This window comes from Amaranthus tricolor, chromosome 9, assembly GCF_026212465.1.
Source record: "Amaranthus tricolor cultivar Red isolate AtriRed21 chromosome 9, ASM2621246v1, whole genome shotgun sequence".
NCBI lineage: Eukaryota > Viridiplantae > Streptophyta > Magnoliopsida > Caryophyllales > Amaranthaceae > Amaranthus > Amaranthus tricolor.
Window position 1 is genome coordinate 21,430,496 of NC_080055.1, and position 61,163 is coordinate 21,491,658.

At 32.7% G+C, this 61,163-nt stretch overlaps 4 protein-coding genes and 1 non-coding gene across 8 annotated transcripts; 2 read left to right on the plus strand and 3 right to left on the minus strand.

The window, feature by feature from the left end:
• Window positions 1–10,986: 10,986 nt before the first annotated feature.
• LOC130824488 (protein MAIN-LIKE 1-like) lies at window positions 10,987–16,566 on the plus strand. Its single transcript, XM_057689522.1, has 5 exons — window positions 10,987–11,116; window positions 11,847–11,980; window positions 14,504–15,769; window positions 15,854–16,267; window positions 16,360–16,566. The coding sequence occupies exons 3-5, from the start codon at window positions 14,507–14,509 to the stop codon at window positions 16,516–16,518; spliced, it is 1,836 nt and encodes a 611-aa protein (XP_057545505.1). The 5' UTR covers window positions 10,987–11,116; window positions 11,847–11,980; window positions 14,504–14,506; the 3' UTR covers window positions 16,519–16,566.
• A 3,777-nt stretch (window positions 16,567–20,343) lies between these two features.
• On the minus strand, window positions 20,344–20,459 carry LOC130824670 (U5 spliceosomal RNA). The gene has a single exon (XR_009046762.1). It is a non-coding gene; the product is annotated as a U5 spliceosomal RNA (small nuclear RNA).
• Window positions 20,460–24,144: 3,685 nt separating this feature from the next.
• LOC130824489 (uncharacterized) lies at window positions 24,145–33,031 on the minus strand. 4 transcript variants are annotated; one of them, XM_057689526.1, is made up of 16 exons: window positions 32,739–33,031; window positions 32,642–32,670; window positions 32,433–32,544; window positions 32,249–32,346; window positions 29,730–29,826; window positions 28,745–28,834; window positions 28,574–28,636; window positions 28,376–28,450; window positions 28,235–28,300; window positions 28,043–28,120; window positions 25,831–25,941; window positions 25,655–25,732; window positions 25,436–25,555; window positions 24,845–24,888; window positions 24,699–24,723; window positions 24,145–24,604 (listed from the first exon to the last, which is right to left on the minus strand). In XM_057689526.1, the coding sequence occupies exons 1-16, from the start codon at window positions 32,772–32,774 to the stop codon at window positions 24,602–24,604; spliced, it is 1,125 nt and encodes a 374-aa protein (XP_057545509.1). In that variant the 5' UTR covers window positions 32,775–33,031; the 3' UTR covers window positions 24,145–24,601. The 4 variants fall into 4 exon arrangements, with proteins under 4 accessions (XP_057545509.1, XP_057545508.1, XP_057545507.1 ...); XM_057689525.1 differs by having other exon boundaries at window positions 24,145–24,607; window positions 32,739–32,977; XM_057689524.1 differs by having other exon boundaries at window positions 24,145–24,625; window positions 32,739–32,977.
• An 8,728-nt stretch (window positions 33,032–41,759) lies between these two features.
• Window positions 41,760–44,334, plus strand: LOC130824491 (uncharacterized). The gene has a single exon (XM_057689527.1). It carries the CDS (start codon window positions 42,037–42,039, stop codon window positions 43,960–43,962), a length of 1,926 nt encoding a protein of 641 aa, XP_057545510.1. The 5' UTR covers window positions 41,760–42,036; the 3' UTR covers window positions 43,963–44,334.
• Window positions 44,335–54,500: 10,166 nt separating this feature from the next.
• On the minus strand, window positions 54,501–55,824 carry LOC130824492 (uncharacterized). The gene has a single exon (XM_057689528.1). It carries the CDS (start codon window positions 55,638–55,640, stop codon window positions 54,903–54,905), a length of 738 nt encoding a protein of 245 aa, XP_057545511.1. The 5' UTR covers window positions 55,641–55,824; the 3' UTR covers window positions 54,501–54,902.
• Window positions 55,825–61,163: the final 5,339 nt, after the last annotated feature.

The following is a 61,163-nucleotide window of genomic DNA, read 5'->3' on the forward strand; positions in this document are numbered from 1 at the left end:
ATAACTTTATTTACACTATGCACGCCTGATGCTTTCCTTAACGGAAGAACCAAACAGTTGTACAGCGAATTACCGTCAGCAGAACCATAATAAGCAATGTCAATGTTAAGAAACGTTGCTGCAGAGTACAATGCCATCGGTGCATCCATCCAGTGAATATAAGGAGCAGGTCCATTGCCGTGTGAACCAATTCTAAATATAGAATTCGTCTAACGACTCCTGTGATAGATACAAACTTAGGTATTGGTCTCTGTTCATTTGCATTTCCATACACATAGCACGTCTTAAAAGAGGCCATGCCTCCTCGCGTCCCAACTCTGTGGCGGCAATAGCTCTAAATCCACAGTTACCATCCCCTAAGACATCAATCTAATCAAACAAGTAAGAAGGAAGAATGTGCGGGATGTGATTAGGCCATGGAAGCAGTGAAAAATCACGACCTCCTGGATCATCTGAGGTTTGTGTACCGGATAAGTTGAAGCTAAAATTAATTCCAATTGAGGCTTGTGTTTCCCGACCACTAGATCTACCACTTGATCTCCCGCGGGATGAAGATCTAGACCCTCGACCACGAGAAGATGATCTACTATATTCAAACGCGCTTTTATTTCTTCTAAGGGTTTTGCTTGTGGTTGGTCTTTCCTTTCTAAGTGGACTTGCGTAAGGCTCAGGTATATCGGCTTCATCAGGGTGTAGTTCTTACTCAAGTACCTGAGACAAGTGTAGTATAACTGCGGGATCAGATTTTAAGGCTTCATCGAAAAAAGATTGAAAATACTCTTTGTCATCGGCGTTCGCGTGTCGTACTTCTTCGTTGGTGTCATCTCCTACCTCTGTGTACGTCAAAGTACTCCGGAATGGATGAATGTCATCCAAATACAAAGGACCTTGTGAACCGATGGACATATATAAATAACAAGCACACGGCAATCCATGGGTGCGTTGAAGTATACAATCACATTTGTTAAGTACATAATCACCCAAATCTAACATACGGTTATACTCAAGCCGCAGCTGCTCCAAGGCATAGATAGATACATGGCGATATAAAGGTCTAAAGAAATGTTGTCGCAACGACCTTGCTACAGAATTCATGGATTCATGTAACGCTTGTCGGATCCTGGCTTGTTGGTTTGTAATCTGTGCGTGTGCCCTTTTAAACAGGATATCAAATGAGCTATTACCGCTACCAAGATAATACTTGAAAGACGAGTGTTGGCTTTCAACTCTGCTAGTAGTCTAGTTACCCATGTGTAAACATTCATTCGTCCACGCACGCACAAATTTCTCTCTAAGTGGAATCTATATTCCAGCCAAATACCGAACAACATTTTTGTTCCTAACCGACCAGGTAGTCACGATCGATTGCCATCTCTGTTCAAATTCGTCGATTGTAGAACTTTCAACCAAGGGGTTCCATCTACTTTTCCTGAATACCTGCCCTTGTTGATTTCTTTTCCCGCCACACAACTTGTCCACCATGTTCTCAACGTCGGTTGCAATATGCCAAATGCATAACAAATGCCGCACATCTACATTAAACACAACATTGAACGTAAATAAGACATATTCAATAAATAGAACCACAATAATTAATCAACAAAACCTTTTTACCTGGGAAGACGTCACAAATAGCTGCAGATAAACCTTCGTCTCGATTAGTTACAATGACGCTAGGAGTATGAGCTGTGCCAAAAATATCTCTCAATCCCTGCAACACCCACGAATATGACACAGCCGCCTCATCTCGCATCAAAAAGAACGCAACGAAGAAGTTGTGATTGGTTGGCGTCATTCCGATTACTTCACACAGTGGCCACTTTTGTTTGTTTGTTTTGTACGTTGTATCTATCAACACAACATATGGCCACGTACGTATCATTTGGATAGAGGTAGGATTTGCAACTGATACTCTGCTCAATCCCTCTTCATTATCCAAGTTTGTCCAGACTACGTAATTAAGTTCTGTGGCCATATAAAGACAGTGTTGAAGGGGAGTCCTACCCTCAATCTCTTCCCTCCTTATTGATTGTCTAGCATTATAAATTTGATTCATACTAGTAAAAAAAAACCAGGAAAATTTTCTCTAATAGAAGTCATGATAAAGGCCGGTTGCACTAAGCTGTCGTATGTGCTCCCGAATATCTACATTGATCCTATTTGCCCTTACATGACCATCTTTGTACACTAAGAACTGGTGGTTATATCTTCCTTTTTCACCAGGACACACCCTTACCGTCCAAGGTCTTTCTCCTGGTTTACAACTACTTGCTACAATCAAAAAGTTACACCCACAACTTCTACTTTTAGAACCAGGTCGGGTAGCATTATCTAAATATGTAAATCACCCATAATATTACTATAGCGGTGACATCTTAAATACACATTAACTCTAGAACATCTTTCTTTTTGTTTATAAGAAGCACGTGTAAATTAAAAACCAATTGTTATTGCTATTGCATCGGCCCAACTATGTAATTCATATAAGAAATCAAATTTCCTATCCGTAATAAATCTACCGGAGTAATCTACGTTGTCTCCTAAGTTTTCAAAGTCCTGCAAATTTGAAATATGAAACAAACCATACATTAGGTCATTAAAAAATTATACATACAAACATTAATAATAAAAACATTCAATAATAAATAAAAATTATAAATTACTTTAATAATTAATATTAAAATATTAGTAATACAAGTTAATATTAATTAAAAATTATAATTTACTTAAATAATTAATATTAAATTAATAACAATACAAAAAATATAATAAAATAATTGTAATAATAATAAAACAAATTAATATTAAATAATAAAAAAATAATAATAATAACACATAATTATAAATTATTTAAATAAATAATAACAAAATAATAGTAATGTTAATAATATAAATTACTTACATTAATAATAATAATAATAATAATAATAATAATAATAATAATAATAATAATAATAATAATAATAACAAAAATTAATAATAATAATAATACTCAAAAGAATAATAATAATAATAATAATAATAATAATAATAATAATAATAATAATAATAATAACAATAATAAAAAAATACAAATAATATTATTAATAATAATAATATTATAATAATATTAATAATAATATTAATAATAATAATTTACTAAGACGTATAATAATTTAAATAATAATGTAAATAAAAAAAAAAAAACTCGTCGCACAAAAACTGCGAGCAGACCACGGTGGAGGCGCACAAATCGTGCGAGTGGACCACGGTGGAGTCGCACAAAACGTGTGAGTGAACCACAGTCCAGTCGCACGTTTTGTGCGACTTAACCGTGGTCCACTCGCACGTTTTGTGCGACTCAACCATGGTTCACTCGCCCAGTTTTTGCGACTTCCTTTTTTTTAAAAAAAAAATATACCGATTCAAATTGATTAAAGTACGTACCCGATTCATAGTCGCTTTCGTTAGCCATAGTTAATTGATTCCAACTAACAGCTTGTTTAAAATCGAAGAACGTTTTTAGAGAGTTTTTAGAGAGATAGTACCGTGTTTGAATTCGTATATCATACAAGAGCGTGTCTGAAAATTCAATATACATAGGGTCGCGGTAAAAATGTTCGGGATTACGTTTAAACTTTAAATTTAATGTTTTTAAAGTGATAATAGTGTTATTAAGTGCGATTTACATTTGTTAAACAAGTTTTAAGTCCAGAGATAAATTCGTAATTTTATTAGAAAGATGGCGATAAAATAAAAAGAGTGGTGATATATAACAATGCCATAAAATAATGGTTTAGTATGGTATGAAGTATGAAATATGAAGCCATAATTAACTCGACGTTTGCTCTATTTGCCTCCCGCTGGGTTTTATTCCTTGGTTTCCTTGAATGTATCATATCGATTTACTGTTACTCTGCCTTTTTGTACTGCCTATGCCGACTCTTTATCTGGTGTGGTGCCTAATGCGTACTTAAATTTCAAATTTATTACACTAGTGTGAATTTCTTTGTAAGAAGTGACTATTCGTCTCACCTTTTTAAATTGCATTAAAGAATAAGCAAGTAAATTTTAAAAAGGTGACAATAAATAAAGATAAATGAATTACTCGAATGAAATAAAAAAAAGTTGAAATATATAAATGAAATTAAAAGAGAGTGATAGGTTATTGCTCAAAAATAAAAATGACGTAAATTAAGTGACGGACTAAAATAAAAAATAATGCAAAATCAATAGAACAGAAGAAGGAGTATATAAAAAAAAACAGTTTAGTATTAGATATTCAGCTTGTAATTTTGAGGTCAAATATAAATTGTCTATGACTCTATTCTTGGAAGTTTGAATACGAGAGAATCATTTTGGGTGAGTTTCATTTTAAACAAAACGATATTTTATATAAAAAAATTTGGAAAATTCAATGTGGTATCACTTAACATTTGACTTTTTAACGAGGTGGATAAATGTTTTTTTAATCTACGTGGTGGTCTTGACATTTTTGTTAACTTAATCCACGTAGATAAAAGAAGAGTTTTTTTTTTTTGTTAACTTAACGTTATTTTTACCGAATGTAATCATTTTTTTCAAAAAACAAACGTCGTGATCATCCTTATTGACTACATATTTCGGTGAGTATTCAATGAGTATTTTTAGAGAGATGTTTGGTGGAATACTCACAAAATTTTTTTCCTCGATTTTACATCAGATTTACATCAAAGATATTGAGGAAGTCTTAGTAGATAACGGTTATTTGTGAAGTTAACAAATCACGCTTATGTGGTAGGACTTCATACGGTAAGAATTTTATTATTTTAATTTATTTTTTTGATTTTGTTTATTTTATTATTATAATTTTTGCCTTTTAGTGGTGATTTACAAATCACGGTTATTGATTATAAATTATTGAAAGATATTTGGTGGAATATTATAAATTTGATGTTATATAGTAAATATTAGTTCAAATTTTGTCTTACCACATAAAATTGTCTGGTCGCAATTTATATCATGAAGTATAAAATACTCCTTCTAATTCACTAAAAATAAGATATTTACTTTTTTTACGCTATTCAATGCACTTATTCAATGCTTAATATCTCTTACTCCCTCATATTCAGCCCATTAGTCCCATTTCCAAATATTGTCAAATCAACCTATTAGTCCCATTTCTATTTTTAGTATATATTTTTTACTCTTTTACCTTTACTCACATTACTTTTTTGCAATTATACCTTCATTAAACTCTATCAACTAACCCCTAATAATCCTACATACTCTTAATAAAACACATTAATTACATTTACCTACCCACCCAAAATTAATTCTTCCCTCCCTTTTTGTAAACCTAACCCTAATATCTTCATACAGTCTCATTTGGCACTCTTTATCTACCTTCAAACCTTAGATATTCTTCATACCCCATTTGTTCTTCGATCACACTTCGTTTACACATTAATTCCTGATATTCTTGTTTGGTTGTTCTTCGATTTTGTGGGTTTGTTCTTGATTATTTTGTGCCTTTGTTCTTCAAAATCTGGGTAAATTTTCCTTCGATTTTTACTTTTTTTTCTTTATTTGTTCAAGGTCTAGGTTTGTTCTTCGATTTTGTGGGTTTGTTCGTATGTTCTTCAAAATTTGTGGGTTTGTTCTTCAAAATCTTAATTTTTTTTGTTCTTGTTCGTATGTTCTTCGATTTTTGGAATGTCGTTGATGATTTGGTCTTTTTTTTCTGTTTCAAGGTCTGGCTTTGTTGTTCATTATTTTGTGCGTTTGTTCTACAAAATCTTCGGGTTTGTTCTTCAAAATCTGGGTAAATTTTCCTTTGATTTTTACTTTTTTTTCTTTGTTTTTTCAAGGTCTGGGTTGTTCTTCGATTTTGTGGGTTTGTTTGTATGTTCTTCAAAATCTGTGGGTTTGTTCTTCAAAGTCTTAATTTTTGTTGTTCTTGTTCGTATGTTCTTTGATTTTTGGAATGTTATTGATGCTTTGGTTTTGTTTTTTTTTTTTTCCTGTTTCAAGGTCTGGCTTTGTTCTTCATTATTTTGTGCGTTTGTTCTTCAAAATCTGGGTTTGTTTTTGAGTTTTTACTGATTTTTTCCTTCGTCTGTTCAACTTCTGGGTTTCTTGTTGATGTTAATTTTTTTTTGGGTTTCAGGATATGTGTTTGTTCTTGATTATTTTGTGGGTTTGATGAACACTGCTAAGATTCTTGATGATGATAGCCGTAAAAGGGTTGATCTTGATAACCCTAAAAGGGTTCATGATGATTACCCTAATTATCCTGATGAATCTGATGATGACTATGAATCATCTGTTGAGACTAATCCACGTTGGGGTCGAGAACTAGATTCTGAGGATGAACCTATTTACACTCCAAGACCGGACGATCCTAACCATGTGTATAACTCGATAGATGTTGTATTTGCTGAAAGTGATTGTGAGCAGGAAGAATGGCTTGATAGCCTTGGTCCATTTACAAGTATGTTTATGGTCATTGATTGCATATTTTTCTTGACTAATGATGAAATGAATTTTCGGATTGTTGTTTGAATTGATGCATTATTGAATACATGTCCAATGAAATTATGTGAGGGCAAATATTCTGGGCCACATTCATAGCATTATTCTTTGCATTTGTAGATTTTAGGATGCTTGGTATTGCTACCAGATTTGATCTTGGAGGCTACCAAATGCCACCAAAACCAAATGTTCATATAAATAAGGCTTTTAACTCAATGATGAACAAAAAATTAAACCTGAGAGTAACTACTAAACAACCACTGTTTTAATTTAACTATAATTCCAATACAATTGTTTCACAATAAACAACAAAAATTTTTATACTTGTTGTTTGAATTTGAAACAAATGCTTCCCAAAATGTATCCAAAAGCTGTCCAAAAGTGTGATTGATTGCTGTGTTGTTGGCTCTTACTTGCTGTCCAAAATGTGCATTCCTCCCTTGATACTTTATGTGCTGCTGGCTGTTTGGCTGTTGTTGTCCATGCTGATTCTGCCTTGTGTGACTTGAAGTTGTGGTTCACTGACTTGAACATCCCCTTGAAACCCAATTATTTGGACTAATTCATTAATTGTTTCAATGCTCATCTTAGTTAGCAAGTGTTGAAGTGAATCAACAACCAAGACTTTGTCCACTGAGAAATAATCTGGCAATGTTCCTTCTCTTGCTTGTTTGGTTTTGTTCATGTGTGGTATGTGGTAGTCAAAACTACCTTTTCTTTTGATGACTTCAATCATGCAAGCTTGTAAGGTTGTGAACACAAATCTCAAAGACTGAGGATTTGAATTCTCAAATGTCAAATTTACAGCTCTTAATAATTGTCTTACATTGTATGCTGCCTTTTGAAATTATAATGCTTGAATAGACCTAAAGAAACCAAGATCTAACACATTCATGTCAGATGAATTTGGTGGTTGTTGCACAAATTGGATATTAAATCCATCTTTTGTTGTTTCATCAACAAAATCTTTGTCAGGTGCTATGTGAGGCTTTGCATTATCTTGTTGAATGACAATGTCTTTTGAAAGCATACTAGCCATTTAGCTCTGATTGTTGGTATGACATTGGTTATGAGCATTGCCCTCATATGTTCTTTAGTGATTGATTGAATTGGTTTAGTTTCTAATTCTCCCTCCTCGTGTTCTTTGTGCTCCTCTTCGCAGGTTCCTGACTTATAAAACACCAAATACCTATCTTTCCATCAAAAATCACATCACCATTAGATGAATGTATCGGTTTTGCTACAGCACACATAAAAATGATCTTAGGAATAAACCTTGTCGATTGAATTTCCCTATGTGGCTCTACTTCACTCGGAGCAAGATAGTAAGTCTGTGTTTCACAGGTTAGATAGTAATGTTTTTCATTTATGTGAATAATGTTATCTTGTGATCTAAATTTATATGCATCAATTTGTTCATCATAGTAACACTTAGAAATCGCAAAAAATAACCAGTGCAACTTATTTTTTTCAGTAAGGGCAGGTTATAGAAGATTTGTGTGCTTCCTTATGATTTTCTTCTTCTTCCATCTAAATACAGTTAATTGTGAGATCCCCATTTGTTTTGCCACTGAATGTTGCGTTGTCTTGAGTTCACATTTGATTGCTTTGAATTTGTCATCATCGAAATTGAATCTTGTTACTTGGTTCTCTTCCAATCCTCTTACTCCCCAAGTTGATTACTGTTTGGTTGGTGTTGATCTGACTTTGAACTTCCTTCCATAACCTTGTTATGGTTTTCCTACAAAGTTGAAATTCAGTAGTTAGTTTGTTGATTGTGCCAAGCTCTGGTCTTCCTTTTTTGTTCATGGATGAGAGGAGTTTTTGCATTATTTGGTTTTTTTGATGTGGAGTAACATCTTTTGTTTTACCCATTGTGTTTGTTTGGTGTGCAATTGATGGAGCATATATAGAGGATTTTTTATTTTTTCCCTCCTGAGTTGCTGTTTTCTGTTTTAAGTTTTGGATTTTCATTTTTTCATGCTTCCCTCTCAAATTCTATTTACTCTATTTGATGTTTTCCCTCCTAAGTTGATGTTTTCTGTTTTTAGTTTTGGATTTTCAATTTTTTCATGCTTTCCTCATAGTTTATGTTTTGATTTTTTTCTGAAGTCGATGAAAGAAAAAAAATACGCAATCATATGATCAGCAAAGACTACGACTATATCGATGCTGTTGAAGAGTTGAAAAAGCTTGGGGAAATTAAGTAGTCGATCCTTATGTAATTTTATTTTTGCGTTGCTGGATCCATTAATTTAATGGTTGGTGAACTATGTAATGTATGAATTCATGAATGTATTAGTGAGGACTTGTATCAGATTTTCTATTTTCAGTATTTCAGAATTATTTTCAATTTTCAGAATTTTTATGTTCATTTTCAGATTTAAAAGGCAAATTTTTTGAAATTATGGAGGCAAAATTAAAATTTTAGAGGGAATTATTAATCTAATAAGAAATTATTAACAATTTACTAATTTACATTCTCTCTCCTATTTAAGCGGTTCCATTTGACCCACCTAAAAATTAGTAAAAAGTCAAATGAGACTAATGAGAGGAATGAGAGGAATAAGAGGGAATATTATATATAACGAAATATTTTAAAAAGTAGATATTAATAATTTTTTGCATTGAGATGAATCAAATCAGATCTCACTTATTTATATTTTAATCTATAGATTAAAAATATAATACTCCCTCCACACCAATATAATTGTCACATTTCATTATTTGGCAAAACCATATCAATTGTCACATTTCTATTTTTGTCAATTTTTTTTACCTAAATATCCTTAGTTCACACAAGTAATTACGAATATACCCTCATAAACCTTACTTACCTAACTACCCTTCACTACTTACCCTTCACTAATTACCCTTCACTACCTACCCAACTACTACCTTTTTAATGGACCCTACACCACTCTTAATATCCGTGCCCAAGTAAATGGGACATTTATATTGGTGTGGAGAGAGTACAAATTAAGAGTACAAAGTAAATAATATCAAAAAGTAAATATCTCATTTTCAATTAATTGAATGGATTAAAAATGTAACGGATATTTCATGATATACTACTGAATTTCTTCGAAATTCACCATATACCACACAAAATGTTTTAATTCACCATATACCATTGAGTTTTCGTCCGTTAGCACAAAATACCATTAATGGCAACTGCCGTTAGTGTGCCGTTACTGTGCCGTTTGTGGTAAATTATTAATTCACCATATACCATTAATTTTATTTTTTTTGCATCAAATACCATTTTTTGCATCAAATCTGACGATAGCTGATATCCGTATGTATCAAGAAACGGCACACTAAAATTGCATTGGTAACAATAGCTATGCTATAGAAAAAGGCAAATATCCGAAGCTACTATATGAATGTTTCTAACTCATCATAACTCATCAAGGCACACGCAAGTATACATGTTTGTGACATCGCGTGGCTAAAATAGGCTACGTTTACAAGCAAATTAAAAAGAAGACATCACTTCAAGCATGGAAACCCCAGATAAGTTGGAACTTTTCAAGCAATAAAGATGATTAGAAAAATTTAGTCTCTATGCCCAGCATATGAAACGCAAGTTTCAAGGTGTGCAACCATGGATGAGTTCGTCTACAGATCATGCCTATCCCTCATCAAATTTGAAAAACTAGTTCAGCCCACAAGTCATCAGAGAACATGCAGCATGCCTCTTTAGCCGCAAACTTAAAAGAGCCGTGACAAGCAGCTTTAAAGATTACAATCTTATTAATGATTAAGTTATCTTGATTAAGAATTTAAGATGAAGCATATTGACAAACGCTGCAACCATGGGCACATTAAGGATTACGGAACATGTGCTCCTCTGTAAAAATGGGCAGCAGATGTCATGTTTTATCAAGATATGAACCAAGATCAAAGCTTATTCAAGTCAATTGCTCGTAAAGCACTCATTTATCCTACAGAGATGCCCTATTATACTAAAAGCCTTATCAAAAAAATAGTAGAAGAAAGGAAAACAACAAAGAAATCAGCCAAAATGGATCACGTTCAACCCCATCACAGACTCGTGTTCCGAAAATTCAGCAACTAGGTTTTCAGCTATCGTCAGATTTAACGCAAAAAATGGTATTTGATGCAAAAAAAAAAAATTAATGGTATATGGTGAATTAATAATTTACCACAAATGGCAGTTGCCATTAATGGTATTCTGTGCTAACGGACGAAAACTCAATGGTATATGGTGAATTAAAACATTTTGTGTGGTATATGGTGAATTTTGAAGAAACTCAGTGGTATATCATGAAATATCTGAAAATGTAAAGAAAAATTAATAATAATATTAAAATGAGAATCATCTCTCATAATTCCCTTAACCATATGGTCCACCCTATAAATATGTATTACGTCTATGTTGTTGAATCTTCAAACAACAGAAACCTAAAAGGCTCCTGAATTCCACACTTAGACACTCTAAATTAAAATAAAATTCAAAATTTTCATTCACAAACTTCAATAAATTAAATAATTTTCCACTCTAAATTAATTTTTCAAAACGGGTCTTCCATTGTGGATGCTTGGCTTGGCTTGGCTGCTCAACAACTGCGTTCGCTTGCTTGCTCTTCTTTTCCACCAAGTATGCACTTTTTTATTTTATTTTTTATTTCATCATTTAAAAAATGTAAGTGTGTAGATAACCTTTTAAAAGAAAGAAATCGAAGCAAGAAAGGGAAAATTATAATTTTGGTGTTGGAGGGATTTGAAAAAGAAATAAGTAATTCTTTGTACAATATTTGCACCAAAATTATAAAGAACTAAAATTATCTCTATTTTTTTTCTCTACATTTCTATATATTTCTTTAATTATTTTTACGTGCATTTTCTTAAAGGTATGATTTAAATTAGTTTCAATCTCATATTATTTTTAAAATAAAACTATGTACTACTCCTAGTAGATGTTACTCCAGTATTTTGCTTACCCTTTTCAGCCTCATTTCCCATCAATTTTTTCGGTGATGACCAACCGGTACTAAATGGTGAAAATAAGAATGATTTGTAGTATAAATTTTCATGATATTTATCATGTTATTTCTATGGTAATGAAATTTTGATCGTAAAAATTTTTTTTCACAATTTTTCATCACCACATAATACAACATGTTTAAATGATAAAGTATTAGAATGAACTTTGTGAAAAAGAATGAGATTGTTTAAAAAATATAATCATGACCATTAAACTTGTTAAGATATATTTCTACTAAAATTACACTAATTTTTTATTATTATTCCCATTAACACCGGTTACCAAAAGAGAAAATTCTGTAAAGAAATTTAATTGAAGTGTATATGTTTTAAAATGTATGTAGGGGGTTGTTGGATGAACAGTTCTTACAATAACAACAACTCCAAGACGAGAGTACTGCAAATATTGTATCTGAAGTTGCAACATTTATTACTTTCATTAATCTGAGAAACTTCCCCGCAATCTCCGGACATTTCGGTTATCAACCTTCTCTTTAATTCCCTTTATTTAATTTCTTTTTGTAGCTGATTTAATATTTTGTAGTTAATATTATGAAAATATGTGTTAAAGACGAATGAAATAAGATTTCACTTAACTATGTTTTTAAGACCAGTTGATGAATAGTAGTAGCTATAGGAATTGTAAAATTTATTAAAATTCAGAAAAATTATAAGTTTTAACATTTATGTATGACTGTAACTTATATTTGAGTTTTTAATTTTAAATATACTACATTAGCCATGAAAATGTCACATACTTCCACCCTTCCATGATAGGTGCTATCAATGGTAAGTATTATAAAATGGAGGAAGTATTATTTATTGGAGCTTTAAATTTACTACATTAAACAACCAAATTAAATTAAGAGATTTTTTTAGATTAATGTAGCAATGAATTCCCTGAGTATTTGTAATTATGAAGGGAAAGATAGTATTTGTGCGAGTATATTAGAAAATGGTTGGCTTTTGATCATAAAAGTTTTGTATGCCGATTACTCTCCGTTTTTATATGTTCGTCTTACATATATAATTTATGTATTTTAGTGTTTAAGTTTGCCCGTAATAAATACTTTCTCCGTTCTGAAGTACTCGCTGCATTTCGATTATGTGTACTATTCATCGTTCAGGTTGATTTAATATATTGTGACTTATGTGTAAGTAAAAATATAGTCAAGTGGGATCTTGTTTAAATCGTCTAATCGCATACCTTTTAAAATTTTTAGATTTGTATAATTCAACATATAAATAAACAAAATAATGCATTGAAATACGTAAAAAGTGAAATATAGCAAGTTTAATAGAACTGAGAAAATATGAAAAACATATTAATATGAAATTTTAATAGATTCGTCAAAACATAAATTTTTTAAATATTAACTTTTTTTGAATTTTTAAAAATTCAAAATTAAAATTATTTGAACTTTAAATTTAAGCAAAAAATAAATAGAAAAAAACATGAGTATGTATCAATTTCCTATGAAAGTTGATCAGAATGAAATGACTAGTTGTAAGTTTTGGTTGAAAATCAATGGTAATTAATGAATGTATAGCTAATTTAGCTTGGCTATATGCTTATAATTGTAACACCCCGGCCTCTCGTATCGCTGGTGACTACTTTTGGAGAACGTAGACTAGCCCCACAAACCAACATGAGTCTTTCCAGCGCACTTTGGCCTCACTCGTGCGCACCCGGGAAAATTTCCCAGGAGGTCATCCATCCTAAGATTGCTCTCCACGAAGCACGCTTAACTGTGGAGTTCTTAGCAAATGGGCTCCCTAGAAAAAAAGATGCACCTTATTGATATGAGTAGTCTATCAATCCTTATTCTAGCTAAATCTGGGGTATTACAATAATATACTAGCTTTTGATTATTCTGAATTTTTTAACTTGAGAATCTGATTTGAAAAGTGTATTTGACCAATTTTTGGAAACTCAATCTTTAAACTTCGTTACTCTTTTTATTTTATTGTCACTTTTATTTTAATAAATTTACGAAAATGCTTTTGGACTTAAAACTTCTATAAAATACTCTAATTACACTCATTAACACTTTTATCACTCTAAAACCACTAAATCAAAACCTTAAATTTGTGTAGTTAAAGCTAAGGAATTTAAAACGCCAACAACAATTCAAGGTAATGTGTAATCGAATTTCTTCAAAAAATAGAACAAGAAAAAAAAATTAGGAACAGATCAGTCACACGCGTCTGAGCCACGGGTGAGTCACACAAAACGTGCGGTCCCCCCCCCCCCCCCTTTTTTTAATTATTAATATTTGTGTTTTATGTTATTAATTAATACCACCTCCACACCAATATAAATGTCTCATTTGCTTGGGTACGGATATTAAGAGTGGTGTGAGGTCTATTAAAAAAGTGGCAGTTGGATAAGTAGTGAAGGGTAATTAGTGAATGGTAAGTAGTGAAAGGTAGTTGGGTAAGTAAAGTATATGGAGGTATATTCGTAATTACTTGTGTGAACTAAGTATATTTAGGTCAAAAAAAATTGACAAAAATAGAAATGTGACAATTAATATGGTTTTGCCAATTAAGGAAATGTAACAATTATATTGGTGTGGAGGGAGTAATAATTAATATTTATGTTATTAAATTATTTTTGTTAATAATGATTAATTTAATATTGTTGTTATTAATAATAATTAATCTTTATGTTAATAAATTATGTTTAATAATAATATTATTATTATAATTTTTTTTTGAAAATAAATTATAATGATATTAATAATAAAATTAAATTAATAATTATTAGATAATATAATATATTAATTAAATGTTTATTAATTTAACTTATTAATTTAATAGTTATTATTTTTGAAATGTTTATTAGTTTATATTGTTAAATGTTTATTAAATTAATCGTTTGGCAATTGTAAATTAATGTGTTAATTAATTATTGTCTTTTATTGATGTAGTTAACTTAATGTAATATTTTATTATTTTAATTTATTATTAATAGTTAGTTAAATTATCAATATTGTAGTAAATGGCTGGTAACCAAGAAAGAGGAAAAGGTTTTTTTAGTCACTTGTTGAGCGGGAATAATTCTAGGCCTACCTTACTCAGAGGGAACACTCATGAGAGGGGGGTTACGGGTTCCTCTAAGCGAGCTAGGCAGGAACAGGCGGCTAGACACAGTGAGGCTCAACGTTCGAGTATGCTGCACCAAGTGCGTACTCGCTTTCATGACCAGACTAGCATCCAGAGTAGTTCGGGGGGTTTCAGTGATGATGATACTGAGTATGAAGCTGTTGGTCAGCTCGTCGATTGGACTGTCATGAGCGGGCCTGACGGTAAATTTACACGGGGGAGCAGGCACCCACAGTCTGTTGGAACGGACTGGTTGATCACATCACCGCAGCCCGGGGGCCCCACTGACGCCCGCCTGATACCCAGCTATGGGGGGCACATAGCTAAAGTAATTTTTGAGGGCTCTGAGCGTACGCCTCCGATTTTGGAGTGCCATAATAGAAAGAAGACGTTGGAGGCGATCATCAGACTGCAGCATATGTCTGATGAGTTGTACGAACTTTTACCTGCCACTCTCCTCGGTCGGCTACCTTACATTATGCACCAGTATATTGATAGTGCTTTAATATCGGCCTTTGTGGAGAGGTGGCAGCCGGATACAAACACCTTCCACATGCCCTGGGGGGAGATGACTATTATGTTGCACGATGTGCAACGCATCTTAGGCATTGGTATTGAAGGTTCACTCCCGGCAGAACCCGCTGATGCTGATTGGAAGCTCGCACTGGCAGGTTTGTTTGAGGAGCCCATGTCGAAGCTGCGGAGGAAAGGGTACTTCACTAACGGGAGCATAAACGTTGGTGAAGTTATGCAGATGTGCCACCGTTTTCAGGCTTTGGAGACACAGTGTACGGCCTATTACATGGCTATTGTCGGCTCAACACTGCTGGTGGATAACACCAAAACTGGGATGCGACCTCACCCTATACTAACTGTCAATGTCGATCAGGATGAGATTGCTTGGGGTGCAGTGACGTTGGCATACTTGTATCGGCAACTGGGAATGGCATCTAGGGCTGGTTGCAAGACCATTGCTGGCTGTCTCACATTGCTGCAGACATGGATCTACGAGTACTTCCCGGTCTTTCGCCCTCATCCTCGTCAAGCTGATATGCCTAACAAGACAAGGGCGGAGATGTGGTGCACGAAGAAGCCAGTTCGGGAGCTCAGCAGGCTGAGATACTGTAGGAGTATATTGGACTCCATGACAGAGATAAAGGTATTGTACATCACATCACACTTTTTTATACATTTTACTTTAATATTAGAGTATTTTTTTTATGCTAATGTTGCATGTAATCAGGTGGAATGGAATCCATACATTACTTCTCCTAGGGCATTGTTAAATGAGCACCCACGCACCGCCTTTATCGGGTGTATCACCTGTTTTGATATGGTCGAGGCGTATTTGCCTGAGAGGACAGTCAGACAATTGGGGTTTGTACAGGATATTCCCCCCGCTCCTTTGAGGCCTACCCAGGCTCTGCGACCGGCACAAGGAAGCTATTTCGTCACCTTTGCTTCTCCATATATCTACACGGAGGCGTGGAGTAGGTTCCCTTATAGTGGTCGCGTTGGCAATCAGACACTTTGTCGAGCATCTGTTCCATCAAAGGTTGTTCCTGACTATGTTAACTGGTTTAGAGTGTCCTCCCACCCATTTCTCCTCCCCAGCAAAGGACCTAGTGTTGATGCAGCTGATAGCGAAGTTGAATACGTTAGTTTTTATATTTATGTGTTTCCTTTTATTTATTTCCATTACATAATGGTGTCTATTGTGTTGTTAAAATCGTTATTTTATGTGTACAGTTTGCAAATGAATTTCCGAGTCGAATCGCGCCCCTGTTAAGGATGCCTGCCATCGTCGATATGACCCCTCGGGAAAGACAGACTGCTGATGTGTATATAGAAGAAGTTCGAGATTTATTTGCCGAATGGCAAGCTTTTAGAAGGTTTGACCCTTCATAGACATTGGATTTTATAATTATAAACTTTTTTCTTGGTGTTGGGTTGTATTTATAAACTACTCGAATTGTGTCCATTAATTTACAACAATGGTCGTTATATTTTTCATTACTACATTTATCTATACATGTTGAATGCTATCTAGATATAAGTATTAATCGCGTTTTTCATACTTATATTTTTTATAGATATTTTTCATTAATGCATTTATTTATAAACAAATATAAATCGTAAATGAATACACAATGTTGTACGATGGACTATCAAAATTGATTGCATCTTTAGTGGTGTTATTACCTTGTGGTAGTTGTATGCCGTATAGTCTATTCCAGAGAGAAATTCTGGTTTGAAAATGTGATTCTAAATGTCTATTCAAATTGTCAGTTACTTTTCTCCATGATCGCTGGAGTGGGGGAATTGGAGATGAATCATCGTTTATTAACAGTTGAACATAATGATTTCTATTCACCCAAAAAATATGTATGACTTTATGTACACCATGCACACCCGCCATTCTCCTCAATGGAAGAACCAAACAGTTGTACTGTGGATTACCTTCAACAGAACCGTAATACGCAATGGCAATGTTAAGAAATGTTACTGCAGAGTACGATCCCATCGGTGCCTCCAGCTAGTGAATGAATGGTGCAGGTCCCTTGCTATGTCAACCGATTCTGAATATAACATTATCTAGCGTCTCGGTTGATTGATACACACGTAGGCATTGATCTCTGTTCGTTTGCATTTCCATACACATTGCACGTCGTAGTATAGGCCATGCCTCCTTGCCTCCCAACTCTGTGACGGCAATAGCTCTAAAACCATAATTATCATCACCTATAACATCTATCCAATCAAACAGGTAAGGAGGAAGAATATGCGGGATATGATTGGGCCATGGAAAGAGGACCTGCAGAACCATCTGTAATTAAAAAAAAGGTTAGTAACATTCAATTGTAACAAACTAATGTGAATAACAGAAGAGAAAGACAGCTACCAGATAAGTTGAAACTAAAATTAATTCCAACTGACGATTGCGTTGATCGACCACTGGATCTACCACTAGATCTCCCGCGTGATGAAGATCTTGATTCGCGACCCATGGAGGATGATCTGCTTTATTTAAAGGCGCTTTTGTTTTGCCTAAGGGTTTTGCTTGTCGATGGTCTTCCCTTTCTCGATGGTCTTGCATGTGGCTCAAGTATATCGGTGCCATCAGGATGTAATTTACCTGAGACATGCGTCGTACAACTGTAGGATCGGCTTTTAACATTTCATCAACCAACAATTGAAAGTACTCTTTATCATCGGCGTTTGCGTGCCGTACTCCTTCGTTGGTGTCAGCTTCTGCCTTTATGTACGTTAATGTTTTCCAAAAGAGATGTATGTCATCCAAATACAATGAACCTTGTGACCTGATCGAAAAATAAAAGTAAACAAGCACAGGGAAATCCATGGGTGCTTTGAAGTGCACAACCGCATTTGTCAAACACATAATCACCCAACTCTAACATACGGTTGTGCTCAAGTAGCAATTGTTCCAAGGAGAAAATGGATACGTGACGATATAACGGTCTCAAGAAATTATATCGCAAAGACCTTGAAATAGAATTCATGGACTCCTGTACCGTTTGTCAGATCCTCGATTGCTGATTTGTTATTTGTGCATGTGCCCATTTAAACAGGGTATTAAATGAGCTATTATCGTTACCAAGACAATACTTGAAAGACGAGTATAGGCTTTTAACTCTGCTGGTAGTCTGGTTACCCATGTGTAAACAGTCATTCGTCTATGCACGCATAAATTTGTCTTTGTGTGGTATCCACGTTCCAGCCAAATATCGAATGACCCTTCTATTCCTAGTTGACTAAGTAGCCACAATTGATTTCCATCTGTTTTCAAATTCAGTGAGCATAGAATTGTTAACCAAGGGGTTCCACCTACTTTGTCGGAATATCTGCCCTTGTTGATTTCTTCTCCCACCACACAATTTGTTCTCCATGTTCTCTACGTCATTCGCAATATACCATATCTATAATAAATGTCGCATATCTACATTAAATTGAAGATTGAATATAAGTAATACTCCCTCCTATTCAGCTTATGTGTCCCATTTCCTTTTATGGTCAAGTCATCTTAATTGTCCCATTTCTATTTTTGGTATGGGTTTTTGACTTTTATGCTCTTAGTAGCTTTATCCTATTTTCAATTATACCCTCTATTACTCATACTAATTTTCCTCCCTTACATTAAAAAACCCATAATACCACTCTCTTTCCTATCCTTAGGGTCCCACTTTTGACTCTTCTTAAAATCCGTGAAAAGTCAAATGGGACTCCTAAGGTGAATAGGAGTGAGTATATATTTAATAAATAGAACGACAACAATTAATCAATAAGTAACATATGCATATATTTGACTTCCAAAATGCTAACCTTTTTTTTCCAGTCAAAAAATTAATTTTAAATAGTTAAATTCACAAGATATATATAACAAAATATAATAATTACTATTATATTTTGGAGCATTTTGATTTTGAGTAATTAAGGCATGTTTTTCAAATTCGGCCTTTAATTATAGTTATATTTAACGTAATTAAGAAGACAACAATTATTACTTTAATTGTGATAATATACGAAAAACATTATATCAAACTGTAGAGAACTAAGAATGCACTAATTAAGGAATAATTATCTCATTCATTTTAATTTGAAGTATTTATAGTATAGGAATAATATCATTATTTTAATATTCCTCCCTATTTTTCAGCAAGAATTTTTCAATTATTTAAGAAAATTTTGAATTTTAATTTAAATGTCATACTTAAGACTGAATATAGATTAATATCTACCTCATATTTGTATATTTGCACATTTTAAAGTATTTTGATTTTGAGTAATTAAGGCATGTTTGTAAAATTATGCTTTTAGTTACTGTTATATATTCACCTAATTAAGAAAGTGAGACTTAAATTTATATTTTAAAATCCAAGTTTTTGTATTTTTAGTTTTTAAGAATAATCGATCATATTATTTAAATAAGGAAAAACTTTTGTGTATAAAAGGCAAGGCAAATAACAAACCAGACAACTATTATTATTAAATTAAATACATTTCATTTTGGAACAAAATTGTCATTTATCTATCTATATATCTATATAATATACTAATGAAGAAATGATTAGGACACATATCGACTATACAATAAAATTTTTTCTGATCTTTTCATGTTCTTATTAGGAAAATATTGTTTAGCATATCATGTAATATCTTTCTGATTAGATTATTGATTAGTTCTAAAAGCTTTTAAAACAATACCTAGAGGTGTTCATTCGGTTGATCGGTTCGGTTTCGGACGGGTGTTATTCGGTTCGGTTGCATTTTGGATCGGTTATTTTTCGGCTGTGTGTTACAACGGGTCACACTCGGGTCGAGTCGGTTAGTCACGGTTCGGTTAGAGATCGGTTATTCAAGCTATCCGGTTAGCATCAGTTCGGTGTCGGTTGAAGTTCGTGTCCAGTGTCAATCGGTCTCGGGTTGTCATCGATTACTAATTGGTTCGGTTTTTTCGGGTACAGATCGGGTTCGAGCTTTATTTTTCGAGTAGATATCGGTTACGGATAACTATTGATCGGGTCAATATCGAGATAAGTTAATAGTCAGATTTTAATTGATGTATGCTCATTTACTTACAAAAAATAATTACCGATTGTTTTATCAGATATAGCAGATAAATCTGTAGCAGATCGGATCTACCTGCTAATGACCCATTTAACCTACTTTTTTTTAGGTCATTAAATTCATATATTTCAGGTCATTTGACCCATTTAACCTTAATTAAAGGCTTCCTCTAAAAATAAATGTATGCCACTTAATGCAGCGAGCACACGGTATTCTTTAGTAAAAGGCGAAAGAATAGTTCGCTTTGTGCTCACGGCGTGGCTGCGTAAGTTAGTATGAGATCTGTGGAAGTGATTTAAAGGATTTTTCTTTTATTAGTATCTTTCATAGCCGATGTGGGACAACTTCCTTTGTTATTGAAAGTCATCTTCAGCTGACAAATCCCTTAGCCGATGTGGGACAACTTCCTTTCTTATTGAAAGTCATCTTCAGCTGACAAATCCCTTAGCCGATGTGGGACAACTTCCTTTCTTATTGAAAGTCATCTTCAGCTGACAAATCCCTCAAATCTCAATACATGGTAATTGGTATTATCTTAGTTTTACGAAGTATTTGGCAAATGTTGATCCGTCTTAAATTTAATAAATGGGTTAAACAGGTTTTTTTCGAGTTAAAATATTCAACCTGAACCTAACCCATTTAATAAACAGATCAGGTCGGGTTGACCCATTTAATTAATTGGGTCAAAAATCTAAACCCAAACCCGCTAATTTCGAGTCGGTTTCAGATCAGGTTAACAGGTCGGGTCAGCTTTTGCCAGCCCTAATAGGCAGATCAATTTATTTCAATTAGTTTTATATATATATATATATATATATATATATATATATATATATATATATATATATATATATATATATATATATATATATATATATATATATATATATATATATATATATATATACATATATATATATATACATATATATATATATACATATATATATATATACATATATATATATACATATATATATATACATATATATATATATATATATACATATATATATATATACATATATATATATATATATATACATATATATATATATATACATATATATATATATACATATATATATATATATATACATATATATATATATATATACATATATATATATATATAGATACATATATATATATATACATATATATATATATATATATATATATATATATATATATATATGTATATATATATATATATATGTATATATATATATATATGTATATATATATATATATATATATATATATATATATATATATATATATGTATATATATATATATATGTATATATATATATATATATATATATATATATATATATATATATATATGTATATATATATATATATGTATATATATATATATATATATATGTATATATATATATATATGTATATATATATATATATATGTATATATATATATATATGTATATATATATATATATGTATATATATGTATATATATATATATGTATATATATATATATATATATATATATATATATATATATATATATATATATATATATATATATATATATATATATATATATATATATATATATATATATTCTGTATGCAATCTCTTCTGTATAGAACTTGTGTTCTTCCTTTTTCCATATTATTAGAAAATTGAAATTGGACTTAATTTGCTAAAATTAGGTGAAAATTTGATTCGGATTTATAACAGTTCGATTTACAATCGGTTCGGGTTTGTATCAGTTCGGGTTAAAAACAGTTCGATTAATAATCGATCGGGTTTGTATCAGTTCGGGTTAAAAACAGTTCGATCTTAATCGGTTTTAGTCAGGTTACATTCGGTTACGTGCATAATTCGGGTCGGCTTTGACTCGGGTCGATCACTATTCAGTTCGGGTAACATAGGTTAAGGTTTATATGTCGGTTATAAAATTCGGTTGCAGTTCGAGTTCGATTTTGCCCTTTTCGGTTATCAAACGGTTCGAGTGAAGTATCGGTTCGGGCAATTGCGGTTCGGTAAACCTAAAAAACTTACATTTTTTTGGGTAGGATAATTTTCGATTCCGAGTTGGATTTTCGGGTCGGGTTTGTTTTGTACAGCTCTAACTATACCTAATTTACTAATTTTTTACCATATAAAATCAATTAATATATGTAGTATCTTTTATTTAAAATGGATGATTATCGGATAACATACTAATTATTTATGTAAAAAATTAATTTTTATTAAAATAATCTATCTATACATTATACTAATGAAAAAACGATTAGGACGCATTTTGACTTTACGATAAAATTTTTCCCGCTCTTTTCATGTTCTTATTAGGAAAATATTTTTTGGCATATCTTATAATATCTTGTTGATTAGATTTGTTCAATTGATTAGTTACAAAAGCTTTTAAAACTATAGCTTATTTACCGATTTTTTACCATATACAATCAAATAAGATATGTAGTATCTTTTAATTATAATGGATAATTATTGGATAACATATTAATTATTTATGTAAAAAAAAATAATTTTTATTAAAATAATCTATTTATACAATGTACTAATACATAAATGATTAAAACACATGTCGACTTTACGAAAAAATTTTCCCGCTCTTTTCATGTTCTTATTAGGAAAATATTTTTTGGCATATCATGTAATATCTTTCTGATTAGATTTATTTAATTGATTAGTTACAAAAGCTTTTAAAACTATAGCTTATTTTTTACTTTTTTGTCATATATAATCAATTAAGATATGTAGTATTTTTTAATTACAATGGGTAATTATTGGATAACATATTAATTATTTATGTAAAATATTTTTTATTAAAATAATTTTGTAATTAATTAAGAAAAGAAAATAATTTTGAAATAGTTTTACATAGATAATCCTATATATTACTTGCATGGCTATACTAAAAAAAATTATACAATCAAATGGATTACACATTATTATTTTAGTAAATAAATAGGATAAGATATCGGCGAAATAAATTTCAAATGTTAATTTTATCACCTATGTTTGACAAGTTTATAATATATGAATAAATAAATAAAGTTATATGTTAATTTTTATGTGTTGAAATTTCTATTATTTTATGTAATTAAATCTACTCCATATTGTTTAATGCATAATTTTATGGTTATGTTTTATATATTAATATATTAGTAATATGTAAGTCTGTAACACTTTTACAATTTTTAAAACAAATTAACTCCATAGTTTAAATATGTTTATGAGTCATATAATAACTTAACTACACATACATGATTAGTAATTTTTTACTTAAATAATTTATAAACCGTGTTTGGCACGGGAATCTATCTAGTTGTAAATAAACATATTATAATTAGCTTGAAAACTACAAAATTGTTGTATTATGCAAAGTATTATTTTACTTCCAAAATGCTAAGCTTTTTTTTCATGTCAAAAAATTAATTTTAAATAGTTAAAATCACAAGATATATATAATAAAATATAATAATTATTATCATAAAAATCAATATTATAAAATAATTTGAGGGGATAATTCAACAAAGTTATATGTGTCAAATATAGGTATTTAATGAAAGAATAAGAAAATTAATAATTAATTAATTTAAGGAGATAATTCAACAAAGTAACACATGGCAAATCATGAAAATTTCTCAATCTTTATTCTTAAGCCACCACATGTCAAGTGATTGTTGAATTAGTTAATTATTATATAATATGATTATTTGATGAATTCATACAACAATGAAAAGATCAGAAAGAAAACTCAATAATCTCTCTCCCCTCCCCGTTCTCTTTCTTTCCTACAATGTTATCTACACTTGTCAAAAATCACAGTCACATTAGAAAATTATATAGTTAAAAACTAGAGCCAAGCACGTATATTAAAAAATAGGAGTATTATAGAAAGAAGGTATGGTGGAGCTTCGTAACAATAAAGTAAAACTTCAACAGCCAAATTAAACTAAAATATTCTCATTCTAAATAGCATTTGTTTGCAATTAGCATAAATACAAAAGGATAATACATAATAATCAGCTCAAACTGATCAATATAAATTAACCTGCTGACAATTAAAAAGAATTTAACTAGGCCGCTGGAAACTGATCACGTAGTAAATGCCAACGGACAATTTGGCCATCCATTACATTAACATCTTGTTAACCTACACTAAACGATTCTCCTAATCACCATAGTAATACTTCACTATTTTTGCTTAATAAGTCCATACTTAAGGAACCACATATATCTTACACAATTTCTACAAATACACCTCTTCGCATATACTTAATATCTTACAAGGTCGATTGCAACTTTGGCCAAAGGTTATGTTAGATGATAATTCTTTGTTCTGCAAGAATTCTGGACATAACTATGAAATAAGATCGCTCTATGGCTCGAGCTGCATGTCCTTGATTACTGCTAGAGGCAAATTAAAAACTTTTGGTGATGCGAAATATATGTACAGTGTTCCTGCTTATAAGTTGAAAGTTATAGATGATTTAGTAATTACCTCTGGGGTTGAAACGAGTGATTCCCTGAAAACGTAAAAATGGATTATGAATACAACTTTTGCATAGATTTATGAACAATGAATAAACTTGCAAAAGTTTGATGAATGCTGAATTGAACATCCGCAGGCCTCGACATATAGCTTACCTACGCCTCTCTGACTTGGCAAGATGCTTGGACATTATGGAGGCCTGCAGAAATAAAGACAGGTTAAATTGGTCCAGGATGAAAACCAGAAACATTGGAGAAAGTTGAGAAGAGAGGTAAAGAAGTTGGATGTGAACGACTTCAACTATAAAAGAAAATTTTAGTACAATGGTATGTTAGTTTCACTCTGAAATAAACAAAGATTAAGGTGCTAAATGTCAATTGTCAACCTAGCTTTGAGATAGCGAGTAATAATTACATTTGGAAAGGGTGGTTTTTATTCCTATTGAAGCATTTGACTGAAATTCAAATCAGAAGCTCAATGAACAAATGATTCATACTAAGACTGATTTGGACATTCAAACGCCCAACTACATGCCTGGATGATGTTTCCCATAGCCATTATATCCTATAACTCGACCAAAGTAGTTTTGGAAAGTAAAAATTGGTGGATTTCACAAAACAAAGAGCACGCTTTACACACCACAATGCACCTCTTAACGCAAAAGGGACAAGAGACTATACAGTGCATGAGTTGCAATTTTTTTCAGCTACACATTATCGGCTTATCAGTTGCTAAAACTGAGATACCTGTTCTTGAATTATGCTTCTTGCCTCCACGAGTTGCGCTTCAAGTTCAAGCTCCCTTTCAGTAGCTTCAGAAGTAACATCAGCTCCCTTTTGAGCATCTTGTAGCTGATATAAGCGGTCCTTCAAAAGTACAATTGGGAGCCAACAACATTTCAGTAAGTCAATGTTACCCTGAAAACATTGCAAAATGACGGGGAAGGAGAAGAGAGTAAGAGAAACCTTGATTGAAGCCATCTTTGCCCGAAGATTTTCCTCAATTTGACCCCTGGCCATGTGAAATGGAAGGTCAAAAACATCCTGCAACAAACACAAAATCAATTGTTACTTGAGTTCTTTTCCGGAGTCCGGACAACAATTTAGTCAGTTAGTCTATTTGGAGTTGGCAAGTAAAATACCGTTTTTCCACCAAAAGGAGATTGTGAAAGGTCATTCTCCAGTTTTTCATTGTTTGTCAAAGGTTGCTTTGAGGAACCATTTGGAGCATTCAGAAAACCGCGCATATCCTCCTGTTATCACGACAAGACAAATTTCAAGGTCATTTTAACTTTAGAAGGACAATCAGTATTTAAGCGTGCACACCACAACAATAGCAAAGCAACATGGGGCAAGCATACAGACTAAAACAAAAATTATATGGCTAAACAATTCTATAAATCAACTGAAGTCAACGGGAGACAGTATTTCTCAAGCATAGACAACTAGGATTGTTTAAAGTTTAGAAAATCAAGTTCCTACGCATATGTTTATTCCTGTAAATGCAATGATCCAGGAAAAATCAACTCCAAAGATTTACAGTACTTGGAAGCATTAAGCTCTATATACTTGAGCACGTTAATTCTTCTGTACGTAACTTGCAAAATGTGTAGTCGTGACCCAATTCATGGACCAGTTTCCTACTCAAAGGAATAAGTATATTTGGTATTTGTACACATCATAAATGCCAACATTGACTGACACAGTTTTTCCAAGTGCACATTCTGCAGCTATACTTTCTCAAAAGTAACTAATTATCAAGAAAAGAATGTTTAAAAATGGGAGTTGACACCATGACACTGTCCAAAAAGCCCAAAAAGAAATAAAATGAAACTCAATAGAAGAAAAGTAGATAATGTGAAAAAAATGATTTCCGATTGGGTAAACTTTAGGATGGATCAATTTCCGGTTGGATCAACCCAACATGTCAAGGGTTTATTTAACAAAATTATTATTTCCAAAAAAGTATATAGAAATTCATTAAGTAAACAGTATTTTAAAAACATACAAAAATACCACTTTTTCAGCATCAACAAAGAATTATCGACTCGAAATTCAAAAAATGACCCCCGGCCCAAAATGATAGCATGAAACTGAAAAGGCGACAAAATTGGAAAATCAATGAGTCAAAATTTGAATTCGAGTTACTATTGGATTTGACCCATTTTGAGTCGAGTCAGTTGCAGGTTACAAAATTTTTTTATGTACGAACCACTAATCTTTGGTCGGGTTTAGAGATATATAATTCCAATAAAAAATTATTGGTTTGAATGAGAACATGAAGATTTAGGTACATCAAATACAAGCTTTTCATATATTAGCTTTAATCAACTTAGCTCATGTCCATTCCCATTTGAGCCAAAGACTCATAATTCTTGATTTTGGATTATAACGAACTAAAGTAAAATGGCTCATTAAGGGAGTGTTTGATTTAAGGATAACAATTTCCGAAGAAAACAATAATCCACGAAATTTACTTCCCCATCGAAAATGCATATGTAAATTGTATCTTATGTTTAGTTTGATTGAAAAACCATCAAGCTAAGAGGGAGAAAAGGTGCTAGATTGAGAGAGTGGAGGTAATTGGACACCTTCCAATTTTTAAGGAAAATGAGACAAAAAAAAAACCCTTTCCATCCTAGCTTTCGATTTCAATCTCTTGTCCAACCAAAAAATAGAAAATGAGGGGAACAATGTTCTAGAAAACCTTTTCCCCAAATGCAGACACCCCCTCGATCCAGTGCACTTTGTATCGATGTGAAGTTGCAGACAATTATTTAAATTATCAGTATACCAGAAATAGAATTCGTTATGGTAAGTTTTTTTAGCTTACATCCAACCCACTAATAACCAAGCTTCACGGGAACCAATAACAGCATTGCGGTGATGCAATGTACGATGTTCTTGTTTTTCTACGCTTAATCAACTTATCTAGTACCGGTATTTACAAACTACTTTACAAAGCGGATAAATACTTGTAACAAGTTTCTGATCATGGGGTGAACCGTGAATTTCACTAGCTTTAAACAGAGCATGATCAAGGATGCAACGTTATGATATTTAATCTGCAATGTAGACTCAAGTGAATCAATATAATTAGTATGCCTCTTGAGAACTAATTAGAATTTAGGAAGTGAGCAAATCTAACCAAATTCTGTCGATCGAAAATATTATCAAATTTAGTAAATATAAAGTTGTACTTGAGATAAGAAATGTACTTATTGAGAGAACAAGACAGCAAGATAATAGGACTTGAATGAGTCACTCAAATAGCTGAGAAGTGGGTTAAATTTTTTATAATAAAGATGTGATGATGCTTGAAAGATGCTGACACATATGCGAACAAAGCCCTACCTGCATTGATCTCAACAAGGCCCTCAAATCATTGTTTTCTTGCATCAGTTCTTGATTTTTAGCCTCACAAGCATCAACCTGTGAGCATATATTAATCAAACTAAGTTGAGCTCTTTGTTTCCTAACCATAAATTGCTCTGTAAAAGACAATGAACAAATTAAATTGATTAACACATTCATCACTTCACATACAATTTTTTTGTAGAAATCATTGTCAGTCTTCTTTCCATTCCATGTACCACGCTGCCTCCCTTCTTTCTGCACACAAGATAAACTAATAAACTCACAATGAGAGAAAAATGAAGCTACCACTACCAATCTGGTATGACATACCTGCAGCAAATTCATTATCTCCATGCCTGATCTGGATTCCTTCTTCTTCTCATTCACAACTTGGTTCAGTCTCTCCTATGTATACAAAAACACAACATCAATTCCAGGTTTTTCCACAAGATTTGATCCTCCAAACTCATAGTCTCTTCAATCAAGGTGAAGTTGCATACAGCTCCAGACTTCCAACACAAACAATACCTGCAATTTTATGTACTCTTTTTCTCTTCTCTTCATCTCATGCATTTGTTGAGTTTTCACTTGCTTTTGTGAGATGCAAAAAACAAACCAAAGTGTCAAAATAAGGATTCAAATTGGAGAGGAAAAAGGGTAGGGGAAGTGGATTCACTCAGCCAGGAATGGAACTCTAACCTGATTGCCAATTACCATTTTCTGGAATTCGTCCCTCTCCTGCTGCAGCTTCTCAATTTGTCCTTTAAGAGCAGCTGTTTTCTTAGCTTCCTAAAAAAAGAAGGAACAGTCACAAGCAAGCTTTGGCAGATGATATCATTACAGTAACAGTCAAACATATGCAATCACTTAACAAGCTAACCGATTGCATTAATCTGCAATTTTACAATTACTAGTACTGTAGCAGCACCTTTAGTGACTTGGTCCCTCACTATCAGAAGTCGAAGTATTAAAATATCTTTAGCTCTTTTAAACAAGTGCACATCATGATTCAAATACTGCAGTACACCACTCGGGAAAGGCAACTTTCACATGCAATATTGGATTCAGAATGCAACATAATTAGCACAAGATGTTGGAACTTCAAACTCATCTAAATTGCAGGTTGCAGCATATTCTATGCAACCCAAGTCTTTTTTTATTTGGATGAGAAAGAATAAAGTTGTATCACTCATTATTTTCGTACTGAAAAGGAAACGAGATTCAATTTTCTTTAGGGGGAAAGGAACCTTTCAAAATCAACACAACAAAATCACCTCCTTTGTTGTCTCTTATTCTTCATCCTTCACAGAGAATGCTCCCTCAAGTTCATTATCAAAATCAAGGTTGAAGTGTCTTTTTAAAAATGAAAATAAAAAATTAACAAAAAAAAATCATAATTAAGAGTATTAGGGTATTGTTTTGAATAAATCAAAGTGCTGAATTATTGATAATATTATAACTCCACAACAAGCATAATTTTACACTTTTAGTTAATGATAGGATAAGTTACCAAGACCCTAGAGATTTAAAAAACATTCATATCTTTCGATTGCATACTCTGATACTCCTATCAAAATATCAGATCTACCAGAAAGAAACAGTATTAATGTATAAAAAATGGATGGAGATTCATATACAGTGAACAATGAACTCCAACATATGAGCAGTACACTTATTTCCATACCATTCGAGTAATGGTTGCTATTTCCCTATCTTTTGCTTCCAGTTGTGAGTCAAGCCTCTCAATCTTGGCCTCTAACCTTGATATGTCGGAGTTAAGGCTGCATCAGAGTCCATCAAAGCACCAATAAGCAAGTGTATATAAACTAATATACAGTGAATTTCATACTAAACAATCAATCAGACAAGATGCCTTGATAATTCAGTTTTGTAGGCGAGAAAGTAATGCACAAAGTTTCATTAAATATACCAACTTCCTGCTGAGCTTTGGACGAAATTATTTAATACTATACGAGAAGAGGTCGGTCTATTTCCAGAGCCTGCATTGATTATCTAACCCACGGACCCAACCCAACATGATATTCAAAAAGTTTCGCAATACAATGGAGTCAATAATAAGTCAGAATAGAAAAGAAAATTACCAGTGCTCTGTCTATCAAAAGTTAGGTTTACAAATTTTTAATTGACTCTCACCGATCTAAACGTTTCTCAAACCCTATGCCAATTGCCTCTCATGTCTCATTCCCTCCAATTTCATCTCTAGAAAACATAGCACAAAGTTGATTGTTCATATTGATCAAAAAAAATACTCTAGTTTGATAGCTATGACTCTTGTACCAAAAACCATCCCTGCTAACTTTTAAGTTGCTCTCGTTATAAGCACAAAGCAGGAGATGAAATTTAAAAACCAACTAGATTTAGAGTGCATCCCAGCCGGCATAATTTATCATGATGGTGCATAACTTCTTCACAGCTTGAGTTCATCACCAAGACTTGACAAAGCAACAAGATGATCTTAATGAAACTTCACAGTACACATTAGCTCCATGTCATTCTCAATAAAGTCTAACAAGCTACACCCACATGATCCTGTCCTTGTATACTATAACAAATAAATCAACAGTTCAAGAATAAAGCTCAATCAAGGATCACATCAAGGAGAGAGGTTCAGATCAAGGGAGCACCATTTTTATCTGGCACTGCAACAGCCGTAAGATCAAATACAAACATTTTCAAAACTTCCATGGTATCATAATTAAAATGCCAAGAGACATTTTGCACAAAGCTTTTATTTTATTCAGTCAAACAAATTTTGGTTCTTTTTGATGCAAAGTCGAATGTTCCAAGTTCAAAAATTTAGTATGATAACCAATAACCACTAGGGGGGGGGGGTTCAGAATTTGAACCCTAAACCTCCAGTCTAAAATGCTTTTCCAATAAGCCACATCCTTTTATTTAAAAATGTTAAAGCAAGTAACAATACTCGTGACAATGACATTAACTTTAAACATATTATCAAATTTGCCCATTCATGTACATTGGAGGAGGATGGTGAGGATGTGTCAAGTTGCGTTGGTTAAAGGTTTGGAACGATAAATGATGTGGTTAACATGGGGCTTTTGAGGTTTTAATGAAGTAAGGAACCAGGCCTTGAACGAGTCAAGGCATGGGAGAAAGGATTGCTCGATCGAGGCATTGAAGAGGAAGCAGCGGAAGCTGCTCGAGTGGGGTGGTCGTTCGAGCCAAGAGATGCTCGTTCGAGCCAAGAGATGCTCGTTCGAACATGTTAGCTAGAAGGCTCCTGTTTGCTGTACTGTAGGCTGCTCGTTCCAGCAGTGTGTTGGCTCGTTCGAGCATGCCCAGTCAGAAGAGTCCAACAGTCACTTTTGTTACTGTTTTGTGTATTGATTGCATTACTTACTTGTTAATTGTAATGTTTATTGCTATATTTATTAGCATAGTTAAGTGGGTGTTAATTGTGCTTTGTGACTCAAAGAATGGTACTCACCTTCAACTATAAAAGGGAGTATCATTCATAGAGAAAAGATCACCACAAACACATATTGTGAGAGAGCTTTACTTTGATGGAAACTTGAGAGTGTTCATCATTGTTTAAGCATTTTGTGATCTTGAGAGATTGTTCTCAAGATAAGGGGAGGTTTATTACATTGAAATTGTTGAATTTCAATCTAATAAAACTACATTTGAGGGGAGGTATCTAAGATACCTCATATACACTTGTGTTCATCTTTTGCTTATATTTTTCATTTGTTTTTCATTGTTAAATCTCTTTGAGGCTTTCATTTCAAAAACGGTATGCAAAATTTTTCTTTTAAATGGAGACTCAGAAATTTTCAAACGCACATCAGCACCTCTTCACAGATAAGTTTAAACAAAATATTGATGTGTCCTGTAGTTTACATAGCAACCTCAGGAAATGAACAAAAGAAACGAATGACAGAATCCACACGTTTGTCACTACTAAGCAATCAGAACTTAAGCCTAATCAACTATAGGCTATTGGAAGTTGGAATTACATATTCATAGAATTATCAAAAGCATCTAACCACACACATTCAGGGGACAAATTGCATAAGTCAGACGACAAGATCATTGAAATCAAGAGCAAAAAAAATCTTAGCTTTCAAATCACTTGAACAGTAATTTTGAGTGCCTCCAAAGATTTACTTCCAAAATTAACCATAACCACCTGAAATTTTCTATTAAGGTAGGAAATTTTACCGTTGTCTTTGATCATTTGCAGTTTCACGAAACTCAATATCACGTTGTCTCTGCTGCAACAAGGAGTAAATACAATTACAGGTACGAGCGACGGACACCTGCCAAAAATTAAATTAAAAACTAAATCACTCACATTACACAAAATTCAAACAAGAAAATCGAGCTAATTAGAACACAATCGTACCGGATCATTCGCGAACAGATCAAGCGAAGCCGAAAATCCAAAAATAACAAGTGTCTGATTCAAATATTTAATACAATGGTCCAAATTGCTCTCATTCGCGAAATTCGTCTCACTGCTCCATAACGACAAAAAAAAATCACAAATACAAATATCAAAAACCTAACTTACCTTTACATAATCACATTGCATTTAAAACTAAAGAAACTGACCTCATTGCGAAACCCGAAGACGAAGGAGACTGTAACAAAAAAAAGGAATTAGAGAGAGAATGTTAGGGTTTATAAGAGAGAAAAAGAGAATACGTACAGGAGAAATGGCGAAGTCAGTGTCAGAAGACGGCATTATGGCTGATAATACTTGTTGACAGCTTCAAATTCTGCGAATATGGAGGAAGGCGACACAGAAGAGAGAGAAAGTATAGTATTTTATAGGGATTACAGATCGAAGGAAGATGACAGTTCAAGAGAGAGAAAGTAGTGATGGAGGAGAGAGGATTTGAAAATGAGATTTGAGTGGTTTTGGAGGAAAAATCAAAGAAAAAGGGAAGTGACTGTGAGTGAGCAACGGGTGATTATTTTTGAAATGACAAATGGGAAAATTTTAAAGTAGTTAATTAGTTAAAGATGGGGTTACGGATTTTATTAATATAAAAAGATAAAAGAAGATAATTTATACTCATAAAAAAATGGGATTAAAGAGTGTCTAGTCTCAAAAAGATTTTAAGATAGAGAGATTACTGCTACAAGAAAGAATGAATAAAAATGACCCACAAATCTGTATTTTATAATACAAGTTGGACCATTAGAATAAAAATAAAATAAAAAAATTAAATAAATGAGTATATATGATAATTAGGATTAATTTTTTTCAATGTATGCTAATATTAACCTTAATTGTCACCCAAATTGCAACCTTAATTTAATTTTTCACTATTTGGCCGAGTATGTTCATAACTTCACGTACGATTGCACTTCCTTTAAGTTGGTTATATTCTTTTCTTGATACTATTATAGAAAATTGCAAGAGACCAAATTTGAAGAAACTTTCCAAACTACTATTTTACCATTGCTGGCATGATTAGGATTATCATCTGAAAAGCCAATAAATTAAAGACTAAAACCATAATTATAGCAAGCAAAGCTCAGATATAACATAAAAAAAGACAATGGTTTCTAAAGCACTCATCAAAAAAAATTAAGTCTTAAACAAATTTAAAGAAAAAAGAAAAATAAATAAGAGAATACGAGAAAACATACTTATTCAATGAAGATTTGTGTGTTGCTATGAATTGTGGCAAAAGGCGAATTCAAGGTTTGTTAAAAGATGCTAACTGACGGCATTCAACTTATGTATAAAATTATATGCCTTAAGATACTAATATATGTGTTGGTTAAGTTGGTAGAACCTTTGCTATGAGAATTTATTGGCTTGGGTCCAAACCTCCTTAAGCACATTTTTAAATATTATCAACATCACATGATTTTGTACAAAATTCACCCCTAATTGTGATTTGCATATTTGAGATTGAAAGAAGAAGGAAGTGTTTGGGAAACAATTGATAGCTGATAGTTGATAGCTGATTGAGTGGCTGATTTGACCAGCTGATTTCATTAATTGGTTTGACTAGCTAATTTTGAACCCGCTGTTATGAACAACTTGTTTAAAAACAACTTATTTATATCAATAAGTTGTTTCAACTAGTTAGTATACTAAACATTAGCATTGACTTATTTGAACACTCAATCCTCTATTTGTATCAAAATAAGCTTAAATTGCTCAATAAACCATTTTGCCAAACACCATCGAATGAAAGAAAGAAATGAGAAAGATGATGAATAGGTGGTGATGGCTGATGAGACCTTAAATCCAATGATAATGAAAGCAGTTGAGGAGGGAGTGAGAGAGTCGAGAAGATTGTTGTTTGTTTTGAGATTAACCTGGAGTAAGTTTAAAATGCTAGAAAAATTATAAAACAAAATGTGTTGTAAATCGCTGGAAATGGCCATCTAATCATGCTCTTAAGGGTAAAACTTTAAAGACAAGTATTAAAGCCAACTCCTCTTCAATTGACAACATCAAATAAGGCTATATTTGTTTTTGGGTTCATCCATTATGCTACCCTCACATCATAAGCGATTGTTTGCTAGCACTACTTGGGTTGTCGCTCAAGTAGTAGCTACAACTTAGTTATGAACTCGTATGCTACCAATTCCTAGTATAATAGGTCGTACGAGCCAAAATGTTAGCTTTGAGAATGATCACAAAGCGAAGCCAAGTGAAAAGTCATTGGAGACTTAAGTTGGCTCCCTATTAATATTTAAAGCGTGACTAATCTATAACTACAAAGTGATAAAAGGTACTAAACTACGATGACATAATGACCTAATTGAGATTAACCATCCCACAAGATAACTTATAGTAACCACTACTTCCACTTCTAATTTAGCTTACTTAATCAAGAGGGTATAAGTTTATTAGGTTTTCAACCACTCTTATTGAGGTCCACTAATGTTACATTAAGCCATTATCAAGGATCGACTCTCTCCATCCCTTAACATCTTCTAATTATCCCTCTTAGGCTCATTAGTTATACCCACAAATAATCCCTTTAAGGATGAGCCTCAGGTTACCTTAGCCTAAACCCTAATTTAGCATATAAATCAAGATTAATTATGTTATATATTAAATTAATTTTTGACTCTCACCCTTACCATATTTGAATTACATGGTAGACTGGCGGAAAGAGAGGGTTTAATGAAACTAAACCTAAAACCTTACCCTGGGATAGTGATACTTGTTCTAATTAAAATAAGACTCGATTGTTAACTCTCATTCGTACTTTAATGCTAGCTCACTGATCATATCAATACATAATCTAAACCTTGGTCATAACACAAATATTAAATTGAAATTCTAAACTTAATCATTGTTCAACCCCATGGATAGTAAATCCTGATTGAAGTCACTGCTCACATATCATAATTGTTGTGTTAAGTACTGTTAAGAATACTACTTATGCCCATGAACATATTTCATAATTCCTTTTTTTACCCCTTTTATTTTCATTTCATGTAATATAAATAGTTCTTTTTTTCATGAGTTTTGTAATGGGATTATATTGATTATGTTCAAATAAAGTTTCTGTATGTTTGATCTCATGCGTTCCTCTTTCCCTTTTAACATGGTATCAGTTGGAACGATTCTTGTCCCATTACCTTTTTGATTCCTCCTTTTCTCTGCTTTTCACCATTGTTGCTGTTTTCTTTTTCTTTTTCTTCATCTTCTCGTTTTCCTCAGGTATGTCTTCTTCCCTCTTTCTTTTGTTATGTTCTTGATTTTTTGTTTTCTTTATAAATCCTGTTTGTTATTCATCTCGTTCTTTTTCGATTCTTCATCTTGGGTTTGATTTTGCTTCTTCCTTTTTCGATTAATTGTTTTTTTTTTCTCTGGGTTTTTCTTTTCTGTTTTTCGATTACAATTTGATTTTCGTTTTCTTTACCCCTTTGCTTGTCCTTTTTCTTTCATCCTATTTTCGTTTTTCGATTAATTATTTTGTTTGTTTTCTTTCATCTGGGTTTCTGTTTTTTTCTTTCTTTCGTTTTCCCTCTTTCTTCCTCATCATGTCTGCTGATTCCATCAACGATTTCACATCCAACAATTTCAATTCTCGTATCATTGATCTCACCACCGATCCGAGCACCGTTTTTTACATCCACCCCTCCGACACCACCGCCCAATCCTTCGTCTCTGAAAAATTCGAAGGGCAAAACTTCATCACCTGGAAATCTTCTATGATTATTGGTCTTTCCACTAAAAATAAAATGTGTTTTGTTGATGGATCCTCACACAAACCATCACCCACTGCCCCTTTATATCAAGCCTGGATTTGCTGTAATGATATGGTCAGAGGATGGATCCTCAAGTCTTTAAGCCCTATTATTGCCAAAAGTGTTTTCTTCTTCAAGACTGCTCAAGAAATGTGGCAAAATCTTGAAGAACGTTATGGCCATACTAGTTCTACACAACTCTTTGCTATCCAAGAAGAAATAGCCACTATACAACAAGATAATGATGATATAGCTGTTTTCTATGCCAAACTCAAAGTGCTTTGGGATGAATTAGATGAGGTCAGCCCTTTGCCTACTTGTGAATGCCTCCGCTGTACTTGCAACCTCACATCCAAATTCCTTAAGGTTCTCCATGAACAACGCCTCATGCAATTCCTGATGAAGTTAAAAGATGAATACAGAAAAATTCGAAGTAATATCATCATGATGCATCCTTTGCCCAGTATCACAGAAGCATACAAGATGGTCTTACAAGAGCAACACCACACCACTCTCACACAAAATAAGACTCATCCTGAACCTCTTGCTTTTACTGCTGACAAACTCCCACCCAAACAATTTCCCTCAAATAGATCTTACATCAACAAAGGTAGACACATCCCTCACAAAGGTATTCTACCTACATACAAAGGAATAACCACAAAGACTTCCATCTTACATTGTGCCCACTGCCACTGTCCTGGACACACCATTGATAGATGCTACAAGCTCCATGGATACCCTAAAGATTACAGAACTCAAAACCAAAAGAAGTTTGCTCATCATTCCCAACTTGACATACCAGAAGAGGTCTCTACTCCTTCAAGATCTGTTGATATGATGCATACAAATTTTACTAAAGAATAATACTCACAGCTCCTCAATCTCCTTGAAAAACAAAATTCTGATGCTCTTTCCACTCCAAAGCAATCTACTGATCAAAATCTACACACTGCCTTCCTTGCAGGTAACATTTGTCTTTTATCTCACATTGAAAATAATTGGATCCTTGATAGTGGAGCTACTGATCACTTTTGCCTAATCTCCAAATGTTCCACACATACAAAAACATTGAGAATCAACACACCTTCATTACCATTCCTAATGGCACAAAGATACAAGTCACACACATTGGCACTATTTTTTTAACAAAAAATCTTCAATTAAAAGATGTCTTATATGTTCCAGATTTCCAATTCAACCTCATCTCTGTCCATAAACTTTGCAAAAACCTGAATTGTAAAATTACTTTTAATAATCACAATTGTTTTTTACAGGGTCCTACCCTTCACAAGAAGATAGTTCTTGGTAAAATGAAATCTGGCCTTTACTATGCTAAAGAAGATTTCTCCAGTAATTCACAACAACCCTCTTCTTCTATTCCTTCTGCAGGCAATGTCACCTCTTCTTTAAGCATCTACACACAACAAGCTAAACTTTGGCACTTAAGAATGGGTCACCTTCCTTTTTCGAAGCTTTGTCATGTTCTTCCTTTTTTTAAAAACAAACCAAAATACATTGATACTATCTGTCAAATATGCCTTGCATCCAAACAATGCAAATTATCCTTTCCTACTAGTGAAATAAAAAGTAATAAATCTTTTCATTTACTTCATATTGATGTATGGGGACCATATAAACATGCTACCCCAAGCAACTGTAATTTTTTCCTCACTATAGTTGATGATTTTACTAGATATACATGGATTCATTTACTTCAACACAAATCTGACTCTGTTAATGTTTTACCAAAGTTCATAGCATATATTGAAAATCAATTTCAAAGCAATGTTCATATTATCAGAACAGATAATGCCAAAGAATTGTGTGAAGGTCCCATTAAAGATTTTTATTACACAAAAGGAATCACTCACCATACTAGCTGCATCAATACTCCACAACAAAATGGTGTTGTTGAACGTAAGCACAGACACCTATTGAACACAGCTAGAGCTTTATCTTTTCAAGCTAACTTACCTCCCACCTATTGGGGAGAATGTTTACTTTGTGCAACATATTTAATCAATAGAATGCCTCTATCTATCCTTAAACACAAATCACCTTATGAATTATTACATCAATCCCCTCCTGTGCTTGATCATCTCAGAACCTTTGGATGTCTATGCTTTGTCACTACATCTAAGGTCCACAGAACAAAATTTGATTCCAGGGCGGATGCTTGTGTTTTCTTGGGATATTCTCTCACACAGAAAGGGTACAAAGTTTTAAATTTACTCAATCACAAAGTCTTTGTTAGCAGAGATGTTATCTTCCATGAAAAACATTTTCCTTATCATAACCAATTCAGCACCAACAATTCCAAACAACCTTTTCAATTTTTCCTCCCTGCTGACACAACACAACCTCACTCTCTTCATTATCTCACTGATGATCCCTACCCAACTTATTCCATTTCTCCCCTACAAACACCCAACTCAGGCTCTCCACATCCCATACCTCTTAACACTGATAAACCAAGCAACCAACCTCCTATTGACAACAATACACATATTCCCCCCAGAACCTCTACTAGAATCTCCCATCCCCCATCATACTTAAATGATTATGTGTGTTCTAATATAATTTCTGATATTTCTACTCAACATTGGTGTAATCTGGTTACCTTGGATAACATTCCCACTAACAGTAAGTCCATTGTTTATGATACATCTCAATTCATTGAACCCACAACATATAAACAAGCATGTAAAGATAACAGGTGGATACAGGCCATGAATACAAAAATCACAGCCTTGAAAGCCAACAACACTTGGTCCTTAGTTGATCTCCCACCAGGTAAGAAGCCCATTGGATGTAAATGGGTCTATAAAATCAAACTCAAAGCTGATGGAAGCATTGAACGCTTCAAAGCAAGGTTAGTTGCAAGAGGTTACACACAAACACATGGTGTGGATTATGATGAGACCTTTTCTCCTGTTGTCAAATTCTCAACCATCAGAACCATCATTGCTATTGCTGCTACTAAAGGTTGGTTTCTTTCTCAACTTGATGTAAATAACGCTTTCTTACATGGAGACCTTCATGAGGAAGTTTATATGAAGCTGCCCACAGGTATTCCTAATCCTAACAACAAAGTGTGTAAATTACACAAATCTCTATATGGGTTAAAACAATCATCAAGACAATGGTTTGCTAAACTCCACAATGAATTACTCCTTCAAGGATTTAAACAGTCCAAGAATGATTACTCTTTGTTTATACATACCACTGATTCTTTACTAACTATAGTTGCCATTTATGTTGATGACATTATTATCACAGGTAACAACCCCAAAGTTATTACCCAGCTCAAAGATCATCTGCATAAAGTCTTCAGCATCAAAGATTTAGGAAGATTGTAGTATTTCCTTGGCATTGAAGTATCCTATGTTCCACAAGGCATCATTCTCTCACAGCATAAATACACCAAGGACATTCTCCAAGCCAGTGCTTTAAAAGATTTCAAAGCTGCCATCACTCCTTTACCTCAAAACATGAAGTTAAGCTCCACTGAAGGAACCCTCCTTGCTGACCCTCTATATTATAGAAGCATAGTGGGCAAGTTGAATTTCCTCACTAATACCAGACCTGACCTGGCATACTCTGTTCAACATCTAAGTCAATTCATACAACAACCAAGAGACACTCACCTTCAAGCTCTTCATCACACTCTTGGCTATATTGCTCAAACTTCTGGACAAGGTATTCTCATGAATGGAGCTGACAAACTCACATTACAAGCCTTTTGTGATTCTGACTGGGCATCATGCCCTGATTCAAGAAAATCTATATCTGGCTACATCTCACAACTTGGCAAATCTCCTATTTCATGGAAATCCAAGAAACAAGCCACTGTTTCAAGATCCTTTGCAGAAGCTGAATACAAAGCTATGGCAAATGCATCTGCTGAAGTCACATGGCTGGTACGCCTGCTAAAGGATCTTAACATCCCTGTTCTTGAACCTGTCACTCTTCATTGTAATAATCAAGCTGCCATCTACATAGCCAAGAACCCCGTTTTCCATGAAAGAACAAAATACATTGCCATAGATTGCCATTTCACAAGAGAAAAAGTAATGGAAGGTCTCATTCAATTAACCTATCTTCCAACTTCTTCCCAAATTGCTGACATATTCACTAAAATTCTTCCCTCACATCAATTCAACAAACTCATGACCAATCTTGGCATGTTACCTCAGCCTAGATTGAGGGGGGGGTGTTAAGAATACTACTTATGCCCATGAACATATTTCATAATTCCTTTTTTTACCCCTTTTATTTTCATTTCATGTAATATAAATAGTTCTTTTTTTCATGAGTTTTGTAATGGGATTATATTAATTATGTTCAAATAAAGTTTCTGTATGTTTGATCTCATGCGTTCCTCTTTCCCTTTTAACAAGTACCGAATCATCTTGTGTTGGAGGTGATTTTGATCACCTTGTAGCTCACAAAATGATAAACACATTAGAGGCTCATGATGAGTGTTCAATAAGGGGTGACTATTTAAGGTATGGAACTTTGTTTAAAGAAAGAAGAAGGTGCAAGAAGGGGTGCTCAATGGTTGTCTCGAACAAGACAAAATGCATTTGTAGTGTGCACTCGACACTCATTGAATGTCCTATTCAAGGGCTTTTTCTACGATTTCCATTTTAACTCAATGCTTGGGGGGCACGTTATGTATTATGTATGGTTATTCTAATCATTTTGTGGACTATATAATAACGCTAAATCAACTTTAGAAAGGTGTGAAGGTTAATATAAAGAGAGAAAATAAGGTTAAATAAACTTTAATGTAAGTTATAGAGTAACAGATTTATGCTATTGTCTTTATCCATTACTAACAAAAAGATTAACCTTTTTTGAAATGGAATTGAATTAAAAGGGTATCATAAAAAACTATATAAGGCAAGAAAAAATGATTTTATCTCTCATGTGTACAATTTAGCCTAGCCTTCACTATTAATTTATAAGTACAAACCAAAATCCTAAGTACAACCCAAAATCCTTATTTTTAAGAACAAGAGACATAAAGGCTACAAACTACATCCCCAAATCAAGGATACACAAAGATACGATCTTGTAATAGAGAAGCAAGAAATGATGAGAATGCATGTAGAGACCGTTGCTTATAGAATAAGTACAACAAAGAAAAACAAGCTAGGAATCGCGCAAGAGAAAAAAGGGAAAAGAAGCAAAGATGATATATCTATGGATATTGTTCAAAACTCTAAGTAGAATTTGGAGGAATGGTAGCATATTCGTGTTATTAAGTTGAATTGGTTAAATTATATTCCTTTGTTACATAGAATTTGGGCAAATTATATCCTATTTAAAGAATATTATTTTGTGACTTTTCATATTTAAAACGAATTCGATTTTCGAAAAATAATATCATAATTCGATTTAGCCATAGATCTGAGAGTCCAAATTGAAGCAATTCAGTTTACATAAAATTCAAATCCATTTGAAATTGGTGTTCAAAAAAATTAACATTTATTTAGAGCAAATTCAAGAATTTGCAAAATGGAATTTGAGGCAACTCAATGAGACAACGAAGGTATGTAGGGGGAATTCAATAGTACACCATTTGAGAAAGAATAAAAAAGAAAAAAAAGTCATTAGCAAAAGGAGAAAAGGAATGTGAAGAAAACCTTGCAGTTGATCGGATCGAACCAAAACAAGCAATTCTTCCTCTCCAGCACCATAATTCTCCATAATCAATCATCTCCAAACTGAATCAACCCTCAAATTGACCCCAAATTTCCAGATCTCCAATGTCTTGTTTAGCTCTTTCACTTCAACCCATTAACGGGCCCGACATCCTCCTCCAAACTCGAGAATGGTTCCCTCCAGCCCGAGCTCTCGTCGCTGTTTCTTCCTTCCGCAACACCCGTCTTGCATTTTCATCATCTTCTCTGTCTTCAAAAAACCATCAAACCCACCAAAACGACGACGTTTCTAGCGATCCTACAATTGTCGGGGATGATCCATTAGCCGCTTCTAGTGGTCAGGTAATTGTGGGTGTTGAATCTCGTTACCGTGTTGTTTATCGATTAGTTAATTCAATTTACGTTTTGGGTGTTACAACTGTTGATGATGATAACAATAATAATGTTTTTGAGTGTATTAGCATTGTTAATCAAGCCGTTAGTGTTGTTGTTACTGCTTGTAGAGGTGTTGATGTTACACCTGAGAAATTAGGTAAGAAATATGCTGAGATTTATATGGCTTTGGATATTGTTCTAAGGGGTGTTAGTAATATTAGGTTAGCTGCTATGTTGTCGTCGATGCACGGTGAGAGTATTGCTAAAATGGTACATTCTGCTATTGATTCTGAGAATAAGGTTAGAGGGGCGAATAATTGGGCGTCTGTTGAAGGGTTAGCAGTTGAACATGAGGCGGGTATTGAGGCTTTTTCGAGTGTGAGGTTTGAGTTGCCTAGTGAGACAATTGCGGCTGGAGATGAGGTGGCCGCGAGTATTGGGCAGATGGGCCAAGTGGGGTTAGGTGAGCAGGAAGGTGGGTTGAAGGGAGTGGAGGAGGAGCAGGAGGTGAAAGATCCGTTTGCGGCCAGTGATGCGATCAATAAACCGGAGTCATTAGTTGGGGAGTTTAAGAAAGATAAGGATGTGACTTCAGATATGACTAAAGCATTGGTGGGGCTTGAGGTGACTCCGTTGCCTCCTGCTGAGGCTGCTCAGCCTACACATATTGCGGTGGAAGGGTTTGAAGGGAATTATGGTGGTATTGAGTTTGGGAATGAGGAGGCATCGCTTAGGGAGACATTTGAAGGGTTTAGTGATGCGTTTGGTGGTGGGTTGGATGCTTCGGAGTTTGTGGGAACAACAAAAGCTGCAAAGAGGGAGGGTCTTGGTGGGCTTGAGTTGTTACAGACTGGGTCTGATGGGGCTCCTGTTACTGCAACTGCTGCAGCAGGGACTCCACTTGAGAATCTCTTGGTGCAGAAGACAGAGATGAAAGGCCCTGAGATGTATGTTGTTGAGGAGATCAATGCAGAGTTTAGGGAGTCTTTGCTTACTAGAGTGGGATTGGTGGGTGTGATTTATTTGAGAACGTTACCTCCAAAGACATCGGGTGATAAAGAAACTGAATTCTCGTTTAGGATTGAGGGTACAAATGCTGTCAAGAGAACTGTTGCACAAAGTTCTCGAGCTAGCAGTCTGGGCAATGGGATGTTTCATGTTCGAACTGCAGCCTCCGAAGAGCCTTTACCTATTCTGAAGTACAGTTTGATGCCCCAGATGACCCCAATTCCTTTGCGAGTTAGGCTTGTTAAACGTCATGTTGGGACCTTATTTTCAGTCATGATACAATATGTTTCAAATCCTGATTTGTCGGCACCCCTCAATGATGTAACATTTACTCTCAAACTACCAGTTGATCCTACTCTACTGAATGTCTCTCCTAAGGCTGTCTTGAATAGATCTGAGAAAGAATTAAAATGGCATGTACAAGAGATCCCATTAAAGGGTACTCCTGGGAAGCTTAGGGCGCGAATGCCTGTTGATATAAATGAAGAAGATACTGAAGAAGAAATTGATGTTGTGTGTTATGTTAAGTTTTCAGTCAAAGGAGCCAAGACACTCTCTGGTATTTCACTTTGGCCTGCTGCTGAAGCTAAAACAGACTTTTACGTGGTAGATCACAAGGTGGAAAGTGGAACTTACATGTGCAATTGACCGGCCATTATGACTTGGTATATTCTCACTCCATTACATTATATCTTATTGATTCTCTTGAGTCTTAATGAGTGGTTACTCTTGTAAAATGTTTTTTTTAATCATTTGCCTGAAGTAGAGCATGTAGCTTTTGGCTTGATTTTTCCTGATTTGGAAGGTGTGTGTGCTTGCGGCTTCAAAGGTTTCTTTTACCTTTTGTCTTTGTTTTTTTTTGTATTTTGTAGTTGATCTCATTTCTTATAGAATCTATTGCAAATTTTATTCTTTTAAATATTCTACATTATATTCATCTAAGAAACAAGATACTATACAGTTGAAAAGCACTTAATGTTGGTATTTCAAATTCTGTTGTTAATCAACTTTAACAAACCATTCCCTTGAAATTGTTTTGGAGTTTGCTATTTTGGGGAATTTTTAAAGTAGATTTCCCAAAAACCAATACCACTTCAAATTGTGCAGAAAGACAAAAGTGCAAAAATGCGATAACAGTCGCTGTTGTGGTAACAAACTCAATGGTGCAAAAATGGGGTGATGCAGTTGTAACACCGATTCGATAATTTTGAAACCTTTACGATAAGAATGGTACAATATGATGCAACTTTGTTTTGCTCTATGATACAATTCGATGCAACCTTGTTGTACTGCCAAATATCGACCTAAATTGTGAAATATCGTTTGAAATGGCCTGAAATGTGGTTTTTTACACCTTTACAATGCAAGTAATACCGATTCTATAATTTTGAAAACCGTTATGTTAAGAATGATACTATACGATGCAACCTTGTTTTGCACTATGAGAAAGACTGTAATTAGACTGATTAAATATTATGTATGAGGGGAGAAGAAGCTTGACAAAGAATTAGTATAGTAAGATTTGGAGCAGATGTTTTAAATTAATATTTCCTCTTGTGATCAAGTTTTAAGTGTCTAAGTGCCATATGTTATCAATTCTAAAGGTTAGATGGGTGCTTTGGTTGACATGAGAAATTCAAGTAAATTGGTCGGGTATATTTCACTTATTTTTTTGTTGAAGAGGTCCTGGATTTGAGGATGAGTAGAAGATCACTATGGAAATAGTTAAGGAGCTAATAGTTTGGTGACATACATAATGTTCAAAGTCAAATAGCGAATATAAAGCTTTTATCCATGGAAATTGTGTCGTATCTTTATCAAATCGTGACGTGCCAAGTCATGCCATGCTTAGTCATCTAAAAATGAGTCCCATGTACGACCCAGAACCACGTGCCATCGTAGTGTGCTCGTGTAGGTGCACATGCCGACCTAATAATTTTTTTGCCTTTTCTTTTATTTTTTTCCACTTTGAATTACATAAAATAAATGATTGTATGCTGTAAAAGTTTTACATTTGTTCACCAAATCCGTTTTAAGTCAAATGTTTCAAGCGGGGTCGAAATCAGGTTTTATGTCTACATTGATTTTCACTTCATTGTAAATCCATTCTTAAAGTTGGGTAAATGTCGAGTCAAGTTTGTTTTGACCCCTTGCACATATTTATTTATTTCTTTATTTAAACATGTGTAAATTTGTATTTTTATTTATTTAGACAATTATACATTTTTATTTTATGTGATAATAATTTATGTATCGTGCTGACTGGGCCAACCCACATGGTTGATCCACGTGCCTCTCTCGTGGCACGGTCCGTGTTGTGTTATTTCCTTTTTTATGTGTGCGGAACGCCTACAACCCACTTTTTTAGTTCTTGTGCCTTGCCGTGCCAACACCATCCACTTCCATCTCCAAAAGCTTTGATTTACACTCTATAAAATGTGTTCATTTTTTGAATTATCATAACCATCTTTCGTGCCTATATACAAGAACAAATGAGATTACCAGGATTGCACTAACTATCGAGGAACAAAACTCATGAGTTATACCATGAATTTATGGGAAAGACTTACAGAAATATGTATGAGGAGATATACTTCTATATCACATTACGATTTATGTTAGGGAGATCTACAATGAAAGCAATTCATCTTATGAAACAAATGATGGAGTACTATAGGGCTAGAAAAAGAGACTTGCACATAGTTTACTTAGAAAAAGCATACGACAAGGTACCAAGAGAAGTGTTTAGGTGGGTAATGACAAAGAAGGGCATTTCCAGAAAATACATTAATATAATGCAAGATATGTATCGAGAAGTAAAGACAAATCTTAGGTCATGTTGAGGGTTAACAAATGAGTTTAGAATCACAATTGGCCTTCATCAAAGCTCGACCCTAAGCCCCGTTCTCTTTTCGCAGCAGTCCTAGATGAGATGACGTATTCGATACAAGGAGACACGCCTTGGTGTATGTTTGCTAATGACATTGTTTTGCTAGATGAGACTAAGGAGTAGGAAAATGCTGAGTTAAAACGATGGAGACAAGCTTTGGAGTCATGAAGTTTCAAATTAAGTCGGAGCAAGACAGAGTATATTGAGAATACTATTAGCACAAATGAGATAACGAGAGACACTATAAAGATAGAAGTTTAAAGAAATCGCTTCAAGTGGATGTTTCAAATACCTTTGGCCCATATTTTAGAGTAGTTGGGATGTCCAACGAGATGTGACCCATAGACTTTAGTGAGTGTTAAAAATGGATAGCGACTAATGGAATATTATGTGATGAAGGTGTGCTCTTAAAGTTAAAGGGTAAGTTTTATTTAACGGCCATTAGACCGACGCCGACGCTACTATATGGATCAAAATGTTGGGCTTTTAGAAAGTATCATAGTAGAAAGATGAGAATAGCGGAAATGCAAATGCTTTAATGGATGACTGGGCATACTTGAGAGATATAATTTGAAATGAAGATATAAGATTGGACTTGAGAGTTGCAAATATTGAGGAAAAGATGAAAGGTAATGGTTAAGATAGTTCGGGCATGTGTAAGGATGAAGTATTAGGGAACTGATAAGGACGATAGAAAACTCGAGTTCTAGAGACTTAAAAAGAGGGCGTGAAAGACCAAAATGACTTGGAGGACAGAAGTGGAAAATGATCTGAATGACCTAGATTTACAAATTGAGATGTTACAAAATCAGAATGAATGGAGAAGAATCCATGTAGACGACTATTTGAACTGAATCATTTGTTCATTTAGTTGACCCTAATTTTTTGGAATTAAGGCTCTAGAATTGTTGTTTTGATAATAATGATCTTTTGTGGTTGCAATTCTGATATTGACATGAGAGTTTCTCTATTGTTAAGCTAGTTGTGCTTGGCATGCTTTGGGATTATTCATCCTTTTATATTCCAGTAGTAGCAGACTATGTTTTTGTAGCTTTAGTTTATTTGATTGATACTTTAAGCTTCATTAATTTCCTTCTAGGCTTTATCGTAAAGTGAGACGTTTATATTTGCGTAAGTTCTTGTTTAGCCCTTTATGTCTGTCCTTGTTGTCTTCTATAATTGTTTTCCTGATTGTTTAAAGAAACTAAATTGAGCAATGTTGAGAGGATGTTGCTAATATTTAGATAGTTTGTTGAGCCAAACGGAGGAAGATAGAGGAACTTTGACAATGCACCACCTTCCGTTTGGAGATGAACATTTGACATGACCTCTCTGATCGCTGCCGTAATAAGGGGAAGTGAATCAAAGTACAAGAATAACTGATTTTTGTCAGCTTTGGGAGTACAAGTGAGATGTTTCCCCATGAGTGTCTGACAGACATTGTTATTCAGTAGAAGAGATACCACATCTTTTGAGATTAAGATTTTGACAAAGTTGTAGAAGAAGCTTATGTACTTTATATGTGAATCTCATTGTAGCATACGAAAGTAAGGAGAGAGCGAGTGAGTAAGAGGTACCTAGTATGATTACTGCTTGTTTTTCTTGAAGAGGAAAGAACAGAAGGTGGCATAATTTCTCCAATCATCAGTGGGGGTAAATCGATAATCATGTTTTCAGAAAGCTGGAAGTTCTTTAAAGCATTAGAATGCAATGGGGCAATTCTTTTCATCACATCTTTTACTTATAAGAATTTTCCGAGTTATTCAGCATTTCTTGTGGTTTACAATTGGGATTCTCTTGTTTTACCCTAGTACGCAGAGAGAGGTTTCACGCAGGAATTCTGCCATCTTGTGAAAGTTTAGCATTTATCGTTGTTCAAAATTTAGCATCATACTAAGATATCCATGCTTGCCTCTTGAGTATTGAGTTGAAATGTGCAGTTAGGATAACACATGTTTTATTTCATTAACTAACCGACTTTTCGTTGATGACAACACCTAATTGATCTCTGGTAGATACTTAGTGTCAAAGTATTAGTGAGCTTGAGGTGATTATGCTCTAGTGGTTCCTGTCATTTAACAGTTATTCATGGAAACGGTTGATTTTTGCGAAAGCTTCCTTGAAACACGGTTTTAGGGAAGGTTGAGCAAATTAGTTTGTTGGGACTTTTGGAAAGGTATAACTTTACGAGTTGCTGTTTTAGGTGTTAGACATAGATATAAATATTTAACGGCCTGTTTGGTTGGTGGTATTAAACAATGATAATGGGAATGAAAACTAGTGTAATTTTGGTTTTGAAAATTTTCTTGGCTACCTTGATGGCATGCTTGTCCAACTTCAATTATCTCATTTTTCTTCATAAAATTTATTCCAATGCATTATCATTAAGAGAGATGTATTAGGTGGTAATGAAAATTTGTAAATAAAAATTTTTTTTAGTGATTAAAGTTTCATCACCATGGGAATGAAATCAAAGCTTTTGATGAAAATTTATACTATAAATCATTTTCATTACCACCATTTAGTAACAATAACCGAACGGGCCGTAAAAGTACTTAATCATGATTGATCTGAGGTGATATTTTTAGCATGGTTCTCAAAGCTGTAGTATTGGAACAATTAAGAGTTTGAGACTCGAGAATAGATTTCCATCTGCATTAATCTTTGTATGCATGATAAGTTAAATTGTGAACGTTATCCCACCCTTCTAATTCTGTCTATATTTTGGGATTGACATTATCAGTTATTCATGCGAGATTACAACTTATGAGCCTATAAAAATATACCTGTTCCTTTCTTACGTACATTCTTAAAAATCTGTGAGAATATCGTGTATTTTTATGATCTCTTTGTCAGCTTTGAGAAGGTTGTATGATCCATGTTCTAGAAGATTCTGCTAGGCTTCTGTTTTATAGCATATTGCAGTATTCCAAATCAAATCTTGCCTTTCCCTACTCCTACATCATCGGATTGATCTGACCAGGGGTGATGTATTTAGCCGAGATCATCTGATTCCATCTGGCATCTTCCTTGATGTTTGGTTTGTCCTACTCCTACATCGTATGGATATGACACGGTAAAGCATGGAAGTAATACCACCATTTTTATTACCTCTGTATTTAGGAAACAGTATCGTCTTGATGTTTGCTAATAGCGTGTTTGATTTATTTTCAACACGTTATGCTCACGAAAATTTGAAATGAGTAGGCAAAAAAATATAAAAAATTCACATAATAGCCAAAGTTTTAAATTATTTTTCAAGATAAGCAGTTTATTCTCAAACTTGTGGCTTGGAGCTGTTCGCTGTTAGTAACAGCGAACAATTGCAGGGTAAAATTTAAAACTGTTACGTTTTAAGGGTTTTCTCTTCCTATTCTGCGGGTAAAAAGGGTTAAAATCTTTGTTCGCTGTTAGTATCAGCGAACAAAGACCTTGACTTTTTTGACCAAGCTTCTCTGTTCGCTGTTAGTAACAGCGAACAAGTCGAATCTCTGCTTTGAGAAAAAATTGCTTATCTTGGAAAATAGTTTGAAACTTTGGCTATTATGTGAATTTTTAATATTTTTTTGATTAATCATTTCAAATTTTCTGTTTATTTCAGTTTTCTCCTAGAGCTGACCAGTTCGGCCAGGCCCAAAACATTTCCTGAAAAGCGAAGCTTGAGCCCTGAATAATGCTTTGGGATCATGGTTATTAAAATCATAATTCTGATTTACGATTCTAAGATACAAAAATAAGTTAGTGATTCGTATCGTAGCTAGAATCATGAGTCGATAGAATCTTACAATTCTAATTAAAATTACAATTTGTTGATGTAGAATCATAACACAATTCTACGATCCTACGTTTTTACTATTCGATTCTACAAATTTATTCTAATTTTTTTTACAGTTTTTCTTATGTACCATCTTTCCTTAATTTTTCTTACAGTTTAATGATTCATTATCATAATTTTTAAAAAATAAACTTTTTCATCGATATGAAGATTTAAACTAATTATTAAATACTATTATTTCATTGTTAAAAATAAAGTGAATGAAAATTTAATTAATAAACTTAAACTTTTAAGGTGAATAATTATGACTAGATAACAAATTTAAGTTTATTGTAGAATCTTACAATTTTATGATTTGATTTTATAAGTCTGAACGATTTCAAGTAGAATCTCAATTTTAACAACTTAGTTTGGGATGGTGAGTTGAACGCCCACCCTTGTCTAGTCCTTATGCACATAATGTAGCTCTAGTTAGGGTCGTATTCCAACGAGTGACTGGCGAGGTTAGAGGTAGAAACAGCGTTAGATACTTGAGTTCTTTTTGCTTAGATGATAGAAAATGACCTTCGTTTGGATCAGAGAGTAAGGTTGTGGTGATGTGGGCTGGTTCAGTGATGATGAAATTTGCCCTTGCTGTTCCTTTTCTGATGCATCCATATACATGCGTCATGGTGATATGTCGAGTTTTTTAGTTTATGAACCGATGAACAAGAACACATTGAGCTTTGAGAACTACAATGCTCTTCAAGTGATCTTCACGCTGCAATTTAAGGCTTTCTGGGTGCAGCGCCTCTTATATGAGACCGTCTTACCGAGAGACGAGTCCATACAAAAGGTTTATTTATGCTAAAAGTTTCTTCTATTGGCCTATTTAACCTTAATATGAGACGCGTCTTACGGTAAAACAGTCTCATACAAGAATTTGTATTATGCTATTCTGGGTTTGTGTTTCTCATCACATTGCTCAGTCATGATTGTTTTTAAACATAATTTACGGTTAAATCCTAGGTCTAGTAGCACATTTTGACTAAGTTGACCCTTTTTTTTTTTTTAATTTTTTTTTAAATATATTACATCTTTATAATTTTATTTTTCAGTGGGTTATTAATTTATTCATGTTATTGACAGAGTATGATGTAATACACCATGATGTTGATGAGTAGGGTCAAAGGGACCATGAAATTTAAATGTAGTCTTGATAATTATGTTTCTACTAAAAAAATTAAATTATAGTTTAATAAAATAATATTGATTGATATTGTATTACATATGCATTTTATAATCAGTCTTCCATTTACGACAACGATATATAGTTACAATAAATGTTGAATAAAACTAATAAATCTTGAACCAAAATAATTACTATTCACTATAATGTTTGTTAACAATTGTTAAGTATTAATAAATTAATAGAGACCATTAAATTGTGTGGATAAGATTAAAAGTAAGAAAATATAAGAAAATATGTGAATAAAAATTAAAGTAATTGATGAGAAAACTATCTTAAATAGAAATATTGTAAAGTTAAAAATGTAGATTAAAATAAAAAGTATGATAATTTCATAGGGTTAATGGGAGTAATAGTTTTTATGATAAATCTTAAACAAAACTATTTATTAATCAGTATGACACAAAACTAATTACAATTATAAAAAGAATCAAATTTAAACAAATAATAACTATTATAAATCTTAAACAAAACTAATAAATCTTAAACAATAATGTTAGTTAATAAGTTACAACAATAATAAATAATAATAATAATTTTTAAAATAAATCTTGAACAAAACTATTTATTAATTACTTGTTTTAATCAAAACTCATACAATAATAAAAAATAATTATATATTAACAAATAATAATAATGATCATCACAATATTTTAAAAAATCAATTTTTAAAAAGAAATCTTAAAAGAAAACTAATATTTTAAACCAAAGCAATTAATATTCACTATACACAATAATGTTCGTTAACAATGATATATGATAATTATTTTTACTTACACTACTATTAAATTCCTCTTGATATAAAGTTTTCATTAAAATAATTAATAATTACAACACTTATCATTTAAAATAAATAATAATTGTAATTGTAATAATAAGAATAGTTACACATTTTGTTAGATTTGTTTTGATGTAAAGTTTTTTAATATATAAAGTTTACATTTTTCATAATCTTTACTTATAAATATTAAGACTTAAATTTTTTTAAAAATATATACAAAAAGTAAAATTAATAAATAAAAAGACGCAGAGGAAATATTAAACATTTAACATCTATAGATAGATGTTGGAACTTGGAAGGGGAGAGGGGTGATTGTCAATATCAAATTAAAGCCAGTGTGAGTCGCATCATGTAAAGCAACGCGTACCCCGTGAATTTCATTCATTCATTCATTCATTCTTACTATTGCTCTGCCCCACACACACACACACACATATATATATATATATATATATATATATATATATATATATATATATATATATATATATATATATAATTCAATTTGAGGGATCTTGAAAATGAAAAGGATAAGAAGGTTTCTATTCTCTTGATAAAATAAAAAATCTATAGTCATGATTGAGCCAAAAACAAATAATAGTAAAAGTAACTATGACATAAATTTTTAGAATGTTCTTACTTCATAACATAATATCTTTTTTTTGTATATATAGTAAGAAAACAAAATCAAACAAAAATCCTTCTTCAGATCAGCTGAAAACTACGAAAGTGGTGAAAACTGAAAACCAGACTGATATGTACATATTGCGGCAAAAGGTGTACAAACTATCTTATAAGGTGTACATATTTTTTTGAAGGAAAAAGTTCATATTATTTACAAAAATGCCATATGAATACACTTTTTAAACATGTATGTACACCTTTTAGAAAATGTCTAATTATTTAAAATAATGTCAATGAAATATGTACACTATTTAACCTTTTATTTATACCGTTTTCAGTTTTTACCACTTTAATTGATTTTCACACGATCCAAAAACCATATATATATATATATATATATAATCCATCATTAAAGCCATTAATTAGTAACGTTACTACCTAGAATACCTAATTTAATCTGTTTTTTTTACGAAAGATTATTTTACATAAGATTGTTTTATCATGGAGGTATTGGATTGTTTTATCATGGGGATATACGATTGTAACAATCTACTAGCACAATTTTTTGACAGTATCGATAATGTTCTAAAGAAAATGAGAATCTAACGATTTTTTGGCAACATTGCTCATGCAATTTTGCAGTTATTTAACATATTACTCCCTCCTATTCAGCTGAACTGTCCCATTTGACTTTTCACACTTGCCGAGGCAACATTTTAACTCTTAATATCTCAAATTATGCTTAATTAAAAATTATAAAAAGTTGATATTAATAATCCTTGTATTGAGACAAATCAAACAAGATCCCATATGACTATGTTTTAACTTATAGATTAAGAGTAAAATACAAATTAAGAGTGATAAGTAAATAGTGCCAAAAAAAATGGGACAATTCAGCTGAATAGGAGGTAGTATTTTTTAATTATATTTTATTTCGTAATTATATGTTTAAATATTGGTGTTTTAGATTTCATAATTAGAGGAGCGTTGTTTACTCTTAAAAGTGACAGATATTGAAGTAGTTCATTCCAAAGTCACAGGAGTATTGTTTACGCTTGAAATTAACAAATAGGAGAATTTTTCTGGGCTATCATTTACATGACTAAACACTTATTAGAAAGTAAAATGCAAGAACATGAATTTCTTTGGTCCACAACGTCATCCGACTATAAAATAAATTAATCGAGACTATATGATACTCAAGTTTCATTGACTACTCTCAAATCATAATTTATAAGTTATAATAATAATTATCATATGCTTTGTGTTAATTGATATTATTATTAGTTTTTACACCAAATTAATGTGTTAATTGATATTAAATATCTTTTAACGTGTATGATAAATATCATAAAACATTAATATAATGAAAAATATGTATTAAGATGAATTAAATAAAATTACACTAAACTATTTTTTTATAAAATTTTTAAAAAATTATCATATAAAATTAATTGATGAATAATTTTTATTATTCAAGTATAATTATAAATTAATTGATAATACATACATATCTATAACTAACTATGTTGTATGATATGACTTATTACATGATTCAAATTTATGAGATTTTTGATACTCAAAAACAACTTTAATTTGCAAAATTATAAATGAAATCATATACATAAACATGCATGTTCGACTCAAAAACCTAAAGGTTCGGTAACTAAATTCACTAATGTTTTATTTATCTTAGGATGTGAAGTATATGATATAACTTTGAAAATATAAAAATATAGCCTAAATAGTTTTAGTAGTATTATTTTAAATAACGACTTTAACAATCATACTTATCACTAATAAATAATCCTATACTATTTACACCCATCTTTATTCTTATAAAATACTTGTAATAATATTTTCCTCTTATTTCTTTACCATTATTAATAAGTAATTTATACGAGCTTTGAAAATGATCTATTTCAAATGATTCGTCCCTAAATTATAATTTTGTAAATTTGTTTCCATATATGAGAATTTCTGAAAGGGTCAATCCTTTTGTTATTGATGATAAAATTTATATTTACCTAAATTTATGGTTGATAATTAAATTTCTATTTACCGAAAAATCATTAGCATCATTTAAAAAACACTCCTTTTAAAAATATAGTTGAGTGCACATAATAATATAAATGATAAATTTGATTTGGCATCATTTTACAAAAGCTCCATAAACTAATACCATACACTAATTTCTATAAGGCTTTATTTGCTCTCAAAAACTTGCATCATTTTTTCTCACCATGCTTCAATTTTCAATCTTCTTCTTTTCTTATACAAATTCAAATTTTCACATCAAAGATTTTGGAAATGGCGCCGTATTCATCACGTCAACGGTAGCATGGCTTTTGCAGCTCAAAACATTGAGAAATTTCCAAGAAGCCGACGAACAGCAACTTTGATTACTTGTATACATCTTTTCAGACATAGAATTCCGGCGAAACTTTCGGTTTTGAATGTCTTTTAGCTCCATTTCTGCCTGAATTTTCACTGGTAAACCAAATACAAGCCAATACCATGGAAATTTTGCTGGAATTTTATTGAAATTAGATCGATTTTCATTTCTCGACGAAAATCTACGGATTAAATCGGTTTTCGATTTAGGTTTTGGATTGGATCGATTCCGGTGCGATTTCCGGCAATTGAGGGAGCGACTCGGACGAATAGCTGGAAGTGAATCGGTGGATGACTCAGTGAGTGGCGAACGAGTTGATGCAGAGGGAAGAGAAAGAGAGCGTCGAGGGGGAGGAGGTGCGAAAGGAAGAAGACGACCATGAAAGATGACATCATCAGCAGCAATAATGAGGTCATCATCATTGTTGATAAGAATTTCAAAGAAGAAATCGGAAGTAGGATCAGACGACGATGAGGCAGATGATCGACGGCTATGATTAACCGAGGCGTTTTTATGAGGAACATGTTCAACAATGGCGGTTATTGGAAGATCACGAAGGGAGATTGATTCATCATCAAAGTATTGCGTTTGACATTCTTCAAAGGAATTTTTGTTAGAATTGGAGATGTGCATTTTTAGGGTGTTTTTAAGTGGGGAATGGGGAGTAGCGGAGAGAGAATGGTTGTATTTGTCGTGGGAACAAAAAAGAGGGAATATAAATTTACTTCATAGAAGTTCTATATGTCTACTTGCAATAAGTTTGTTATTTATAAATATATATGTAGTGTAACGTATTCCCTCTATTCCAAAAAAATACCCCTGAGTTTAAATCAATTTAAAGTAAAAAAAAAATTAAAAAAAAAGTAAAAATATACTTATAAGATGAGATAGATGTGTAAATGAGATGAAAATGAAAATTATATGTGTGGTTAAGAACTAAAAAGAATGTATATCATAATCAGAAATAAAAACAAGATAAATTTAATAGAACAAACTAAATATAAAAATGCTATTATTTCTTCGGGGGAGAGGGAGTAGGTAAGTTAAATAGGTGAATTGAGAGACCGCGGCTCATGTCTACGACATATTGTATTTTCATTTGATCCCTTTTTACTAACAACTAATCTTGCGAGCATCTGTCTCAATATGAGACCAATAGCCCAATCGATCTAATTATAGTTTTTCTCAATATGCAATCAGTAATTAGTCAATTTAAGGTCATAATTAATACTTTTAAGGCTAAAATTGATTTGTTTTGTAAGTTCTAGTTGATCATTTAATTGATCATTTTATATATGATCGATCACTTTAAAATCTAAATTGATTACTTTTAGACTATAATTGAAATTTTTTATAACAAAGAGCCAACAACCATGGACTCTTGATCATTTTCAAGAGCATTCATAGAATCAATTGGCAAACATAACTCGATACCCAGGGACATCAAACACTACTGCTACAACTTTATTTTGCAGGTCCATTATGAACATAAACTATTGGGGGAAGAGCACTACCACTATTATTGATCGATGACTAAAGAGTACAAGTACTCTTATATTCCATTAGAACCATCATGTTGTATCGAACAAGAGTACTTATACTGTGCAATGTTTTGACACTATTAATGGTTGTGTTATTGACCATTCATTTGTTATTTGAAAATTACAAGAACATCAATCGAATAATAACATTTTATTATCTTTGTTTTGAAATTGTGAAAAAGAACCATATTTAGGTAGAAATTGATCAGTTTACGTCAAAAATGATCACTTTTAGGTCAAAATTATTTTTTTTATTATAATTGATCTATTTAAGATTTACTTTAAATTAAAATCGATACCTCTAAGGTCAAATTTTAAATTTTATTCTTTAATTTCTGAAACTTGGGCTATTTTATTTTCGAATTTTTGGCTTTTGGGCCGGCTCATAGGGACGGTCTACAGTATGTTATATAAGAGTTGAAATTAAGTATTACTCCCTTCTATTCAGCAAAAGTAAAACATTTTACTTTTTACACTATTTATTAATCATTTTTAAGTTGTCTTGTTTTCTTAATCTATAAGCTATAACGCAGTCACGTGGAATTTCGTTTGATTTGTCTCAATAGAAAATATATTAATATTAACTTATTATAGTTTTTAATTATACATAATTAAAAATCTTAATAATAAAAATAGTGCATTGGTAATTGATTTTTGTGCCCAATTAAATAAAACACATATAATGAATAAAAAGCAAGCACAGCTTAGTGTATAAAGTAATTGATTGATCTAAAACTTATGGGTGGGGGTTCAAAATTTAATTTATGCAACCTACTAAGTTACAAGGCTACAATCTACAATTTTAATATGTTAGTTATAAATTAATTGTAATATTATATTTATTGATCTTTTAAGTTATAATTATTCATAATTATTTTTGATCTTTAAGTTAAAATATACCAGTGATATTTTGTTTGATTCGTCTCAATGCAAAGATTATTAATATCAAATTTTATAATTTTTTATCAGAAAATTCTACATGGTAGCATCCAGTTTATGCACTATCTAATTGCCGTAGCATTTTTCGTTAAGTTCTTGTTGAATTCTGTTTTATTCATCATTTTGTAACTTTTTTCCACATGGTAGTATCCAGTTTTTGAACTTTATTATGCCAACTATTTTATTAGTGCTTGAGATGCACCTTTTGAACTTTATAATGCCAACAATTTGAATGAAAACAAAATTATTACAACATTTATGGGCGTTAATGAATTAAACGGTGAATTAAACATTTGAGAACAAAAACTGGATGTTACCATGTGGAAAAAATTTACAAAATGATGAATTAAACGGAATTTAACAAGAACTTAATGGAAAATATTACAGCAATTAGATAGTGCATAAAATGGATGCTACCTTATGGAATTTTCTTAAAAAAGTGTTACCACTGGCATTTCATTAAAATTGGATATTACCATGTAAAATTTCCCTTTTTTATTATACATTATTAGATTTTAGGGATTTAATTAGTATGTTGGACTACGTGAAAAATTAAATATTGTAAATATTTTGGAATGACAGAAGTATTTTGCAAACTAATAATGTAATCAAGCTTTTGTACTTAAGACACACACATAACATTTACAAATTGCAAAACTTCCATTTACAATTGAAAAGTTAGTATTTTAAAATGTTTTATAAGTTATATATATGTATATAACGATCATTCAACTATAAACATTTTGCTAGCATGTATTCCTGTTTAGCGTCTCTAGTTTAAAATTCTAGCTTTGCCTATGTGAATATATGAAAGAAATTTATAATTGTGATAAAAAGTGAATATTATACATGAGATAGTAATTAATAATATATAAAATGTTATTTTAAAATACAACGTTAACAAATCAATTGAAAATTATAACAAACTCATTTAAGACAAATAATATTGGTATAATATACACTTTTTTATAAAGTAAAAAATAAAAAAGAGTGAATGCTAAGGGATTATGAGATTATTGTGAGAGAAAATGATTTGTTTGTCCTTATCTACTTATATAAAGATTAAAGGTTAGTTTCATCCCTCCGTTTCTTTAAGATTGCTATTGATTGTAATATATTGTGAATAGAAATGTCACTATTAGTAATAATTTCAAAGGGATATAAATGAATATGTTTTAGTTATCTACTTATATGCTAAGTAAAATTAATAATCAATGATTATTGCTTATAAAATAATTAAGTGGTAATCATTTTGATAGTAAAAAATAAGACTTGGGAAATTTGATCATGCAAAATAAAGTGTTAAATTAGGCTGGACTTATTGTGAATGCCAGTATATTAACGGGGGGACACAAGTGCACACACTTCATAAGCCAAGGAGATATATACCATCCCAAAACCATATGGTTATGGGAAGAAGGTCTCTAATAGCTTATAAAGCGTGCACACCATTTTTAATTTATCGATGTGGGATAACTCATCCCAACATAAAGTACTTTTGAAATAAGGAATTTTTTTAATGTAATGTAATAATTAGTAATGATTTTTAGAGTGAAGCATGAATTGTAGCTAGCCTAATGGTTGTGGAAGTTCATGATGGAAAACAATTTATAGAATGAAAGAAGTTCTACATCTTGATGCTTATTCTTCTCCGAGGGACAATTTGATGATGTTGCTCTATATATAGTGAAATCTTTGAAGTTTTGAAGATACACATTCAAAGAGAGCAAACATATTTTATTTTCAAGAAATTTTAAAGCTTTATTGTTATTTATATTCTTGAAAACTATAATAATCTTAGTTTCATTTCGTAAGTTTTCGTGAATTTTGATATTGTAAGGACAATTGTGATAAGTCATAAAGTGCAATTTATTTAAGTGTATGTGACTAAGTATTTTGAGTTAGTTGAAATTTTATTTTAGTTCTCTATGTTATATTTGCTAGGCTTTCGTAGTTACGATAATCAGGAGATAAGTGTTATCTTTTGTTTAAATAATAATGTATATCCTAGAAATCTAAAATAAAGTGAATAAAAAAGGTTGCCAATTCACATGAAAAATCTTAAAGATCTTAGTATTCTTAGAGAAACTAAGACTGTTTTGTAAATTTTAGAGCCTTTGTGCCAAATTTATGTTATAGAGCCATATCATTAAAGAAAAAAAATCAAAATAATAGTAATAAAATCTCTCCATTCATCATCATCATTATCCTATCCAGTGTATCCCGCTCATAGAAACTGAGGACAGGGTATGGGGAGGAAAAGATGGCGGCAACTCATACCCATAAAGGAGAGCGCGACCAAAGGAGTCTCCCGGCTCGAGGAAGACAAATAGATGTAATAACCACGGGAAAGATAACTTAAGGCCTATAAATAAAACAAAAGCAGAACCACTACAAAAAGAAAACAAAGAAACAATAGAAAGGAAACGAGAAAAGCAAGAGGTTAAGACATCAGAAATCTAAGACATGGATATGGTGTCTTCAACTACTCCTATCCCTAGTCAGGTCTGCAGAGAGGTTTAACTCATGTAAGTCAACTCTTATTTGCTCATCCCAAGTTCTCTTGGGTCTTCCTCGACTCCTCTTACCCTCTACTATAATGCTGTCTACCTTCCTCACAAGGGCGTCGAAAGTCTTTCTCTGCACATGCCCAAACCACCTCAATCTATTTTCGCGCATTTTTCCAGATATAGGGGCTACCTCTAGTTTGTCCCTAAACTCTTGGTTCCTAATTCGATCCATTAACGTGTGTCCACACATCCACTTCAGCATACGCATTTCTGTAACTTCCATCTTGTGTTCAAAAATCTTCTTTACAGGACAACATTCGGTCCCATATAGCATAGCCGGTCTGATTGCCGCCCGGTAGAACATTCCTTTTTTAACTTGCTTGGGAATTTCCTATCACATAGCACTGCGGTGGATGCATGCCACTTGAGCCAACCCGCTTGTATACGATGATTTACATCCCCGTTAATCTCTCCGTTCCTTTGAATGATTGATCCCAAATACTTGTACTTGGTTGTACTTTTAACAACCGTTTCATTTATGGACACCTATGGTTCACCTACCGTTGATGTCCCACTAAAGTCACAGCGCAAATACTCGATCTTCGTATGGCTAATGTGCAACCCTTTACCTTCTAAAGCTTCCCTCCACTCATCTAGTTTATTACTAACCTCCTCTCTAGTTTCTGCTACTAGCACTATGTCGTCAGCGAATATCATGCACCATGGTACCGTCTCCCAAACAGATTTAGAAATCTCTTCCATTATGATAGTAAAAATGAAAGGGCTTAGAGCCGATTCCTGATGTAGTCCAACTTTAACCGGAAAAGGCTCTGTTATTTCCACCGGTGTTTGAATGTTAATCGAAGCTCTGTCATACACATCCCGTATAGCCTCAATGTACACTGAAGAAATACCTCTAGCCTCTATCCCAGATGACACGTCGTGGCATGCTATCATACGCTTTCTCCAAGTCAATGAACACCATATGCAGATCTTTCTTTCGCTCCCTATATTTCTCCATCAGTCTCCTCAAAACATGAATTGCCTCAATGGTTGACCTTCCTAGCGTGAAACCGAATTGGTTCTCTTTAATCACCGTTTCCTGTCTAATTGTCCCCTCTATCACTCTTTCTCACATATTCATTGTGTGACTTAGAAGTTTGATA

Coding starts and splice junctions, on each gene's coding strand:
- LOC130824491 (XM_057689527.1), top strand. CDS start 42,037: ATGTCTTGTTTAGCTCTTTCACTTCAACCCATTAACGGGCCCGACATC.
- LOC130824489 (XM_057689523.1), bottom strand. CDS start 32,774: ATGCCGTCTTCTGACACTGACTTCGCCATTTCTCCT. Junction 28,835..29,729: donor TAGCAACCATTACTCGAATG/GTATGGAAATAA, acceptor TTCTTTTTTTAG/GAAGCTAAGAAAACAGCTGC. Junction 25,556..25,654: donor CAAAGATGGCTTCAATCAAG/GTTTCTCTTACT, acceptor GTACTTTTGAAG/GACCGCTTATATCAGCTACA.
- LOC130824492 (XM_057689528.1), bottom strand. CDS start 55,640: ATGCACATCTCCAATTCTAACAAAAATTCCTTTGAAGAATGTCAAACG.
- LOC130824488 (XM_057689522.1), top strand. CDS start 14,507: ATGGCTGGTAACCAAGAAAGAGGAAAAGGTTTTTTTAGTCACTTGTTG. Junction 15,770..15,853: donor ACTCCATGACAGAGATAAAG/GTATTGTACATC, acceptor GCATGTAATCAG/GTGGAATGGAATCCATACAT. Junction 16,268..16,359: donor CTGATAGCGAAGTTGAATAC/GTTAGTTTTTAT, acceptor TTATGTGTACAG/TTTGCAAATGAATTTCCGAG.